Source organism: Notolepis coatsorum (genome assembly GCF_963971535.1).
Source record: "Notolepis coatsorum genome assembly, chromosome: 6".
Taxonomy (NCBI): Eukaryota; Metazoa; Chordata; class Actinopteri; order Aulopiformes; family Paralepididae; genus Notolepis; species Notolepis coatsorum.
In genome coordinates, this window is record NC_140170.1 from 155,867,237 (window position 1) to 155,939,325 (window position 72,089).

General features: G+C 44.0%; 2 protein-coding genes across 6 annotated transcripts; one reads left to right on the top strand and one right to left on the bottom strand.

Annotated features, from left to right (window-relative positions):
• Positions 1 to 761: 761 nt before the first annotated feature.
• Positions 762 to 37,466, bottom strand: LOC311230305 (zinc finger protein Eos-like; the record flags this gene model as incomplete). Of its 5 annotated transcripts, none has more annotated exons than XM_084316535.1 (8): positions 37,393 to 37,466; positions 36,200 to 36,250; positions 35,985 to 36,089; positions 29,586 to 29,840; positions 28,530 to 28,697; positions 22,215 to 22,364; positions 11,356 to 11,487; positions 762 to 1,600 (listed from the first exon to the last, which is right to left on the bottom strand). In XM_084316535.1, exons 2-8 carry the CDS (start codon positions 36,243 to 36,245, stop codon positions 762 to 764), a joined length of 1,695 nt encoding a protein of 564 aa, XP_084172661.1. In that variant the 5' UTR covers positions 36,246 to 36,250; positions 37,393 to 37,466. The 5 variants fall into 5 exon arrangements, with proteins under 5 accessions (XP_084172661.1, XP_084172660.1, XP_084172662.1 ...); XM_084316534.1 differs by lacking the exon at positions 37,393 to 37,466 and adding an exon at positions 37,109 to 37,180; XM_084316536.1 differs by lacking the exon at positions 37,393 to 37,466 and adding an exon at positions 37,105 to 37,138.
• Positions 37,467 to 50,793: 13,327 nt separating this feature from the next.
• rhebl1 (Ras homolog, mTORC1 binding like 1) lies at positions 50,794 to 56,290 on the top strand. The gene is made up of 8 exons (XM_084317575.1): positions 50,794 to 51,197; positions 51,748 to 51,819; positions 51,930 to 51,997; positions 52,804 to 52,886; positions 53,675 to 53,731; positions 53,832 to 53,879; positions 54,204 to 54,285; positions 54,395 to 56,290. The coding sequence occupies exons 1-8, from the start codon at positions 51,146 to 51,148 to the stop codon at positions 54,485 to 54,487; spliced, it is 555 nt and encodes a 184-aa protein (XP_084173701.1). The 5' UTR covers positions 50,794 to 51,145; the 3' UTR covers positions 54,488 to 56,290.
• Positions 56,291 to 72,089: the final 15,799 nt, after the last annotated feature.

Genomic DNA, 72,089 nt, shown 5'->3' on the forward strand with positions numbered 1-72,089 from the left:
ATCAAGCAATTAAAGAAAACACAATCTACTGTACACCATTGAGCCCAAACAAAAAAAAATTGAGGAACTTAAGGTGTGTTGGGGAATGGGTCTGGAAAAAGTGCTTTTCAAATGGGTCTTTAAAAAGGTCTCTAATGATTAAATACATTATAGTTTGCGAGCCTATCAAAAGTGCACACTGACGTTTTCTTCTTGTAAAGCTTTTTTTTTCTCTCTTCTCTCTTCTTTCTCCTTTATCTCAGTTAAAGTGCAGTAGTGGGAAACTTTCCAGGTCGTAGGTAAAAATCACATTTGTAAAGCATATTTTGTGCGCCAGGTCGGAACCCTGGATAATAAAGCAAAAGGTAGAGTACACATCAGAGCAAGGCACTTCTGAGAATAAAAAAAAGTGCATTGACTCTTCCATCTACTTTAGAATAAAATCAATTTTGAAAGTGCATTTTCTTAAAAATTGATCCGTCGTTAAAAGTGCATTAAGAGTGATAAGGACTCCTTTTTTTAAATATATTTTAGAAGGATGCATTTGAGCTTTCCTGTGTGTTAACATACTAACTAACAGTAGCAATGCCTGTTGGAAATATATTTACAAAGAAATCAGTTTACTCTTTTCTCTGCTCTGCCCTGCCCCCCCCCCCCCCCCCCCCAACCTTCACTACTTGTACTATGCAGACCAAACCCAGCCAGGTCCTCTCATCTCAGCATTTTAAAATATCTCCGGGTGAAAGCTGGAGGGGGGGGGGGGGGGGGGACTCTCTCGTCCCTCAGTCGAGGACGTGCTCTCCACGGACGATGTGCGAGGAGAACTCGTAGCGGTCCTGGCTGCGGTGGCCGCAGATGTTGCACTCGAAGGGCTGGCGGAAGCCGTGGCAGCCCATGTGGATGGTGAACATGACGTGGTCCAGGAAGAGCATGCGGCAGTGCTCGCAGCGGAACGAGCGCACTGCCCGCCCCTCACCGTCCACCACCCGGAAGGCCTCTCTGGAGGTGGAGGAGGGCGCCGGGGGCGAGCCAGGGGGCGCCGTGGGGGCGAGGAGGGCGGGGTGGTGGGGCGCCTCGTCCCGCTCCCCGTCCCGGTCTTTGGCGTGGCCAGGGCTGTGTCTGTCTCGGGCCCTGTGGTGCAGCAGGGGAGGGGGCTGTGGGTTGCTGGAGTGGAGGATGTGGAGGTTGTGATGGTTGTTGTTGTAAAGGGGCAGCGCCGGAGCCGCACTGTTGTACGGCTCGTCCGACATGCTCTCTGTGTCCGTGGAGTCCTGGCAACCGTTGCTAGGTGAAGGGGCGTGGCCCAGGTCCTCGTGGCCTTCTCCCGCCTCCCTGCCCCCACCCAGCACACCCCCTGCTCCCGTGCAGTCGAGCCTGGGCCCTAGAGCCGCCATCGACGTGCGAGCCGAGCCAAGGACCGGCCGGAGCTCCGACAGACACGAGGGGTGAGCGGTCGGGAGCCGCAGAGGTCGTTCTGATCCCGGTGGCCCCAGGTATCCTCCTCCCAGACCAGGGAACTGCGGCGGGTCCAGGTCTCCGGGGTGCATCTCCTCTTCCTTGTCAAAGCCAGCACTGAGCTCGTAAGGTGCGTCCGCCAGGCTGAGGCGCATGTGCTTCTGTCCTGCAGTGCACAAAGACAATCTTACAATATTGTCCTAAAGACATCTAAACATGTAGAGCTGTGGAAGATAAGGAGCAACGGTGCATTTCAGTAGAACCTCATTTATATGAACCAGAGACTTTAGAATTGACCAAATGGCAGTGACAATGTGAAAATAATGTTCCACTGATTATTGTTGATACCGCTTTGAATCGGCTAATTAAGCTGTAATTAATCGTTTATTGTAGAGTTATAGGTGTGAAAAGATACAGGAGAGGACAGATGTTTAAAATTAGACCCAATGGGTGGACGTTTTTGAAATAATAATAATACAATATTTATTTACAAGACAGGTTGGCCTATTTTGTTAAGGCATATAACTCCCAAGATCATCAGATGTTTGGTACCGGTGTGTCTGTAACACGTGGCACCCTTTTATGGCAATACAATTTTAATAAAAACTACAGCACACCAAAATATTGCTACACCCATGTGTGAAGTGCAAGGGGGTATTGAAATCACTCTTGTATCGGTGCGTCTCGGTCTGTCTGTATGTCTGTCTATCTGCCTGTCTCACACATTTCTTATCCAATTTGGCTCAAACTAGGTAGAAATAGGTGAAACGTTTGACAGTAAGCGAAGGACCTGCAAAATTGACCAGGGTTCAGTTACATAAATGTAGGACTAATCTAAGCCTTAGATTGGGGCTGGCTGCACAAAGATAGTTTAGATTGGCCTATAGAGCTAGACCAGTCTTAGCTTTGGTTGACAGTTGCAGAAAAATAAAGAAACATTTTAAGCCTAAAAGGTTTGCCAACCTCAGGGGCATAGCAAGAAATTCTGGGCCCTGGGCACATTATTGTGTCTCTGGGACCACCTCCCCTACGCAACTCAACACCTTTTATTAAAGATTTCTTAGTCCTCTCCTAGCTTAGGGCCCTGGGTAGTCAGTTCCACTGGCACCCTCCCCCAGGCTAAGCTTAAGTTGTTTCCATGGTAACAGCTGAACAGCCAAAAAAGAAATGAGTCTGGTATTTCTCAAATCTGTTTTGCTTTTCAGGATCAACATTTAGGGCCAGGTTTGTTTTCTTCCTCTTGTGAACACATTTACAATGTTTTGTTTTGGATTTAGAACAGCTACATAAATTTGCCAAGTAAGCCAGCTAGCCAGCCACCGGTATCTAGCCAGTTAAAATATCCAGTTTAGATTTCTACATCTAAATAAAAATTACAGCTCAATGCTTTGAGTAAGTAGATATCTTGTGATAGTTATGGTACTCACCATTGTATCCTATATAATAAGGTCAGGTGGGCCTCTCTGGCAGAGAGACGTAAGTTGCATTGCAATCTTTTTATCTATAAAGCCATAATTAGAGATTGTCCAAATTATATTAGTTCTTTATTGGAATGGACCACTGGACCCTGTCGTACACGATCCAGTTTTTGGCTTAAACTTAAGAGTGCCTAGGGGCAGCTACGTGGCGTAGTGGGCAAGGCACTCGCCACGAAAGCTGGAGACGCTGGGCTCGCCTGTTCGAGCCCAGCGCTCCACATTTGCTTTCAGTTTAGCTGGTCGTCCACAGTAATACACATTGGCCGTATTACGGGGAGGGAAACTGAAGGGTGGGGAACGGGCGTTGTGGACAGCGACTCCTACAGGTCGGTTGGTGCGCCTGCGCAGTAGAATCAGGAAGTGTCGGGGGCAGCGTGAGCCTCCCACGTGTTACTCCTCGCCACTGAGAGATCGAGCTGCGCAGGTGAAAAGATATGCGACTGCTGTTACCTCAAGTACCGGAGGGGACTTGTGCTATGTATGACTTAGTCCACATTGCAGCCAGCTTGTGGGAGGCAAGAAACAGCGTTCGTGACAGGAGAGGGTTGAATTGGATGATACGAAATTGGGATGGGAGAAAATATAGAAAATGGGAGAAAAAGTGGATAAAAAACACAAAAAAAACTTAGAGTGCCTAGAGTTTGTACTGAACTTGGTAGATCTGCTTTTGGCTTTTTTGCCCCTACATCATGGAATACCCTGCAGGAAACACTGAAACTAGACACTCCCTTAATGACCAATCAGGTCACCACAATATGTAATTGTTTTTAAATTATTACCTCTGTTTAAATTTTTAGCTATTTTATTCTTTTAAAAAGATTTATTATCATTATTTTATTTTGTATTATTATTTTTAATGTATTTTAAAATGTGCTCTTAATTATTCTGATTATCTGATGTCTTTATATTTATGAACACACTGTGACACTTGTGTATGTAACATCTCGACGGCACTGTAAATGAGTTTAATTATTCATTGTATTATAAAGTATAAATAAAGATTGAATGAATGAAACTTCTAAAACCTCTACAGTCAAATGTATTGAACCCTTGCACTGAAGAACCATAGAACAAATTATTTTGGACAGCTCATGTATTTGCAGTTGTATAGTTATTCCAAATCACTTGGGAGTGTGAATGGGATATTATGACAAGGAGGAAGGAAAGCAGTGAGTTCATGAATGGAAACATGTGCACACAGAGAAAGAAACATATTTTGTTAACATGACCATGAGATATAATTCTATGGTTTATCACCATTATTTGAGCTACATTTGCATAAATGCACAAAACAAACATTTTGAAATCTATAAAAGTAAGTTATGTTCATGAAAATGGTCAGGGGTAATGTAAATGTGTGCCGATTTGTAATGAGTCCTGCTTAAAATAGTCAAGAACTCGGAGCTGTGGCATTGTGACATATTGTATGGAAAAATACATCATGAGAATACCATGAATAAAGGCCCAGCCACATCGTCACTTTGTAGGACAAGATTAGCCACAAGATGGCGAAGAGTTCACATGCCAAATTCCCATTATATTTTCCCGTCTGGAAAAGCAGAAGTAGCCTCAAATATGGTGTGTGATCGATACCAGGGGAAAGACATGCATTTTATTCAGAGTTAAATGCTATCTTTTGCTAGCACTAACCCAGCAGTAATTTACTCACAAGGAACCTGTTGCGAACTACAGTGCAAGTCGTAAAGCATTTATACCACATCACGATACCCGAGTGTGCTTGACTGAGTTGCGCAGAGCACACAGGTACAGTAAAAAGCTAGCTACTGCAAACAACTTTAATTGCCATTTCTTCAAAATGACATATTCCCATTATGCCTTTTTCACATTCACCTTTCACCAAATTTGACATGGCCCTGCTTAACAAAATATATCTTATAAGATAAGATATTCCTTTATTGATCCCGTTGGGGAAATTCAGGCATCATAGTAGCATGGGAGGGGAGGTACAGGTATGGGCATGGTAATAGTAGAAGACATAAATATGGGCAATACAATTATAGTACAGTAGAAAAACTAAAAAGATGTTAAGACCATATTTCTATTTTATATTATTTATTTTATATAGCCTAAGTGAGATAGTGGTATCTGACATCTTGCACCCTGGCCTTGTGAAACCTACTATATACCAGAGGCTGTACATGCTTACCTTTTATGTTATGTTTATGTCATACTCTAATAATTGTTGACAGTAACAGCAAGTGTTTTATATCTAACCTGATGGTGTTTGAAAACAAGCAAAGATGTTCTTCTCCAGATTGTATTAAAAGATACACAAATAACATAAAAAACGTTGTGTATTTTATAGGGCTGTCCCCGACTAAGGATTTGGATGGTCGACTATGATTGGCCAAAATTTGCCGTTAGTCGACTATTGGTCGACTAAAAAAATAAAAATAAAAATAAAAGTATAATATTTTTAACCCATTCTCCGCCAATCACGTGTTAAGGCGGCTTTCTCCGCCATGTGTTGTCTGCCAATAACGCTGTAAGGCGTGTTTGAGATCAATATTTCATATTTTCATCATGGTATTCATATTTCACCCACGGAGTCTTGGCTGATGCTGTAGGACTCCGCACAACTCTGCAACGCTTCAATACTGCCACCTGGTGGCTGATCGGCGAGTTGCAACCGGAAGTCGATAATTGTGACCCCGGTGCGTCTCCCTATTCCGTCCGGCCACTCGTTTATCGTCCCGGGACTCAATCCACACACTGTGGACAATGGATTGTTGCCATAACTCAATAAATGACATGATTTGGGCATATATTAGTATTATACAAACCGGAACTGGATCGCCTCGATCAACATCACATAATTGGGATCTGTTTGCTCCACTCTCATCGCCCAACGCTACGAGGAGACTGACGTGAGTTTCAGCGTTTTTCTTTATAATTTTCGATACAAACTGCTCTGATCAATATATCACCCATACTACATAAATCATTTAACGTCGGTCATTGAATTATAAACGACCCCCCCCCCCCCCCCCCCCTCTGTTCACCCGCAGATGATCAGTCATGACGTTTAGGACCATGTACAGTTGAAATCTTTAATATAGCATGGATCGGTATCAAACTGCATTTGATAATCTAATATATGCATTTATGCCTATATCTCACGTTCTATGAAACGGTATTTTGGTATGAATGTGTGAATGAAAAAGTAAAACGTTCCTACATCCTGAACGATAGATAATTGATGTTGAATGGGCCATAGTAATATCAATTTAGCAATACAATTTAAAAAGTTATAGCCCTGCAAAGAAGGTGAACATCTCCATAGACAAATAGCACTGGCAGAGGATGGTTTAGGATGATCAAAGTGGTGGCAGAGAATGGGTTATAAAAAAAAGAAAAAAAAACGATTCCATTTGGGCTGTGGGGGGTGCTTAATGTCTGAAGGAGTCGACTGAAGGCTTCTTGTCCTCTGCAAAAGCATGCAATTTGTCCACTGATGGATACATCTTGATATTTGTCTAGTCTAGTGTGTTCATTAGATGGGTGAAATCCTCTTTCAGTGCCTCTGTGCCTGTTTTCGTAGGCAGTTAGCCTCTGGTATGCGTGCCATTAGCGTTAGCCACGCTTCTAGGCCTCTTTTCTTTTGGAAAGAACGATAATTTTTTTTTTTTATTAAAAATAATAAATATATATATATTTTTTTATTATTATATTCGACTAAGAGGTTGGCCAGTCGACTACGGCTCCTTTCGACCGATTAGTCGACTAATAGGGGTCAGCCCTAGTATTTTATAATCGAATCTATAATATAAAATGTCCCTGATGTACTTAGCAACAGCTCTGACAGGTGCTGAGTGCAAAGTGCCCACGAGTACCTAGTGACCACCATTAGACACATACAATTTGATCAACTGAAATAGATTCTGGCCTGCTACTTTATCGTCATATATATGGGATAATACAGGAAAGCATTGTAAAATAAAAGTAACAACTTTGCTTCTTCCTCGTCTGTGTACTTATTCATAGTACCCTAACCGTACCTATGTTTTAAGCTTTCAACAAAGCCTAGAAGCACTATTCAATAATGCTTATAGAACCAAGCTAATAATTTTTCAAAAAGCATATTTAGCCATGATTCATTAGAATTATCAGATGGAACAGAGTAGGACGATTTCGGACACAGCTCAAATCAGATTGTTTGGCCTAAACTACCAATTGAATAAAAAAACAATTATCAAAATTGTAAATATAAATGTGGTTGTACTTTATATTGTCAGCATGGCTGTGATCAACTGCAATCAATACAAAGTAGCTCTCTAGGCCTACAAGATGGGCAGATGGTTGAATAGCAGGTCCCACGTGGATTAACCCAAGGAAAAATGTAGAGCTTATCTGGCTATGTTTCATTTAAGTGAATGTCACATTTGTCAAATATAGATTTTCTTAGTTAAACAGACAATATCTTAGTTAAACAGAAAGTTACTCACTGCCATGGTAACCTAAACAGACACTAACTTATAGCATTGTGTTTTATGGTCACAAGAAATGAGTAGGACACAGGACCCTTTTTTTATTTATTTTTTTAAAATCAGATAACCATATCATCTACTACTGTATATTGTCATTGCCAGCACTTTCTTATATTGCTACTTGAAAGCAGCTTCAGTCTCAGATGGATACAAATTCTGCAAACCAAAAATTACCCAAATGAATAAATACTGCAGCCCTAAAGATCCCAAAACTGATTTTGCTTAGATATATTTTGGTGAAGCTAAGATACTTCTTTTAGTACATTGCCTTGTTTATTTTGCAGCTTGCCAAGCGGGGCAATGGTTGCTGCAAGAGAACAAGCCGACATTGGCAGTTTACATTGGCAGGTTACATCGTCAGCTTTGCTCAACCGACATGTTACCAATGTGAACGGTACTGTGTAGTTAAATAAGAACTTCCTAGCTGAGCAATTATCTTTTAGAGAAAGAAAATCTAATTGGAATCAGGTATCAGGCTAACATCACAGTATGCCAACACCTTCAACCAAGTGGAGACTTGATTTCTCAACCTGTAGCAAATTATGTTAATCTCCTATATCATACAATCCTGCTATTCCCATGCATTTATCTAAATATCCAAAGGATTACGCTGGAGGTTGCATATTTACAAAATAGGTATGGAAAGAATGAACATGTTGAAGAAGCCTAGTGGAGGTTGTGGATCTGGAGAAATGGATGATTAAGAAGCTTAGTGGAGGTTCTGGAGAAAGGGATGATGAAGAAGCTTAGTGGAGGTTCTAGAGAAAGTGATGATGAAGAAGCTTAGTGGGGGTTCTGGAGAAAGGGATGATGAAGAAGCTTAGTGGGGGTTCTGGATCTGGACGCATGATGGGTGGGAGAGAGAGAGCAGCAGTAGTAGAGAGAGAAAGACCATGAGGAGGAAATGGCAATCAGTACAATCAGCCAGAGTGGAAACCGTTCTGCATTCCTGTTTGGAGGAGAACTCTGTGGACGTATTCTTTGAAATGTTTTGAAAGACACTTCTTGTAGGAAAAATATTAAGTGGCCTTTGATCGGTGGACCAACTCCTGCGATGCTTTCAACTACAAGGAGCGTAGGGAGCTGCTCTTGTTGGAACAATTTAAGAATAGCATCCTGAGAGAGGTGGAGATCTACCTGAGGGAGTGGTGCATGAATAATCCCCAGCAGGCAGCTGAGCTAGCAGATAACTATGAAGCGGTTTACCACAGGGTCAGCTCATTTACCAGACAAGAATGGGCCTGCCCAGCCTTTCAGTCACAGTCAAACCCCCTCTCCCGAAGTGCAGCGCTTCTGGTACCACAAGCTTGGATACATCAAAACTCAATGTCGCAGCCCAAGCCCATCCTGTGGGGCGGGCGTCATCAGGAGTCAATGGTGGGCCTGATGGGTATAATGGGTCACATCCAAAGGAGCTGTGTCCAGGTCCTCAAAGGGGCCCCAGACGATGGGAGACAAGGGAGCAAGTGAGTTATCCAACTCCACGATTGTAGGCAAATGTGTAGCGGTGCTGGGTTTTGGGGTATGAAAATGTGCCCCTCCATAGAGTGCCACAGCTTATGCTGAGGTTGTAATAGTAACAAAAGTCCCTGTGGGGAGCATAGACCTGATGCTGGCTAATGATCTGTCCGGAACTAGTCACCTTGAAGCTGCAGGATGAACTACTAACTAGCCTCCCCCTTGCAGGACTATGCGGCACACTGTAAATGCACCTCTGCCGTGGAAATGCAACTGGAAGAGCTGAAGGCGACAGCAGAGCGAGCCCAGGTCCAGTACAGATCCGAGAAACAGTAGCACAAAGCGATGGACACAAGGACAGAAAGAAAGTCTGTTAACGAACATTGTCCGACAGGAAGGGGAGGTGTGAGCAGGCGTTGGCCCCAGCTTAGGAGCCAAAGGGCCGTCAGATGGCAAAATTGGTAGAGCAGAGAGACACTTTCCCAGCTACAGTTCATGACTCTGAAGCAGTCAAGAGATTCAGAGGAACAGAGTTTGGTCCAACAGCAAGGCCAGAATGAGGAACTGCAGGCTCTTGAGGAAAGGTACACAACCTTAGGAGAGGCAGTTGGTAGCTATCAGGGAGAAGTAGGAAGTGGCTGCACTGGAGAGGAAACTGGCAGAGCGGGAGCGAGGGCTAGGAGACACAGCAGGCGAGGTGAAGCGTGTAATATGCCAGGTTGTTCCATTGGAGTCTGGTTTTGCCAACCCTACAGTCTTGTGTGAAACACATTGCCGGCAAGAACAATGTCATTGCAGACGCCTTGTCGTAGGGATGCACCGATCCGATATTGGTATCGGCCGCCGATATCAGTAAAATAGCTAGATTGGGTATCGAAAAAAAAATATATATTTGTTTGTAATAAATAAAATAAGAAATAACCATTCAGTACATTTATATCTATGTGTTAATTTGTTACATTTAGTTTCACTAAGTTAGGAAAGTAATGTTTTAAGTCAAGCCTGATGTTGCCTTGCACAAAAGAATGATCCCAGTCTCTTCCACACAGTGACAGTGAGGCATACAGTTTATTAATTGAATGAATGAAGTTTATTTTCTGTCTTTGTTTACAACAAATCAAAAACACACTTGTGATCCTTTACAATTCTTAAAAACAAAATATATTTTAATATAAAAAAATTTAAATAAACATGGACATTTCTTTTTTAAACTTTTTTGGAAAAATAATTTGGACAATGGGTATCGGATCGGTATCGGTATTGGCCGATACCCAAACCCAGGTATCGGTATCGGGACTGAAAAGTCGGATCGGTGCATCCCTACCTTGTCTACAGGGTGTGAATGGTAGGGAGGGTTGTATTGGGCATGTTTATTCAGTTATTTCAGTATGTTAGATATTAGACCAGACAAAGTTCCATTTCTCCTTAAGGAGTCGAGCTCAGACAGAGAATATATAGTGTATATATATAGCCAATGTATATGTCGAGACTTTAGAATAAGAAAGAAATGACGGACATATACAAGAAAATAACGATGTGTTTGTGTTTATGTAATATTTTTCTTTTTTTGTTAATGGAGGGAGGAATATTACAGACCAGCCAAAAGGCTAGGGACTTTTATTTAATACAAATTTTTACTATGGGTCATAGTGGGAAGGCCTTGGATGTCCATACATTTCCACCTTTCCCTCCTGGGAATGGCTTTTTGCTAGAGACTTTAATTAAAGGTACTGTCCACTCCACACGAACACTTCCTGGCTTAGGCAATTTAGCCATAGTCATCCTCCTTGGGTTTAACCCTTAAACTGAGATGGTTTCAATATACCAAGTACCAAGAAGGGCTGGTCTGTGACAGCATTAGTATCCAAGTATTAAAGTCCCCACGACACGGCTAACGGAATGCTATTTGATTCCACATATTTATGCGTTTCCTGTAAAGGAGGAGGCTAGGGAGGGACTTGTCGTGGATATCAATTGGCATTTATAGTTTGTCATTTATAGTAGCCAATAGTGCTGAATGTGCATTATGGTCGACCCATTAGCTAGCAAGCTTAGTAACGTTAGCTAGCAAGCTAACATTGAACATTTGTTACATTTAGAGAGGCAGAGTGCTAGCTCAGTTACAATGTGCTGTAAATGTCATTCTAGAAAACCATTTCATTGGACGCAAAATGAGTACCCCCCCCCCTTTTTTTTCATTTACCAGGAAATCAAAACATCAATTTTGATATCATGGCGCCTTTAAAATAGTAGTCAGTACAATTTTATTAGTTTTGGTCATTGGTATACTAACATAGTACATTTTAAGGTCGGCCTATTGAGTGAATGTCCTATGAGATGAGAGCTATCCCATCATTGAAGAGGTGAAATAAGTCCAATTGTGCATAGCAGTCAAATTGAGTAACGTTACCAACACCAGTATAACGGAGTGGTTTCTTGTTCACCTTGACCTTTCCTAATTGAAATCAAGTGCTCACCTACAAATTTCTGTGGTGTGGATCTCTTTCGTTTGGTGATGCTGTTGGCAAGCCGATCGATGAATGCCATCTTGTCTGAGGAAGGTTGCATTAGAGAGTCTGGCATGAACTCTAGCTCCCTCATCTCCTCTCCTGCATAGGGCGTGAGAATACATATTTATATTCTGCTCACTCTTGGGGACTAGCCAGAGCTTCCCAACCTTTTATGGCACGTGACGCCACATTGAGGTTAGAAAACCCCTGTGACCCAAACATTTTAGAATACGATGTTTCATTTCTCCGGGGGACAGAAATCAAGTGGCACCCAACAGATATAAGTTTTTTTCCCCAAATGGATTAGTAATTATTGAAGGGTCCCCTTATTGAAGTAGTATCTGACCCCAAGGTTGGGAAACCCTGGACAAGACATACAACCATTGCAAAGAACTTAAGTAAATATGCAATTTTACATTCATTTGAAGGGAAATCATTTAAATTTGGCATCAGTATCGTCCTCGGGGCAAGACGTCAGGGCCGACATATGATGTACTACACGAACACAGCAGACACTGATTGATGGTGAAGACGCTGGAAACATGGCCAACAGACACCACACTCTTTCCCTCCTGAATTGTCTGGGACAACCTATGTAAAACATATATTGTTCTTAGATTTCACTTTGAGCTTGATGTGTGAAAACTAAATTTGGCACAACACAAACAGTTAACTTCTGACAGTGGCCCTAATTAGTGCCGGGACCAACTAGGGCTGCCCCCTCATAGTCCATTAGCTGACCAATGGGTCGGTTTGGTCTTAGTTGACAAACTTTGTTACGTCCATTTTTATGCTTTTTTTTCTCCATGCCAAATAAAAGTTATTTCCTGAAAAAGTATCGCTGGTAAGCATGAGATATGAAGAGATCCTTCTGCGTGATCGCAAGTGGAAAACTAACATTTGACAGATTTGTCGATTAAATCCGAGCATCTATTAGTCGACAAATTCTATGACTATTAGTCGACTAAGAATGTCCATTTCCATCACAACCAAGATCAGGATCTTTAACACCAACATGAAGTCAGTCCTACTCTATGGCGCTGAGACCTGGAGGACCACTGTCACCACAACCAATAAACTACAAGTTTTCCTAAACACCCGTCTGCGCCGAATCCTCCAGATTCGCTGGCCTAACACCATCAGCAACAAAGACCTGTGGCAACGAACACAACAACAGCCAGCCGAGAAAGAGATTCTCCACAACAGCGTTGGAGATGGATTTGCCATACAGTCCGTAAACCATCCCGAGCATCACAAGACAATCTCTCAGGTGGAACCCCCAAGGGAAAAGAAAGAGAGGCAGACCACGAAACACCTGGTGCCGAGACTTGGAAGATGATGCCAAGAAGATGGGACACACCTGGGGCCAGCTTGAGAGGTTGGCTCAGGATCGGGATGCTTGGAGAACCCTTGTTGACGGCCTATGCCCCAAACGGGGTAAAAGGCGTAACGACGAACGAACGAAGAATGTCTTTAGTGGAGGACAGCCCTAGGACTAGGGCTGTCTTAAATACTTCGAAGCTTCGTTCGATGGCACAAGCTTCGAACATCAAAAAAAAAATCGAAGTTAAAAAAAAAATACCAAAAAAAAACCCAAAAAACAAAAAAAAAATCGAAGTTTTTATTTTATTTTTACTTCGGTGTGTGTGTGTGTGTGTCTGTGTGTGTGTGTGTGTGTGTGTGTGTGTGTGTGCGTGTGTGCATGGGGCCATTGGGTGGGGCCGGGGGACAAATACACTGGAGGAAAGTAACCCAGCTCAGCACTGCCCAAATTATATCATCACTATTGCCTCAAACACATATACACCACCTACACGCCTATTCTCAGTCCTTGCCCCACAATGGTGGAATGAACTACCCACCCCAGTTAGGACAGCCGAATCCCATCCAATCTTTCGCCGTCGACTAAAGACGCACTTCTTCAACCATTATCTGAAATAAAATTAAAAAAAAATAAAAAAAATCGAACCCTAACTAACCTTACTGTCATGCACTTGTCCTAATAAACTAACCTACACTGTAACACGCAACACTTTGATGAATATTGTTACTCAGCTGATAGAGTTGTATCCTTCCTGATGACCTGTCGTACAGAACTTGTAAGTCGCTTTGGATAAAAGCATCAGCTAAATGACTAAATGTAAATGTGAATGTAAATGCCTTGTAGAATTCCACACATAAGAAAGAAAGATACTGGGATGAATAAACAAAATAGGAAATAAAATGTAGAAATGCATGCAATACATAAATAAATATGAATCTCCATATATGAAATAGAACATTTAGATAAGGTGCTACTGAGATGTTTTGGTGAGTTTTGTTTTTTTGTGGAAGTAGCCCTTCTTAAAAATGCATGAACATTCACTGATAATTGGTCTGTAGTGGAGTCTACAAGGTCTACATTGCCGGACCATGTAGAATCCGGACCTTGTAGACTGACATAATTCTGTGCATAGTTTAGTCTACACAGGCCATATTTCAAATAATCAAAATCTTACTTCATTCATCTTAAACATTCTTGATTTGGGGGATTGGTAGTTCCCATGAAATCTGAAGTTGTTCAAACGACAACAGCGATCCACCTTGAATTAAATCACACTGTGTTGGCTGCGTCACAGTCACGAAAGGGGCTACTTAATTCATTAATCCAATCCACTTTATTTATAGAGCACATTTAAAAACAACAAAGTTTACCAAAGTGCTGTACAAGTCCCACAACATAAGATAAAAAAAAAAAATTATTAATTAATTTTTTTTAATTCGAAGCTATGTTCCATGGACTAGCTAGTTACACAAGTTACACAAGCTAGAGGCCCGTCAGACCTAAGGTTCATGATATCATCTACATACCAAGCTAGAGGCCAGTCAGACCTAAGGTTCATGATATCATCCACATACCAGGCTAGAGGCCAGTCAGACCTAAGGTTCTTGATATCATCCACATACCAGGCTAGAGGCCAGTCAGACCTAAAGCTTAATTTACTCAACACCACAAGCAATGTGATTTGTCCACTTGCCTTCAGCTGTGCATTTCTGTATTTACCTTGCTCGTGTGTGGAAGAGATTAGCCAAAAATTCACACGGAAAATGCTCATATCCCTGCAACCACCGCAGATAAAGAACCAACCAAAGGGGCGAGCTCCCGTAGCTCACCGTGTACCTCGGTGCCATTTCTGCGTCGGGGACAACCGTGCTCGTCACGGATCTGGGGTACACAAGTTCGATTCCCGGACCCGCCGTATTTTCTCAGAGTGTCTTCCCCTACTCTACATCCCATTCAACCTGTTTCTGTCGGTCATGACCAGAAAAAGCGATAAACGCTAAAAAATAAAGTTAAAAAAAAAAAAGAACCAACCAAATAGTCACCTTTTATTTTACAAAAAGTGATGTTTGGTGAAAGTTAGATTTGCACTTTATTAATCCCAATAGGGAAATTCATTCTTGTTTGATGATCAAGAGGCACCTTTTATTTGTTTTAAGTGAAGTTTGGTGAAAAAGCAAGTTATTGCACTATTAATCCCAATAGGGACATTCATCTTTGTTTGATCAAGAGTAACCTTATATATATATATATAAATTGTCTTTTTATTTTTTTAAGTGAAGATTGGTGAAAGTTAGGTTTGCACTTCTATCCCAATAGGGAAATTCATCTTGGTTTGATCATTTTTTTGTGTCAAATAAAAACAAAGGTTATTTGAATGATTTCCTTGGCGTTTCTAGTTTTCAAGAGAAAGAATCGATTAAAATCGTAAATCGGATAAAAAAAGTGTGTCAAAAAGTGGAAGTCTATTTCAGCCTTTTGGGTCATGATGTACCGGTAGTCCACAAACCAAGCTAGAGGCCAGTCACAGCTAAAGTTCATGATGTCATTTGTCATTCACATACCAAGCTAGAGGCCAGTCAGACCTACGGTAAGGTTCATGATATGGTCCACATATCAAGCTATAGGCCAGTCAGTTAAAGTTTATGTCATTCACATACCAAGCCAAATAACAGTTATCAGTGATATTTTGTGTTGCATCCACTGAGTTAGGTGGGGTGGGCTGGGTTTTGGACCCTATTTTTCTATAGTTTTGAGTCTAACCGAATTAGGGATGGGCATAGATTTTCAAATATTCGAATAGTCGTTAAATAATAAAATATTCTATAGTTTATGTGAATATTGTTTTGTCTGACAATGTGCCTTTCAAGTGTAAGTAGATTAACGGTTTACTTTTGGTATATAGACTGCATTCATACAGCATAATGATTTTATCCAAAGCGCTTTACAACATATGTCTCACGTTCACCAATCCACTCACACATTCACACACCGACAGTGGAGGCAACCAAGGTGCCAACCTGCACATCAGAAGCAGTTCGGGGTTAACACTTGCCAGCCACGAGAAATCGTTTTAATCGTTATTTATTTTTATTAGCGATTTCCATTCATTTTTCATCAATCTAGCCTCACGTTACCATTGGGACTGGCTTTGAGCTCGAACAGGGAAAATACCACCCCCTATCGTCTCTCCGGATGGTATTGCACCCATTGGATTGGACTGAATGAAATGGATGGGAAAAAAAGACTCCGGAATCCACATTTTACTTTTCAGGCATGTAACCGGAGACAATCCCATTCATTGCCCACCCTCAGAACAGCGTGGAATATGTGTTTCCAGTACCCAGCGTTGGATCAATAAACACAATCGATATTTGGAATGGCGATCAGGAATTGGAATAATCTTTTTGGAGAACATCTGATCTGAGGTAAGGAATCAATTTGACCAGTCTTGGGGTAGAGTTTTTTTCACATATCTCAGTGTGTCCCATATGTGTGTGTGTGCGTGTGTGTGTGTGCTGATCAGGAAATGGATAATCGATTTTTCAGCCCGCTTCTCTAGCGTGCATAAGTACACATAATCACATATACTATCGATAATCTAGCGTTTATTGGAAAACGATTCATAAATAGGCAGAAAAATTACAACGAGTTTTTTGTGTATTCCACTAAAGAGCGATTCCTGCAGAATCTCTATTTTTTTCTGGAAGTTTTGAAAAAACAAGCGTTTTTCAAAATGGTATAAAACGGAAATGTACCGATTAAAAAACAATCCGTTTCGACAATCTTGACTGCAAAAAAGTCATTGATAAGCAACAGGCGTATTAGAGACATAGCCATCATTTAAGATATAGTTTATGCGTTCGCAAATGTGCTCGCCCACCCATTGACTACAGCGCTGGCACTCAAGCGCTAAATTGTGTGCCCCCTGCTGGCACTCAAAGTGTTAAGTGTCTTGCTCAAGGACAATTTTTTTTATATATATATATATGTTTTTGGTAGTATTTTTATTGGTTTCTGCTACCGGGCAGTCCGGTAGAGAGAGAGAGCGGAAGAATGGGAGATAGACGGGGGAAGACATTCGGCAAAGGTCGCTGGGTCCGGGAGTCAAACCCGGGACGGCCGTGTTGCACCGCAGCGGTGTACGTGGTGCGACACCCTGACCCTGACGCCCCTTGCTCAAGGACACTTTGACACGCTGTCAGGAGCAGATGGTTGCCCCCCCCCCTTTTTTTTGTTGGTTCGTCGTAAATTATGCAACACCCAAGCGAGTTAGATGCTGCATATACTATAAAGACACATCCAGCGCAACAAGCTAGCATGAACTGAACTGGTCTAAGTGTCACATGTTTGAGCCGCCACGAGGAACAGATTGACTAACCACGAGTGAGTGAATGAGTGACATTTGCTGCATCGGAATTCCTTGCATGTACTACGTACATCAAGAATGCACATTATACAACAGACTGTTGGAGCTTGCAGCTCAGTACAGTAAGTGTGGCACACTACGTACATCAAGTATGCACATTATACAACACTGTTGGAGCTTGCAGCTCAGTACAGTAAGTGTGGCACACTACGTACATCAAGTATGCACATTATACAACAGACTGTTGGAGCTTGCAGCTCAGTACAGTAAGTGTGGCAAACTACGTACATCAAGTATGCACATTATACTACAGACTGTTGGAGCTTGCTGCTCAGTACAGTAAGTGTGACACACTACGTACAACATACTTGGGAGGACTTGCATACCAAAGTGGCTGTTCATAATAGCATGAGAAGAAAACAGTCCACTCACAGCTGTTTCCACTTGCTAGCTGCGCAATCAGGAGGATATACTCAGTTTTGCTCAAAAACACAAATAACGCTTCAATGGCCAGCATGTTGGTTTCTTTTCTTAATGTTTGTTTTGAACATTCTCATTGACCTGGAACTGGAAATAACACAGGAAATTACCTGGCACAAAGAGTTGTTGGATTGAAACTTTCATGAAGCAAACAACTATTCTTCAAATGTTGGACCTTTTAGTATTCATACAAATCTCCTTCACAAAAGAGTATTTGCATACCAACAGATCACATACTGAAAAGTGCACGTAAATAGTATGTAGCGTTGGAGATTGGGAAGCGGTCAACATCGGTCTATTTGCTTTATTCACACACCAGACTACATTGGTCGACTGCGATGCAGTTGTTGGTACAATACGGAAGCGCTCACTCACTTCAGTGTTAGAACGTTGCTATGACAATGCCACTTCCAGGACCAAATTTTTTAAAACAATAAGCAGACCACGCCATCTTAAAATTTCAAACCTCTTAATTATTAACCAACTCCGATTTTCTTTTTACCAATAAACGCATTTTAAACCAATGTCATTTTAGTATTTTGAAATGTAGGCAACAGTAGTAAATTAAGTAATTTGCTCATTGAGATGCATTCACAGCCATCTAGAGAAATAACAGCACCAAAGAATTATCCAATGGTATTGTGATTGTAGTTATGAAAATGATTTTTATAATATTGATGTTCTTGAAAGACATTTTCAACTGTCATAACATGGTTTTCCCAACCTAGCCTTGTTTTCTTTTTAATTTAAAAAAAATAAGTAAAAAAAAAAAATAGGTGCTTCGCATCTAGGAGGGAATATTGAATACAAACAGAGAAACAGCTATCTTCATATTCATATAAATAAATAAGAAAAACTTCTGGCTAAAATGTCTGACGGGGAAACGATCTAAACGCTTAACACTATGGGTGCCGGCCAGAAATCCGGAAAATGACTGGATTGCCAGCGCTATTTGTCTATGGAGAAATTCCCCTTCTTTGCAGGGCTATAACTTTATTATAAATTCTATTGCTACATTGCCATTATTAGGGCCCATTCAAAGTCCTATATGTATTGTTCATTGTGTAGCAACGTTAAACTTTTTCATTCACATATTCATAGTAAAGTATGGTCTAATGTATAAGTATGTTTTCATCTCTTTCTGCAGCTTTCTCCAGAACGTGATATATAGCCCCAAATGCATTATATTGATGATGAAATACAGTTTGATGGCAATCGGGGCGATATAAAAAATGTCAATTGGACGTACTTCTAGAATGATCTACGTATGATCTGATGATGACCGGATGGGCGGGGGATCGTTTATAATTCCGTGGGCAGCGTTATATCATTCATCTAGTGTGGGTGATATGTTCATCATAACAGTTTATATGGAATACGATCAAAAATAACGCTGAATCTTACCGTATCCTCCTCGCGCCGTTGGGCGATGAGCGTGGAACAGTCATTTACCTATTATGGTATGTAGAAATATCGGGTCCATTTCCAGCTTGTATAATAGTATATATGTCCAAATCATGTTGTTTATCGAGTTATTGGCAATCGATCGCTATGTATTGTGTCGAGATCAGTAGCGGCTCGTGGATGCTTCGCCACTAGGGGCGCTATACCAAACATTTTGCAAACATGTACAAGGCACGCATTGGCGAATATTATCACCATTGCCATCGATCAATATCACAGTCAGTCAAATGCAACCACGTTTCCAATAGCCCAACACAAACACGCACATCTCTCTCTCTCTCTCTCTCTCGCTCTCTCTCTCTCTCTCTCTCTCGCTCTCTCTCTCTCAGATGATGTCAGATCCATTCAATAATAATCACATTTGTATATCTCGTCATTTTAAACAAGTTACCATTCATTGTCTGAGTGGTTATGCCCCACACGCTGCGAAATTAGAGAGAGAGAGAGAGAGAGAGAGAGCGAGAGAGAGAGAGACCACGGCGGGTGCAGCATAACAGAAGAGAGAGAGAGAGAGAGAGAGAGAGAGAGAGAGAGAGAGAGCGAGAGAGAGAGAGAGAGAGAGAGAGAGAGAGAGAGAGAGAGAGAGAGAGAGAGAGCGAGAGAGAGAGAGAGAGAGAGAGAGAGAGTTAGTTAAGCATTAGCTGAGTGGCTAACAGCAGCTAAAGTTAGCTGAGTTGGCTAAGAGAGAGAGAGAGAGAGAATTAACTCACTTTGTTTAATTGAAACGTGGTCCAAAAAGTGTATGTCCACTGACTGTCCCCCAGACTGTTGTCGATGTATATCCATTCCACTCACTGCCCACTGTCCAGACTCCAGACTGAATCACAAGTTCACAACACACAGCTTCGAACATGTTGCAAACTGTGGCTAAGGAAAAAACTGGCATCGCCGCGTCGGCCAATCAGAGAGCGTCTCCGCGAAATGCGGCTATGGAAATTCTAGACGGAAATTCTAAACGCTTGACTAGACCGCTTCAAATCGCGCCCGGATTCCAACATAGTCATATTTCAACGCACAACGCGTTACGCACTGATTGGCTGTGACGGATACAGCGATCGAACAGTGACGCGCACTCAGAGCGCTATCGCGTCTAGCCCGGGCCGAGAAATACAAACAAATAAAAAAATAAAAAAGTGAGTCACTTCCTGTTCCTGAAAACGAGTATTTTTTTATTTTATATAGTAACGTTATATTGTGCATTGGAAACACAAACATACTTAAAATTTGTAAATATTATTCATTTTAAACATGTTTATATTATTTATAGGGCTATAAAACAAAAAACAAAAAGATACTTTTTCTTGTTCTACTCTCATCCTGAAGGGGGGCGGCGCCCGTGCGCCCCTAGTGGCAGAGCCGCCACTGGTCGAGATCGAGTCCCGTGAGCCAAACAGAGTGCCCGGAAGTAATATGGTCGACCAGCACAACCTCCATAGCACTTCCTGTTTGGCGATTGCGCCGATCGGCCACCAGATGGCGCTCCTGAACCGCCAGAGAGCTCAGTGGGTCCTCCTGGCGGATCTCAGGCCAGCGGAGGGGAAATATGAATCCGATCGCAGATTTTTGAAATATTGATATAAGGACGCTGTACAGCGTCCTCCGGCAACTTGAGCATGGCCGGGAATGACGCTTTAAAGCGTTTTCCGGCAGTCAAAGTGTTAATGTCAAGACCTACGTTATGATTTCTAATGTACCTTTTCCTTTTTAGTTTTCATCATGATTTCAACTCATTAAAGGACCCCTTTAACACTTTGATAGCCAGGGTTAAATTCATAATTTACCATCCCTCGCCAGCCCTATTTAACATGGAGAAGTTCCCCTTCTTTGCAGGGCTATAACTTTAAATTGTATTGCTAAATTGACATTACTATGGCCCATTCAACGTCCTATATCTATTGTTCAGGGCGTAGCAACGTTATACTTTTTCATTCACATATTCATACTAAAATACGGTCTAAAGTATAAGTATGTTTTTATCGTTTTCTGCAGCTTTCTCCAGAACTTGATTTATAGCCCCAAATCCATTATATTGATGATGAAATGCAGTTTGATAGGAATCTGTGCGAGATAAAAAATTTCAACTGGACGTGCTTCTAGGAGTTACTAAGTATGAGCTGATGTTGACTGGATGGGCGGGGGGTCGTTTATAATTCCGTGGCCAACGTTATATCATTCATCTAGTGTGGGTGATATGATCATCAGAGCAGTTTATATCGAACACGTTAAAAAATAACGCTGAATCTTACCGTATCTTCCTCGCGCCGTTGGACGATGAGCGTGGAACTGAAATATTCCTATTATGGGATGTAGAAATATCCGATCCATTTCCAGGTTGTATAATAGTATATACGTCCAAATCATGTTGTTTATCGAGTTATTTGCAGCCGATCGATATGCAGTGTGTCAAGATGGAGTCCCGCTAACGATAGCGAGTGCCCGGACGAAATATGGGTGAGCACCACTTCATCCGCATCACTTCCTGTTTGGGCGATCTGCCGATCGTCCGCCAGATGGCGCTCTTGAACCGTTGGAGAGTTGAGAGGGGCTCAACAGTACATATCATGTCTCCGGGGGAGAAATATGATTTCGATCACAGATTTTTGAAATATTGATATCAAAGACGCTGCCCAGCGTCTTCGGCAGAATAAGCATGGCGGGGAAAGACGCTGCCCAGCGTCTTCGGCGATTAAAGTGTTAATGTTTAGTAGTTTGAATTCAGCAAAATGTTAACTGTAAATGCCTTCTAAAAAGAAAAAGAAACTGAACAGGGAACATCTCGAGTGGAGTGGGCGTCCAACACTTCCTACAGTCAACATGTCCTCTGTGAGATCGGAGCAAGCAGATGTCAATGGACAGAGGGAGGAAGGGCGGGAGACTTAATTTCAATCGAATTTTGAAAATAAATAAGGTGAAGGTTTTGGATCAAATGTAGTCAGAATCAAGATAAAAATTCTCTCTTGATGATTTGGAATGCAACTACAAATCACTTCCAAGATTCCATGCAAATCAAAGATCCCCTTGTTTGGAGGCAAACTACATTTTTAAATCCAACAACAACAACAACATTATATACCATTATATTGAGATCTCTTGTAAAATGGACATTGTACTACTACCCCATATTGTCATCTAGATTACAGACTCGACTAGGAATATAATGGTTTGGTTTTTATTAATGACTCTACACTCTACCTGGGTTGTGAGCGCCGGTTGGCTGCTGCGTCTCCAGGCTCTGCAGGTAGCTGTGGCAGCGCTCGCGGTGCTCCTCCAGTGTGCTCTGCTGCTTGTAGCTACGGCCACAGTAACTACATTTATAGGGCTTCCCTACAGTGGGGGAGGACACTGGGGACGGAGAAGGAAGACTGCATTACTATTCAGCGAGAGTCAAGTCTAGAATCAAGCCTGGATAATAGAGGCCTCACACAGAATGTTTTGTGGAGTTTCTTCCAGCGTGGCTGCCTGTAACCATTGGTAACCACTTAACCACTTACTAAAATGGAAGGAATCTCTACATTTCTCTATATCTACATTTTCTCGAGAACCATTCATCCGACCGACTTCACACTTCGTGGGTGCATTGCGAAGGAGCCAAGAAAGTGCAGCGATTCTGAAGTTGATTGGATGAGCGGCAATACTGGGGGCCAAGCAATCGCCCCATGCCTTTGCCCTACGAGCATGTTTTGAACACGCACTGCACTATTTAAAATGTCTAATTTTTGTACAGTAAAAACACTGGACATTACTTTTCCACTGGGACTTGTTTACAAGATCCAGTAATAATTAAGTAATAATAACATACAATTATTATAGTTTTGTTTATATATCAACACATAGCGAGCAACCATTGTATTGCACATAGCAACCTGAACGTTGCGTGCAATTGAGAGAGTGCTCTTTGTGGCTCAATCAATAGCCACTTATCAACAGTATGCTATATCAATAGCCACTTGTCGACAGTATGCTCAATCAATAGCCAGCCACTTATCGACAGTATGCCCAATCAATAGCCACTTATCGACAGTATGCCCAATCAATAGCCACTTATCGACAGTATGCCCAATCAATAGCCACTTATCGAGAGTATGCCCAATGCAAGCCAAAGCTTACACCTGCCTGGTGCGTAAAAGACCCAGTTGAGCAAGCTGGTTAGCCTCACCACATCACACCCTGCTCACAATACATTTCTGCTAAAAACTTTACACACCATGCCTATATCCCACCACCACCTGGGTACCAAAGTACCAGGGCCCTCATTTATCAACAATTCTTAGAAAGTGTTCTATTTTCGTACGTAAGCACAGAATTTAGAATGTGTGTACGCACAGAAATATTGGGATTTATCAACCGTGCGTACACGGGTCCTACGCTCCTCCGTGTTGATAAATACCATTTTGTTCTTACCGTCAATGCTCGTGCACGATTATCCATATATGGTAATGAAACACCCCCCATGGGATGTGAAATAATGGACTGACCCGAACGAACTATGAGAAACTCCACGAGCGAGATTGTTCACTGAGGCGCTGCCGAACCAAGAAGACACAACCCGTGTTATGGGATCAATAAAAGGCGGACTTGTACACGGTGATGTCAGATATCAACGACGACCATTGCTGCAATTCTGTCTGGACAGCTCAAAATACTAATTAAGACCGTTCGTTAACCACTGTTTGGCGTTGGTGTGTCATTATAACCATGCTGGAATATGAATGCCTTTATTAGTTTTGTTCGATTGGCTACCGGGTATAATATGATTTGTACTAGAGGCATACAATCTATTTTGTTGTCGGTATTAGGTAGCCTATATGAATTACATATAATAGCAGCCATAGCCTACATTATGCAACAGTAACTTGCGCATATATAATATATCATATTCCTATACATGTCTCCCAGGAATCGTGGGGCTCTGGGGAATAAAGGTTGGGAACCCCTGCTATAGCCATTATCTTATAATGTTATAGACTATTTTATTTACAGTTTACTCTATCAGCCTACCCAGCATGTAATACCTTCTTTGTTAGAACTCAGCTCGTTATTATTTTGCGCATGGATTGCATAAGTGCGGGAACGTTTTGATTTATATTTGAAAGGCTTTGACATTGTGGGACGGGGTGGGTGGAGTTTCGAAGTTATGTAAGCAGAATACAAGTCATATCACCCACACGATATATGCTACCAGAGCATGTATGCTTTTCATTCATTTAAGACACATTTATTGCAAGGGTTTTGTATACACAAACTCAACAAATAACCTCTGTTCTCATTGCAATGCGTTTTTAATTCTTTCTTTATACAGTAGGAAAGGGGAAGAACACTATATTGTGTGTGTTCATATGACTTGTATTCTGCTTACACCTTCGGGGTTCCACTTGTTTCATTTAACGTTATAGCAAAGCCTTTTGAATGTGGTCGGGGCGTTCCCGTGTTTCTGCGGTCTGTGCGCAAAATAATAACGAGTTGAGTTAAGCGGAGCGCAGTCAGTACACCCCGTATATTACGATAACGCTATATATAAACCATGCTGCATTCATTCGGAGAGAAAGACCTATTATTTCTAATGCTATTTATAGGGTTTTGACCATAATTACACTACTGTTGCTATTTTACAATGAACTATAATGAATTACGGGCCATACAGAACACGCCAGTGTTGAAACTAATGCACAGAAGCTTATTTCCGCGTTGTAATAAAATCATATTCTACCACGGGCGCCAGCTACACATGCTCAGAGAAAGTCAAGCACAAGTTCAAATTGATAAGTCCCACACTTTGCTTAGAAATTATCGTACGCACGGGTTACGCACATATCTGTGCGTACGCAACGTTGATAAATGAGGGCCCAGGATGCAAGAAAATACATGAAAAAATCTTCAGCAACACAAAATGTTTTTTCTGGCAGCTAGCAGTTGTTGCCTGCACTGTGCCAAACTGTAAATCAAAAAGTGAATCCTGCCATTGCCCCCAAAGTTGAATTTGACTTGAGAAGTAAAAAGGGGGGCATTAAATGGCCAAAGCCCTAGTTTCTGAATACTGAGAAACTCAAGAGTCTCAGACATAAACTCTACTTGAGCCCAATAATGGCCATGGAGAAGAGAGATTGAGGATGAGAGGCTGATGTGATCTAGTTTCCCTCAAAGTGCAACAGGACCTATACCAAATACTGATTATTAATATACAGTCAGGACCAGGCCCATAAATATTTGGACATCAATAACATTTTCATAATTTTGGCTTTGTACTAGGGCTGGGCGATATGGCCTCTAAATGATATCATGATATTTTTTGGCTCTATCACGATACATATTGCGATATTTTGACATTTCCTCTAAAGCACTTAAAAATGCTTGATTTAACCCTTTGATGGATACAGTCACGCCAATATGATGATTATATAAACCTCTGTTGTCAAGCCTCGTCAATACAACCCCCCCACCCCTTTCCCCATTAATGGAACTGGTGTCATGGATCACTCCCCTGTGAGCGTTTCCTGGGTTAGCGGCTAACGTTAGTTAGCTTAGCTTAGTTAGCGGCTAACTTAGTTACCGCCTGTCTCTGGGTGTGTGTGTGCGTGCATGCGTGTATGTGCGTGTACGTGACGTAAATTGGGCGAGTGTGTCTGTGTGAGGGAGAGAGGAAAGTGCTGCGCTAAAGTAAGTCTTATCTGAGCCGCGGCGGCTTACAAACTGACGTGAGGTTTTGTGCAAAACATCACAATGTCCACGATATGTTTAAAAAGTGTATCGTTAATGAACTGTACCCGATATTTATTTAATATAGTCATATTGCCCACCCCTACTTTGTACACCACCACAATTGATTTGAAATGAAACAATTAATTATTATGTGCTTTAAGTACATACTTTCAGCTTTAATTTTAGGGTATTTACATCCAAATCAGGTGAACGGTGTAGGGATGACAACAATTTCTATATGTGCCAATTGGACAATTGGCTGCTCAGCTGTTCCATGGCCAGGTGTGTGTGGTATTCCCTCATTATTTAATTTACAAGGAGCAGATAAAAGGTCTAGAGTTCATATCAAGTGTTGTATTTGCATTTGGAATCTGTTGCTGTTAACTCTCAATAATGTCCAAAGAGCAATCATTATAAAACCACTATGAAGCAAGCCATCATTAGGAAAAATATAAACAAAACCCATTAGAGAGATAGCTAAAGTATTAGGTGTGGCCAAATCAACTGTTTGGTGCATTCTTAAAAAGAAAGAACGCACTGGTGAGCTCAGCAACACCAAAAGACCCAGAAGACCATGGAACACAACTGTGGTGGATGACAGAAGAATTCTTTCCCTGGTGAGGAAAAACCCCTTCACAACAGCCAGATCAAGAACACTCCAGGAGGTAGGCGTATCTGTGTCAAAGTCAATAATCAAGACTTCACCAGAGTGAATACAGAGGATTCAACACAAGATGTCATCCGCCTGGATGACGACCAACCACCTCAAACTGAACCTAAGCAAAACAGAATTGCTTCACCGGCCGGCCAAATCCTCCTCCCTGACCGACCTTTCCAACACAGTCGAGAATGCAGCTGTGACCGCGTCCCCGACCGCCAAGAACCTTGGTGTTGTCCTCGACGACCAGTTGAACTTCTCTGCTCACATCGCAGCGACAACCAGAACCTGCAGATTCCTCCTGAGCAACGTCAGAAGGATCAGCCCCTTCCTGACAAAAGAAGCCACCCAACTCCTCGTCCAATCAACAGTCATCTCCCGCCTCGACTACTGCAACGCACTGCTCGCTGGCCTCCCGGCCACTGCCACTAAGCCTCTTCAACTCATTCAGAACGCAGCGGCCCGCCTGATCTCAAACCTACCGAAGTCGGCCCATGTCACCCCACTTCTTAGGGACCTGCACTGGCTCCCCATTGCTGCACGAATCCGCTTCAAGGCCCTCGACCTAGCATACCATGCGGCAAAGGGAACCGCTCCCGCCTACCTCCGGTCAATGGTCTCTAACTACACACCCTCAAGACCCCTACGCTCTGCATCTTCTGGCCACCTAAGACCTACTCCTATCCAAGCTCCGGGAGGGTCATCAAAGAGAAGTCGCCTATTCTCAGTCCTTGCCCCACAATGGTGGAATGAACTACCCACCCCAGTTAGGACAGCCGAAACCCGTCCAATCTTTCGCCGTCGACTAAAGACGCACTTCTTCAACCATTATCTGAATTAAAAAAAAAAAATTTAAATCTAACCCTAACTAACCTTACTGTCATGCACTTGTCCTAATAAACTAACCTACACTGTAGCACTCAACACTTTATGAACATTGTTACTCAGCTGATAGAGTTGAGCCCTTCCTGATGACTTGTCGTACAGAACTTGTAAGTCGCTTTGGATAAAAGCGTCAGCTAAATGACTAAATGTAAATGTAAACTATTGGTGAGCCTCAAAAACAGGAAGACCAGATTAGAGTCAGTTCTGTACAGTTCTGGAACAACATCCAAGGGACAGATGAGACAAAGATCAAATTGTACCAGAATGATGGGAAGAGAAGAATATGGAGATGGAAAGGAACTGCTCATGATCCAAAACATACCACCTCATCAGTGAAGCATGGTGGTGGTAGTGTTATGGCGTGGGCTGCCAATGGAACTGGTTACCTTGCATTTATTGATGATGTGACTGCTGACAAAAGCAGCAGGATGAATTCTGAAGTGTTTCAGGCAATATTATCTGCTCATATTCAGCCAAATGCTCATTGGACAGCGCTTCACAGTGCAGATGGACAATGACCCAAAGCATACTGCGAAAGCAACCAAAGAGTTTTTATGGCAAATAAGTGGAATGTTATGAAATGGTCAAGTAAATCACCTGACCTGAATCCAATTGAGCATGCATTTCACTTGCTGAAGACAAAATTTAAGGGAAAATGCCCCTAGCACAAGCAGGAACTGAGGGCAGTTGCAGTAGAGGCCTGGCAGTGCATCACCAGGAACTAAACCCAGCGTCTGGTGATGTTTATCGGTTCCAGACTTCAGGCTGTCATTGACTGCAATTGACTGGATTTGCAACCAAAAAAGTGAATTTATTTTATTTTATTATTAGTTTGTGCAATTACTTTCAGTCACTTAAAAAAGGGGAGGGGGCACATCTTGATTGTTTCATTTCAAGTCCATTGTGGTGGTGTAGAGCCGAAATTGTGAAAATTGTGTCAATGTCCAAATATGTATGGACCCGACTGTAGATACTTGAAGGTAGAATCTATAATGCCATCAAATGGCGACATCTAGGCAAAAGAGCCCTGCTTGGTATTGCACGTTATTTAAATGTTTTTGTTTTGGTCTAATGTGTAGGTTGTGTGTGGTTGACTGGGGACGGGTTGCAATATCAAGAGGAGCACTTTCGCCTAGAGGTCGGCATTTGATGGCATTATAGATTCTACCTTTAAGATGTCAAAATATGTGTGTGTGTGTGTGTGTCCCAATAGAAAAATGTGAACGTATGTATGTATGCATGTATGCATGTATGAGAATCCCTCTCACCCGAATGAGTGCGTAGGTGGCCGGTGAGAGCGTCTCGTCTACGACAGGCGTAGCTGCAGAACGGGCATTTAAAGGGCTTCTCCCCCGAGTGGAGCTTAATGTGGCGAAGCAGGTTCCCTTTCTGAGTGAAGGAGGCACCGCACTGATTACACTGGAATGGACGCTCACCTGTGGACAGATCGAAATCTTCAAGTTAAAACCCTTGCATATTGGAGGAACGCGTCTGCTTTGTTTCGGTCGTGTCTGAAAACTGTGTTAAGTCGTCCTAAGTCGGTGTGGCTGTTTCACTCTACCTTTTGCTACTACCATGGTTGCAGTAATGTGGCCGCTTAATCACAATTGTTCCAATTCCTTGCATGTCTGACAGAGAGTTTGACAGATGAGACGTGGAAAATGAAGAAGGGACAGTGCTGTCTGTCTGAATAACTGAATTCAATTAAATGCCATCAGTCAGGGTTCATAAGGAAAAAGGCTAGGCATATAATAAATCATTCCCTTACTCAAATGTATCCATTGCTGGTCGAATTCATTTTTTTATTGAAATACATTACATCAAATGATACGCCCATTGCCTGTTCCACCCCTAACTATATTCATCATAAGATAAAATATTCCTTTATTGACTCCCTTGGGAAATCAATACAATATGAATATAAATAAATATAAAATATAAATGACATGTTATATTGACTATAAATGAGGCCAATTAATTAACCCATTAATATTGTATATCGTTTAGGGATTCGGTAGCTTAGATTTATTCTGGCTTTACCATTCAGCGTCACCAAAAATCATATGCAAGATCTAAAGAATGTGCAGGGACACACATTCATAGGCCGGGTGTGCTTTTTAAAAGGCCCATATCTCAAATTGAATATGGAAAAACATGTACACGTTTAGACACAGGGGCCCTAGTTCCATAAACGAGAACGCATCGCATGCCACTGTTAGCTACACCTCTGCAAATCTGTTCAAACAAACACTGCCAAACTAACCTTCGTCGTATTTTCCTACAAAGGACTAATCAATCAATCACTCAATCAATTGATCAGTCACCTGTGTGGCTGCGCTTGTGCACCATGAGGACGTTAGGCCCGATGCAGATCATCCCGCAGATATCGCACCTCAGCTTCCCGTTGGGCAGCCTGATGGCCCCCATTGGCACGGCATCAGGGCCGTTCAGCTCCCTGTAGCCTCCGCCGGCCTCCCCCCCCTGCTCCAGACCCCCGTCATCGCCCCGCTCTCCTCTCTCATCCTCTGTCCCGCGGCCCGGCTCCTCGTCGCTGTACAGCTCCACTTTGATGGAGTTGGCTGGAGATGAACGAGAGGGGGAAAGAAAACATGGCACAGGAGTTAAACGGTGGTCACAAAACCTGAATACAAACTAAAAGTGGATGAGATGCTATTTACAGATGAAAACATTTTAGCTAACTAACAAAAGTCTGCCTATTGACGCTTCTCCCATTGTCCGGCCGCGGCCCGGTACATGACGACAAGCTTTTGTATTCTACCCGTGCCCGTGTTGCCCCGTTAATGCTTCTCCATTACACAACAGACCTGTCAATCGAGTTGGGGAGGCGGGAGGAGAAAAGCGGATGATGGTTCGTCGCTCCGAGACTCTGGTGATCAGTTTTCAGGACCGGTTTACAACAACATGGAAATGACAGAGTGAACCTGTACACTGTATACGGAGTGAATACTGTAGTTGATATACCTCTTCTCGTCTAATCGCTTAGTTACATCAATATTGTTCGGTCAGAACAGTCTTATGTTTGCAGGTTAAGTATTTAATGTACACTGTTGCCCAGCTGGCCACACTGTCATAAGGGAAATGCTCAAGTGAACCTTGTATTATAAGTTGATACGTCTAGTGATCTATGCATGAAAACTAGGGTTGGGTAGCGTTCACGTTTGAACCGATACCAGTACTAGTTCCTGGAATTCTCTACCTTTTTTCGGTACTTAACTCTCTCTGTAATAACAAAAAATTACATTAAAATGTAATTATCTTTTTAAATGTATAAATATCAACATTATCGGGCCATCCTCAGTAAATATATCAAACTCCTCTGACCTCGTCTGGTGTTTCCAAAGACCCAAGAGACGGGACAGTAATATATATATTTGTGGAAAAGGCTCCCTCTTGTCTAGTATATTACACTCTTGTACTTTATACTAAACATTTATTTGGTACAGATTGATCTACTCAGTAGTATTGATGTAATTGTCAGTACCCTTAAAATTACAGAGTTCGGTACCCAACCCTAATGAAAACAATTGTTTTTTTCAGTGAATCTCTTAGTTATAACAACATTTCTAAGTGTTTAGGTGAAGTATTTACAATGTTGGTTATTTGGCGAAAACAAGACGGCTGGCCAGAAAGCACTTTCTCACTGCACCTGTCTACATGCTCACTGGCATGAGGAAGGAGATCATCCTAACCATTTGCTTTAAAAGTGAAATACAAATACTTGTGATGACTTAAGAGACTAGTCACAGCTGTAGAAGTAGAATTGTAAAATGGTTTATAAAACGGAGACGTCCCACTGGTTAACAGTTTTGAACCTTGAACTGTTTGGTCTCATCGGTGGCATTGTTGACATTTACAAAAACATGTACCCTATTTAATAGGCTACTGAGCATTCATAGCAGTCTATTTCTTATCCGTTGTTGTCACGGTATAACTATATTTGCTCCATCTCACCTGGTGAATTTGTCACTTAAGTTGAGATATTTCCAACTCTTACCTCATTAGCGCTAACTGTGAAAATAGGCGTTGCAGATCAAATATGAATAGGGATGGGACTTTCTAGCAAAAGTGCTATTCGAATATTCGTTTTTCATAATATCAAATATTTATTAAAAAGTTATTTTTAGTTTCAGTTTGAATTCAGTTAAAATTTTCAGTTTCAGTTAAATGCAGTTATTCTTTTTAATAGAATGGATAATTAAAATCAAAGAGTATTGTACATAAATAGGCACTTCTATCAACCGGTTTTAATAAACAAACAGAAACAGTAGCATGTGCATCTTTTAGATCAATTAGGCTATGAAAATTAGGCTGCCTCTAAATATAAAAAGGAAAGAAATAAGAATGGTTTGCTTAAAAAAAATTAAATAAAAATTATACTTTTTTTTTCTTTTCGATTTTCTGATATGAAAATCGAATGTAGATATGGGATCGAATATTCGAATATTCGGTCCCATCCCTAGAATTAAGATCCACCAAGTGACCAATCTCAAACCCTGCCCCGTTTTCTCAGAGATGAAGGTGGGGTCTGATTGAGTGATAAGCATCTTCATCTTTGCTTTGCTTACATACTGTATTTCCTACAAATGCATTTAATATTTAGTTCATCAGCTGATGGATGAAACAGATGTCCTGCTGCTAATGATCCCATTCAATCCAACATGACCACACAGTGCAAAGTGTAAACAGACATCCATTCCCAGTGGAATACATTTTTTACACTGTTGTCAATTTCTTTAGATTTCCTACAACTGTCCTTTTGGTCGATTTATGTTTTTTTTTTTAAACTTTGACCAGTCAGCTGGTTCTTTTCGCGTTTATCGCTTTTTCCTGGTCAAGTATGACCGACAGAAACAGGTTGAATGGGGGTATAGATGGGGGGAAAGACACTCTGAGGAAGTACGGCTTGTCCGGGAGTCGAACTCGCTACCCCAGATCCGTGACGCGCACGGTTGTCCCCGACGCCGAAATAGCGTTCGAGGTACGCGGTGAGCTACTGGAGCTCCCTGGTAGATTTATGTTTTAAATCAAATATGTACCACTGCAGTTGAGAGTATAATGTTCGCTCATCAGCTGAACCTCCCACAGTGATTGGCGTCAAGAGACAGAGCATTTTAGCTGTGTTATTATTTTTTATGAGCATCTACAGTATTTATATAGCGTTTTTATCCAAAGCACTTTACAACTTATGCCTCAAATTGATGCATTCAATCACACATTCACACCGACAGCGGAGGCAACTGCTCATCAGGAGCGGTTAAGTGTCTTGCTGAAGGACACTTCTAAGCGCTGCGGTGAGGAGCCAGAATCTAACTGGGAATCTTCAGATTACCAGACGACCTGCTCTACCTCGTGAGCCACTTGTGATCCCAACAGTGATCTCACAAATGACCATTTACTGTTTCTCAAATAAAAACACAGAACATTTATTATTTTCTTGAACCTGCAATAAAAACTGTTGCTTTCCTGAGATAGATCAATTGCATATCCAATTTTTCGCCTAAAATGTTGTCAGAAACATATTTTGGGGGAGCTCCAGTAGCTCACCGCGTACCTCGGACGCTATTTCGGCGTCGGGGACAACCGTGCGCGTCACGGATCTGGGGTACACGAGTTCGACTCCCGGACTCGCCGTATTTTCTCAGAGTGTCTTTCCCCCGATCTATACCCCATTCAACCTGTTTCTGTCGGTCATGCTTGACCAGAAAAAGCGATAAACGCTAAAAGAACCAGCTGACTGGTCAAAGTTTTAGAAACATATTTTGGTGAACCTTTTAGGTGGAATAAAGATAATGTTTATTACTGTTGTGGTATTTAAAAATGCATGAACATGAGACAACGTATTTATGACTATTTCCATTCACCAATCAACGGTCTGCCGTATCAAATTTAGCAGTAGCTAAAAGGAGCATGGGTACTGCAGCTCTAGTGACTGCAACTTGTTCCTGTTTGCGGACGACTCAGCCCTGCTGGTCTGACAAGAACAAGTTACAGGTTGAAAACACCTTCAGCTCGGAACTAGGCAAAATCTGCATATGGCTCGCCGATAAGAAACTATCATTACACATGGGCAAAACAGAGTCCATTCTCTTCGGTTCAAATAACAAACTCAGCAAGACCGACGGCTTCTCAGTTACAGTGGGTGACAATATTGTCACAAGGAAAGATGAAATTACCTAGTACCTGGGTTCCATCCTAGAGGCTGAATGAATTAATGAAAACTTTATTTAACAGATTGCAGAATGGGTACAATACAGTACGGCTCAATACACACAATTGTTAAGGGGATGCAGACCTGAAAAAGACGTTTGTCTTGTTTCCATCAGGGTCCCCCATTTTCAATTCATATAGACATTTATGATATACACAACATACATGACATTTATGGCATAGGGACATATAGGTATTTAGTAGATACATTTGTGACATAAACAGTATTCAAATATACAGTACTGTTACCCCTAGATCCTGACAGAGTATATACATATGATGGGGAGGGGACTGTACATTAGGAGGGGGTGGGTGGGTGGGTGGGAGGGAAATATCCATACGGCGGGGAGGGAATATATACATGCGGTGGGGAGGAGACTGTCTATTAGGAGGTGGTGGGGGTTTTGGGCATTTACGGTGGCCAGTTTCGAATTGCAGCCTCCCGTAGGTGCTCTTTAAGAGCAGTTTTGAATGTGGGTAGGGTCGGGATTCACACTCCTTTACAGCTTTGGGTAGGGCGTTCCACATTGATGTGGCATGATTGCGAAATGTGTTTAGTCCCTTGTTTGAGCCGAATCTGGGTTTAACATGATTTGTTGAGCTTCCTCTGGTGTAGTGGTTGTGGTATTCACTGACCTTTGGGAAGTATTTTGACATGTACATGGGCACCTTAGTCGTATAGTGTATCTTGTAGACCAGGCCCATTGCAAGTTGCTGTACTCTGTCGTCTACTCTAAGCCATCCTAGGTTGTCAAAGTGGGCAGGGGTGAGGTGGGTTCTGGGGGTAAGGTCAAGTAGTAGTCTGACCAGTTTGTTTTGTGATGTTTGTAATTTTGTTTTAAGCGCCTTTGAGGTGCTTTGGTACCATGAGGTGCACGCATAGTCGTAGTACCCTTGAATGAGTGCTCCTGCCAGAGTCTTCAGGGTATTCTTGTTTACCAGAGAGGAGATCCGGTACAAGAATCTAGTTAATTGGTTGACTTTTTTTATTACATTGGATGCCATTTTGTCACAGGAAAGATTTGCCTCTAGGATGGAACCCAGGTAGGTAATTTCGTCTTTCCTTGTGACAATATTGTCACCCACTGCAACTGAGAAGCCGTCGGTCTTGCTGAGTTTGTTATTTGAACCGAAGAGAATGGACTCTGTTTTGCCCATGTGTAATGATAGTTTGTTATCAGCGAGCAATATGCAGATTTTGCCTAGTTCCGAGCTGAGGGTTTTCAACCTGCAACTTGTTCTTGTCAGAGACCAGCAGGGCTGAGTCGTCCGCAAAAACAGGAACAAGTTGCAGTCACAGGCTGACGACATGTCATTTGCATAAATTAGGAAGAGTAGTGGTCCTAGTATGCTTCCTTGTGGAACACCACAGCTCACTGTAAGGGGGGGGATAGAGTACCGTTTACCTCTACCATCTGTTCTCTCCCCTCCAGGTATGATTGCATCCAGCTCACTGATAAGCTATCAAAACCAATCCAATTGCTTTTAGCTTGTCAATCAGAATGGAGTGATTGACAGTGTCGAAGGCCTTTTGTAGGTCCAGCATGACCATGCCGCAGTATTTGCCCGCGTCCACCTCTTGTTTGATGTGGTCGTTCAAATAGAGGAGGCATGTGTCAGTGGAGTGGGACGTTCTGAAGCCAGATTGGAATTCGTAGATTAGATTTTCCGCCAGGTCCTTTTCAACCTGTTCGTAGACTATTTAGGCTAATATTAGACTATACTAGGCTAATCTTTCCTGTGAAAAAATGGCATCCAATGTAATAAAAAAAGTCAACCAACAAACTCGATTCTTGTACCGGATCTCCTCTCTGGTAAATAAGAATACCCTGAAGACTCTGGCAGGAGCACTCATTCAAGGGTACTACGACTATGCTTGCACCTCATGGTACCAAAGCACCTCAAAGGCACTAAAAACAAAATTACAAACATCCCAAAACAAACTGGTCAGACTACTGCTTGACCCGACTCCTAGAACCCACCTCACCCCTGCCCACTTTGACAACCTAGGATGGCTTAGAGTACACGACAGAGTACAGTAACTTGCAATGGGCCTGGTTTACAAGATACACTACACGACCAAGGTACCCATGTACATGTCAAAATACTTCCCAAAGGTCAGTGAATACCACGATCACAACACCAGAGGGAGCTCCACAAATCATGTTAAACCCAGATTCGGCTCAAACAAGGGACTAAACACGTTTCGCAATTATGCCACATCAATGTGGAACGCCCTACCCAAAGCTGTAAAGGAATGTGAATCACTACCCACTTTCAAAAACACTCTCAAAGAACACCTACGGGAGACTGCAATTTGAAACTGGCCCCTGCAAATGTCCTAACCCAACCCCCTCCAATGTACAGTAAATGACCAATGGCTTTCTCAATATTCCAATGTACAGTGTCCCCCCACCCACCCCCTACCCCACCCAGCATCACGTTTAGGTCAACTTCAACCAATTCAAAACATTATGATTTTAATTTGCACTAACCACTAAGGGAGCGACTAGGAGAGCTCTTCTGGCTGTTGGGGGTGCTCACAGTTGGACCTCCAAGGGCCCCAGAAAACTCCCTCTCCATTGAGGAGTCTCCACTACCTGCAGATCACAAGAAGAGAACATCTCAAAATCTGACATTTCGATGAGACTATCAACTTTTGAAGGTCAGTATATCGGTCATGAATTGACCTATACCAAGTCCATCATACCTGATATGTTGGACCGGCCATTACAGTCATCAACATCCATACTCATACAAGCTGAATATGAGAAGAGTGAGAAAACATTTTAAATTAAGAAATATATCTCTCCCACTGACACAAACAAACCAAGTCTCCATCAAAGTAAAACTCTGAACAAAAAAGAACACTTCTGCAACTGATGGACACCTGACAACACTTGAAGCCTGTTACAGTTAATGTAAACAAGCTAATTCGATAGCTGGCTAAAGCTACTGGTGTTTGTTGATCACACAGAACAAATTGGCAATGGAATGGTATAACGTTAATGTTGTAATTGTGTTACAGCGTTAGCTAGCTAACGAACTTAACTAACGTTCAACTTAACAGTCCTGTCCAAGGCCATGATCTTGTAGTTGAATCATTAGCCAACTAGCTAACGACACATAACATTAGCTAACGTTATACCTAGTAGTTCTAGATGATCGACCAGCTTCGTTCACGTTACCAAACGAGTAGCTGTAATAACGTTAGCAGTCGCAGATCACCAACTGGCTCCGCTGTCGTTAGGTAGGCGACCGTAACGATGGTTCAATGAGCCGATGCCAGAACTTGAGACTTGACAGTTAACGTTAGCTGACAAACGAATAAGAGTCTAGACTCCGGACCACATTAGACTAAAAGCACGTTAATATCACAAACGTTAATTCGCTGACAAACGAGCTGACACTAACCTATTAATAACATAACTGGCCTTGTGATAAACGTTATCCTAGCTAGCGTTAGCTGGACGCGCTGGCTAAGTTAGCTCACATTAACAGCTTGCTGTAACGTTAAATGAGGTGGAACGGAGTCATTGATAAGTTAGGTAAGTACATCAACTAAACGTCGTAGCTTAGTAGCTAATGTTAACTTGTAACGTCAAGTTGACCTACTAACATATTGAACGTTCGGGCGCAGTTCCACGTTATTAGCGCGACACACTAGCTAGCTTCACCACCATCATCATTAATGTTTCTCATGTGGTTGCTATGGCACCCACCGCCCCCCAAAATGCTAAGGCTACGACAGCTAGCATGCTAGCAAACCAGTTAGCTAGCTAACTTTCTAGTTGACATATTTGAAATAACATTAGCTAACGTAATAACGTCAACATTATAACGTACGGCGATTGTAATCGTCCCGACGCGTCCCGTCCTCTTACGAAGCTTTCTCGCTATTACCTGTCTCTGTAGTGACCGTTTCAATGAACTTTCTTGTTCTCTGCTTGTTTTTTTTTACGACGACAGCATCTCCCCGGCAGCATTTGGCTCAAATTCTAATCAATTTCCGGTCCGGTTAGAGACCCACACCGTGCCGCTAAATCCAGCTCAAATAAAGGAATGTCAGTATCAAGCCTGAAACAGACATCGCCATTCGCCATCCCATTACACACACGCACACGCGCGCACACACACACACATTCTTCAAGAGTTTTCTTTTGATGTATGGGAAGTATGCGATTTGGAACTTTCGTTTACTCATTGTGGATGGGAATATTCATAATATTTTATCTCAGACATCTTGGTCATTCAATTATGTCAGTGGTCAATGAACAGTGTCATTGCACTATATTGTATGGGAAAACACATCATGAGAATACTATTATGGGTAATTCCACCAGAAACGTACATTCATACTTCATAACAGATCGAAAAGTACCTCGCGGAAAAAAATCTAATCTACGAATTCCAATCTGGCTTCAGAACATCCCACTCCACTGACACATGCCTTCTCTACTTGAACGACCACATCAAACAAGAGGTGGACGCGGGCAAATACTGCGGCATGGTCATGCTGGACCTACAAAAGGCCTTCGACACTGTCAATCACACCATTCTGATTGACAAGCTAAAAGCAATTGGTTTTGATAGTTTATCAGTGAGCTGGATACAATCCTACCTGGAGGGGAGGGAACAGATGGTGGAAGTAAACGGTACCCTATCCCCCCCCCCTCACAGTGAGCTGTGGTGTTCCACAAGGAAGCATACTAGGACCGCTACTATTCCTAATTTATGCAAATGACATGTCGTCAGCTTGTGACTGCAACTTGTTCCTGTTTGCGGACGACTCAGCCCTGCTGGTCTCTGACAAGAACAAGTTACAGGTTGAAAAAGCCCTCAGCTCGGAACTAGGCAAAATCTGCATATGGCTCGCCGACAACAAACTATCATTACACATGGGCAAAACAGAGTCCATTCTCTTCGGTTCAAATAACAAACTCAGCAAGACCGATGGCTTCTCGGTTACAGTGGGTGACAATATTATCACAAGGAAAGATGAAATTACCTACCTGGGTTCCATCCTAGAGGCTAATCTTTCCTGTGACAAAATGGCATCCAATGTAATAAAAAAAGTCAACCAACGAACGCGATTCTTGTACCGGATCTCCTCTCTGGTAAACAAGAATACCCTGAAGACTCTAGCAGGAGCACTCATTCAAGGGTACTACGACTATGCTTGCACCTCATGGTACCAAAGCACCTCAAAGGCACTAAAAAACAAATTACAAACATCTCAAAACAAGCTAGTCAGACTACTACTTGACCTGACTCCTAGAACCCACCTCACCCCTGCCCACTTTGACAACCTAGGATGGCTTAGAGTAGACGACAGAGTACAGCAACTTGCAATGGGCCTGGTCTACAAGATACACTACGCGACCAAGGTACCCATGTACATGTCAAAATACTTCCCAAAGGTCAGTGAATACCACGATCACAACACCAGAGGGAGCTCCACAAATCATGTAAAACCCAGATTCGGCTCAAACAAGGGACTAAACACGTTTCGCAATTATGCCACATCAATGTGGAACGCCCTACCTAAAGCTGTAAAGGAATGTGAATCACTACCCACCTTCAAAAACACTCTCAAAAAACACCTACGTGAGACTGCAATTCGAAACTGGCCCCTACAAATGTCCTAACCTAGTTGTACAGTAAATGACCAAGTAAGGCTTTGTCAATATTCCAATGTACAGTGTAAAATGTGTGTGTGTCCCCTTCCCAACCCCCCCACCTCCAATGTACAGCCCTCACCGAACCCACCCAACCTCCTCCAATGTACAGTTTCTATGCCAAATGTATATACACTCCTTTTCTGGACACTTTTGTATCACAAACAGTACTGTATTTGCAAATCTGATATGTCATAAATGTATAGATGTAGCAGTACTGTCTATCTGTATGTCATGTATGTCATATATGTTATGATGAATTGAAAATGGGGGACCCTGATGTAAACAAGACGAAAGTCTTTCTCTGGTCTGCATCCCCTTAACAATTGTATTGAGCTGTACTGTACTGTACCCATTCTGCAATCTGTTAATAAACTTTTCAATCAATTCAATCAATCAATCAATAAAAGTCAGACAAAGCTTGCCAAGCCCACGTGGTTGAACTCAAAATACAAAGAAACAGACTAAGAAACGATGTAAACACCATGATCAAATCAGCAAAAAGAAATTTCATCAATGACAAAACTGAGGAAAACAAAAACAAACCCTGTGAACTTTGGAAATTACTCAACAACCAACTAAGAACTAGGCTGCAGCAAAAAACTAAAAACCAGATTTACAAACATAAACAGAAAAACAGAAAACACTCTCATCACAGACAAGCTGGATGTGGCCAAATACCTAAACATATTCTTTACAAACATAGCCACAACACTGGTATGGTATATTGACTTGAGCAGACTGTTAGATCAACCCTGAAACTGAAAATATCTGTTATAATAGTTAATTCATGCTTTAATATTGAACTGTAGCATTACATGGACTCTCAGGGTAACAAAACAACGAAGATGCAAATATGGTCAGGGTTGTGTGACATTCTGGGGAGCTTTCAGGCAACCCCCTCTCATGTTACTCAACTGTATTAGAGAAGAACAGTTGCAGAGACAGGGGGTTGGTCATAAAAGCCCCCGCATGCTAAAACTGGTTGAATCCACATAATAATAGATTAGAGACCAGACACACAGGTCAAATAATGCCTTAAGTCTGTAGGAAACCATATCAATTTAGAAGGTAACTTACAAAGAAGATTGAATATCATTTAGAATGTCAATCTGGTTATGAAGGTAATCATTTCACTCTTGTTGTAAACCATATCAGCTTTAAATCAAAGTTGTAATACAAAGTGTCAGTCTGGTAAATAGGGGTTGGTGCTGGCTCTTGTGGACTGATTGGTATTAACCTAGAAGCAATGACTGTACTGGGTTAATGCTAGATAGTCCATAGATTCATTACACAAACCATATATAAAGGGAATGTTAAAATGTCTGATTCATCAGAGGGGAGAAAAGGGGCCTCTTCCTCCTTATCAGCAAAGGAAGGGGCCACCAGCAGACCTCCTCGCTGTTGATACTGGAAGAAGACACCGACGAGGAAATCAGGGGGGGCGGACCGCCTCCCCCAGAAGATCATCTGAGGAGAACTCCATATATAGAATCAAGAAAGCCGATTGGACCAACGTATTATTAGAATATGTGCTACTATTGGGGGAAATCAGAGTATAAATAAGAATGTAGAGGAGAGAGGAGGCCAGAACAGATGCACCCACCCATCCCCAGGGGGTCTGATTCTGAGCCTCGACCCCTCCACAGACTGTACTGCTACTTTGCCCTACGTGAGTAAAACTGTATATGGAATAATCACTGTTTGTGATAACTAGAGTAAAATGCCTATCTTATACCAGGTTTAATCATGTGGTGGCAAAGAGTACTATAGTCTATTCCATTGATAAGCATGACTTCTTTTTATGTGCAAACCTGTCTTGATGTGAAGAAGCCACTGTGAATGGGCTATTTGATTATGTAAACCTCATCAATCCTTTTGTACAATCATGTCTTATGAAAAATGATGAATAATTCCTGGATGTAACTGATGCATTATCCACTTTTGGCCTCTCGGCAAATAAATTAGTTTGGACCATAAGTTCCTCTTTTGTCTGGCTGCACAAGTTTATTTCTCATCTGACTAAGTCAGGGGAGGAGACCATTTATATCACTCTGTCCTTCTTCCCTCTAGTTAGCAACCTGTATGCACTGCAAATGACCTTAGATATTGTGAATATACCACACTGGTTAATAAACTACCCTCCCACTCAGGGCATCTTGGGGTAGAACACATCCTATTGATTGATTGATTGATTGATTGAAAAGTTTATTAACAGATTGCAGAATGGGTACAGTACAGTACAGCTCAATACATACAATTGTTAAGAGGATGCAGACCTGAGAAAGACTTTCGTCTTGTTTCCATCAGGGTCCCCCATTTTCAATTCATCATATGACACACACGACATACAGATAGACAGTACTGCTACATCTATACATTTATGACATACCAGATTTTCAAATACAGTACTGTTTGTGATACTAAAAAAATCCAGAAAAAGAGTGTATATACATTTGACATAGAAACTGTGCATTGGGGGAGGTTGGGTAGGTGGGGTGGGGCTGTACATTGGGGGGGGGGGGGGGGGGGGTTGGGTAGGGGGGACACACACTGTACATTGGAATACTGACATACATTTGACATAGAAACTGTACATTGGAGGAGGTTGGGTAGGTGGGGTGGGGTTGGGTGGGGCTGTACATTGGAATACTGACAAAGCCATGCTTGGTCTTTATTGTACAACTGGGTTAGGACATTTGTAGGGGCCAGTTTTGAATTGCAGTCTCCCGTAGGTGTTCTTTGAGAGTGTTTTTGAAGGTGGGTAGTGATTCACATTCCTTTACAGCTTTGGGTAGGGCGTTCCACATTGTTGTGGCATAATTGCGAAACGTGTTTAGTCCCTTGTTTGAGCCGAATCTGGGTTTTACATGATTTGTGGAGCTCCCTCTGGTGTTGTGATCGTGGTGTTCACTGACCTTTGGGAAGTATTTTGACATGTACATGGGTACCTTGGTCGTGTAGTGTATCTTGTAAACCAGGCCCATTGCAAGTTGCTGTACTCTGTCGTGTACTCTAAGCCATCCTAGGTTGTCAAAGTGGGCAGGGGTGAGGTGGGTTCTAGGAGTCGGGTCAAGCAGTAGTCTGACCAGTTTGTTTTGGGATGTTTGTAATTTTGTTTTTAGTGCCTTTGAGGTGCTTTGGTACCATGAGGTGCAAACATAGTCGTAGTACCCTTGAATGAGTGCTCCTGCCAGAGTCTTCAGGGTATTCTTGTTTACCAGGGAGGAGATCCGGTACAAGAATCGAGTTTGTTGATTGACTTTTTTTATTACATTGGATGCCATTTTGTCACAGGAAAGATTAGCCTCTAGGATGGAACCCAGGTAGGTAATTTCATCTTTCCTTGTGACAATATTGTCACCCACTGTAACTGAGAAGCCGTCGGTTTTGCTGAGTTTGTTATTTGAACCGAAGAGAATGGACTCTGTTTTGCCCATGTGTAATGATAGTAGTTTAGTAGTTTTGTAGCCTACTACAAAAACCTAGGGGTCCGCAAAGACGACTTCAAACTTGAAATGGTAACAACAGATGAGGTACTCAAAAAACTGAGCGCCTTCCAACCTAACAAGGCCACTGGCCATGACAATATCCCCTCCAAATTCCATCACCCCAGTCATCACACACATAATAAACCTCTAGTCTCCATAAAACAGGAACAGGTCCCCAAAGACTTCAAAATTGCAAGAGTGACCCCCCTGCACAAAAAAGGCAGCAAATTATAGGCTAGGGTTCGTTGTCGTGCCTAGGAAGTTAGGTTAACACTGCGACGAGGGTAGAGCAGGGTCCGTGGGCTGAACTATGATCTTGCTGACGAGGGAATCCCTCACAGCCGTGTCAATTAGAGTCCCACTGGCAGTGTGGGAATCCGGGGATCGGATGCTGCCCAAATCCTGATGAATTGAAAATGGGGGACCCTGATGTAAACAAGACGGAAGTTTTTCTCTGGTCTGCATCCCCTTAACAATTGTGTGTATTGAGCTGTACTGTATTGTACCCATTCTGCAATCTGTTAATAAAGTTTTCAATCAATCAATCAATAAGGGTGTGAGAGGATGAGGGGTGAGGAAGGCTTCCGTCGTGAAGGTGTGGAAGGAGGAGGGGTGAGGAAGGCTCTCGCCTTGACTATGACAGGACACCCCCCTATACGGGCGCCTCCTGGCGACCCTCCAGGCTTGCCAGGGTTGGCCCGATTGAAATCCTGGATGAGGGCAGGATCCAGAACCATCTGGCGGGAGACCCAGCTGCGCTCCTCCGGGCCGTAGCCCTCCCAGTCTACCAGGTACTGGAAGCGGCGCCGCACGACCAGTAACTGCCGGACGATGTAGGCCGGATGGTCGTCGATGACCAGCGGAGGGGGAGGCTCCGGAGCTGGGGGAGACAGGGGACTAGACCACCGGTTTCAGCTGGGAAACATGGAATGAGGGGTGAATGCGCATGTGGGAGGGAAGCTGGAGTCTGACGACTGAGGGGTTAATGACGGACAGAATTTTATAAGGACCAACAAAACGGGGGGTGAGTTTTCGGGAAACTGACTTGAGAGGCAGGTCCCGAGACGAGAGCCAAACCATCTGACCTGGTTGATAGTCGGGGGCCGGGGTCCGGTGGCGGTCGGCAATGCGGCGATTCTGGTCAGCGGAGCAGAGCAGCGCGGCTCTGGTGTCCTCCCATATCCTCCTGCAGTGGTGAAGGTGCGCCTGCACTGAGGGAACTGAGATCTCCTCCTCCTGGGTAGGGAACAGTGGAGGCTGGTAGCCCAGAGAAGACTTGAAGGGGGACTGACCTGTGGCAGCGGAGGATAAGGAGTTGTGGGCGTACTCGATCCATGGCAGGAAGGCGCTCCAGCCAGAGGGGTCCCGGGTCGTGACGCAGCGGAGGGCGGACCCCAGGTCCTGGTTGGCCCGCTCCGACTGGCCGTTGGTCTGCGGGTGGTATCCGGAGGAGAGGCTGACCGTGGCCCCCAGGACCTGGGAGATTAATTGAGGCCCTCTGTCGTGATCCCATGGAGGCGGAAGACGTGGAGCACCATCAGGTCCGCAGTCTCTGAAGCAGAGGGAAGTTTGGGGAGAGCAACAAAGTGAACGGCCTTCGAGAATCGGTTGACAATGGTGAGAATGACTGTGTTACCATGTGAGGGGGGCAGACCGGTGACGAAGTCCAGGGCGACGTGTGACCAGGGCCAGCCAGGAACAGTCAGCAGACGGAGGAGCCCGGCAGGTGGTCGGTGGGAAGCCTTTCCACGAGCACAGACGGTGCAGGCAAGGACGAAGGCGCAGGTGTCTTCCCTCATGGAGACCCACCAGAAGTGCCGCTTCAGTAGGGACAGGGTACGGTCGATCCCAGGATGACAGGCGAACCGGGAGGCGTGGATCCACTGGAGCACCTGGGAGCGAACAAGGTTGGGAACAAAAAGCCGGTTAGGTGGGCCGTTACCTGGATCAGGCTGGACGCGCTGAGCCTCCCGGACGACAGACTGGATCTCCCAGGTGGCGGAAGCCACCAAGCAGGAGGAGGAGAGGATGGTGTCAGGATGTGAGGGACCCCCTTCGGGGACAAACTGCCGGGAGAGGGCGTCCGGCTTAATGTTCTTGGAGCCTGGCCTGTAGGTCAGGGTGAAATTGAACCGGCCGAAGAACAGCGCCCAGCGGGCCTGGCGGGAGTTCAGGCGCTTGGCTGTCTGGACGTAGGCGAGGTTCTTATGGTCCGTCCAGACCAGGAAGGGGATCTCTGAGCCCTCCAGCCAGTGCCTCCATTCCTCCAGGGCCAGCTTGACTGCCAGGAGCTCCAGGTTTCCAATATCATAGTTGACCTCCGCCGGGGTCAGGCGGCGAGAGAAGAAGGCGTAGTCTCTGGTCGAGAGCGGAGCGTTGGGAGAGGACCGCCCCCACCCCGGTACTCGAGGCGTCCACCTCCACCACGAACTGGCAGGACGTGTCCGGCTGGACGAGGATGGGCGCGGAGGTGAAGCGCGTACACAGCTCGGAGAAGGCGGAGTCCACTTTAGCGGACCAGACGAAGGGCACGGAGGGTGAAGTGAGTTGGGTAAGGGGTGCAGCGACCCGGCTGTAGTCCCTGATGAAACGTTAATTTATCTCCCAGGTCTGGAAGGCCTTCTGTCGGGCCCTGGGGGCCACGGTCAGCCTCTCCTCCGGATACCACCCGCAGACCAACGGCCAGTCGGAGCGGGCCAACCAGGACCTGGGGTCCGCCCTCTGCTGCGTCACGACCCAGGACCCCTCTGGCTGGGGTGCCTTCCTGCCATGGATCGAGTACGCCCACAACTCCTTGTCCTCCACTGCCACAGGTCAGTCCCCCTTCGAGTCTTCTCTACCAGCCTCCACTGTTCCCTACCCAGGAGGAGGAGATCTCAGTTCCCTCGGTGCAGGCGCACCTTCACCGCTGCAGGAGGATATGGGAGGACACCAGGGCCGCGCTGCTCCGCTCCGCTGACCAGAATCGCCGCTTAGCCGACCGCCACCGGACCCCGGCCCCCAACTATCAACCAGGTCAGATGGTTTAGCTCTCGTCTCGGGACCTGCCTCTCAAGTCAGTTTCCCGAAAACTCACCCCCCGTTTTGTGCCCCTAGATTTCAGCTCAAGGATCAAAATCATTAAGATGAACATATTACCAAGGTTACTATACCTTTTTCAGTCTCTACCTATATTAATACCACAAAAACAATTCAGGGAATGGGACAGACAGATATCAAGATTAATTTGGGGGGGGGGGGGGGGGGAAGGCCAAGGATCAGATATGTGACTCTACAACTACCAAAGGAAAAGGGAGGAATGGCAGTACCCAGTTTAGAAAGCTATTACTATGCAGCACAGCTTAGAACAGTAGCATGCTGGTGCAATGTGAATTATGAAGCCAAATGGAAAGATATAGAAACCAAAAGAGAGGGATTCAAAGTGCAGGCACTGATAGGAGATAGGGAGCTGTTCAGAAGACAGGAACAACTACTAGACCCAATTACCAAATTCACTATAAACATATGGAACACTCAATGAATCCAAAATGACATTGTGGTTAGAAGTGGTGGAGAAAATAAAAGCTAGCATATAATGGTAATGTCTGGTTAGGAGCGAGGGAAAATGGATGGATTATCCAAAGGGGGGTCCGGGAGGGGGGGGTACGAGCTAGAGCATATGTGTGTAGGTTTTTAGATAACATGTATTAAGGGTATATCCTGTATAAGACAATTAACTAAAATGTGATTTCATTGGATGTGCACTGTCAACTAATGCTTGTATATCTTATCGTGTGTTGTCATGTTTGTTTATGTGTTTGTTTAAAAAATAATAAAAAAATAAAATACAAAAAAAGGAAAAAACATATGGAACACTATAGTAAAGAAATACAAGCTAGAAAAAGAATCCAAGATACTGAGATGGATAACACACAACAACAAATTCAAACCAGGGATAGAAGACCATGGGTTAAAAAGATGGGAACGGGGGGGGGGGATAACAGCAATATGTACAATGATAGAAGGAGGGGAGATGCAGACTCTACAAAAATTTAAAGAAAGATTCGGACTAGAGAATAGGGACCACTTTAGATATTTACAGATTAGAGACTACTATAACAAGGAAATAAAGCAAGACAGAGACAAAGAACAGAATGGGGTAATTAAGATAATGGTAAAATCATACGAATTAAGGAAGGGAAGGGTGATATCAGCACTATATCAGGCAATAATGGACAGTAAGGGAAATATAACATTGTATATAAAAGAAATGTGGGAGAAAGAGTTAGAAATAGAGATAACAGAGGAGGAATGGTATAACACATGTAAGACACAACAATCAACCACAGGATCAAGGATATGGAGGGAGTTTGGGTGGAAAAACATAATTAGATACTTTATAACACCAGAAATACAGGGCAATTACACAACAACAAAGAAACCATGTTGGAGGGAGTGTGGACAAGAAATAGCGAACCACGCACACATATTCTGGAGATGTCAGAAAATAAGGCACTACTGGGAAGAGATAGGAGGGATAATAAATGAAATAATAGGATACGAAATACCCCAGGAAGGCCAAGTGTTGTATCTGGGGAACCTATCACAGGAAGGAATTCAAGGGGAAGACAAATACTTGATTAAGATATTGATAGTGGCAACCAAAAAAGCTTTAACTAAGCTGTGGTACAGGGTAGAAGTGCCGAATAACACATCTGCTGAGGCTGCAAGAAGAAAAGTTTGAATTGAAATGGGAAAAGTGGGAAGAATATAGGAGGGGAAGGAACAACATCACAGGGGATTGAAAAGGATACAAGGAAATTATGGAAAATGTAAATAAAGGATGCAAATATAGAATGGACCGAAGGACCCATGCCACACTTTTCTTTTCTCATTTTCTGTTTTAATTTAATTTTTTATTGATGAGTCGTTATAATTTTGTATGTGGAAATGTATTGTCTATGTATGTTGTTGAAAAAATTAAAATAAAAACGTAAGTTTAAAAAAAAAGAAAACTATCTTAAAGGAACACGCCAACATTTTGGGAAATTAGCTTACCGTCCTCTCCTTCCTCTCTGTGCGTTCAGTAGAAAGCTATCTGGCTGCATGTTAGCCGAGCTTAGCACAATGAATGGAAGCGGACATGATCGGTTAGCCTAGGCATTGTCCAACTAACACCTCTCCCGAAGGCTAACCGGTCATGTCCGCTTCCATTCATTGTGCTAAGCTAGGCTAACATGTAGCCAGATAGCTTTCTACTCAACGCACAGAGAGGAAACTGTGCATTCAGAGAGGAAACAGGATGAATTAAAATATTGTGAAAACATAAATCAATTCAAATCTAGACTAAAAAAATCTATTTTTGATAGGTACAGAAGGGAAGAAGAGCTTTAACGGCATATTAAAAAAAAAAAAAAAAAAAGTATGATACTGTATTGTGCGCTATATCATATCACATTATATAATCATATTATAATTCATTTGTATATTATATTGAACTATATTTGCAGTGGGTACTATTATATTATGGTACTATATTGTATTGTATATATCATGTACTATATATCTCACATCACATTATATATGTGCTGTATACACTATTATGTACTATATACTATTATATATACTATTATATACTGCAGGTATACTATAATGTAATGTGTACTGTAATGTGTACTATATGTGTGCACTTAAATGTGTACTATATGTATCTACTATGTATGTATGTAAATTAAAAAATAAAAATGTTACCCATTCTGCAATCTGTTAATAAAATTTTCATTCAATCAATCAATCTGCACGGTGATTGATTGAATGGAAATTTTATTAACAGATTGCAGAATGGGTACAATACAGTACGGCTCAATACACACAATCGTTAAGGGGATGCAGACCAGAGAAAGACGTTCGTCTTGTTTACATCAGGATCCCCCATTTTCAATTCATAATGAATTGTAAGTAAGGGTGCAACTAGCACCGTGCAATCCATTCTTTGTGGATCTAGCCCATGTGTTTACAAACAAGAAACCCATCTATATCTAGGTCCCTATATTCTCTCAGGTCTTATGTGTGCTTAATTATGTCTCTAAGCTGTAAAGTTTTCATTTAACATTATTTTGTTGTTCCCTGTCTACTAGTCAGAAGACTAACGACTGGTGAACTTATCCCCACGTCGCATTATTGTGTTCTTAGTAGTTTATTAGTCTTATTTTATACCCTTTTTGTCCTTTCTCTTTTGTAAATAAACTTTATTGTCTGTAAATAAATCGAGGGTCTCTGAATTCCTTCTGGTTTCTGAATGATCACTTAGCCTACACTAGAGAAATGTAAAGGACCTGTGCCTAAGGCCTAATATACTGGTGCCTCACTCATCATTATCTTATCATTTTAATATTATTCGGCTATGAATAAAGCAATACATTATAATTTATAATCATAACTAATAATTATATAGCCTACTGTATAATTGATTGATTGAAAACTTTATTAACAGATTGTGCACAGTACGGTTCAATACACACAATTGTTAAGGGGATGCAGACCAGAGAAAGACTTTCGTCTTGTTTACATCAGGGTCCCCCATTTTCAATTCATAATGACATTTATGACATACACAACATACAGATATCATGACATTTATGACATACATGACATACAGGTATACAGGTATATAACACATTCACCCCGCCTTTTACAATAAGTAAAGTACTGAGTCCATTCTCTTCTGTTCAAATAACAAACTCAGCAAGACCGACGGCTTCTCAGTTACAGTGGGTGACAATATTGTCACAAGGAAAGATGAAATTACCTACCTGGATTCCATCCTAGAGGCTAATCTTTCCTGTGACAAAATGGCATCCAATGTAATAAAAAAAAGTCCACAAACGAACTCGATTCTTGTACCGGATCTCCTCTCTGGTAAACAAGAATACCCTGAAGACTTTGCATATTGCACTATGTCGCTCTATTGGTTGGACTCTTATTATTATTACTTGTACTATTGCACATCGTTGCAGGCGAGACCCCCCGCATTTCACTGTATACCTGTATGCTGTGACAAATAAAACTCTTGTATCTTGTATCTTGTAAGACGGCAGGAGCACTCATTCAAGGGTACTACGACTATGCTTGCACCTCAAAGGCACTAAAAACAAAATTACAAACATCTCAAAACAAACTGGTCAGACTACTGCTTGACCTGACTCCTAGAACCCACCCCTGCCCACCCCTGCCCACTTTGACAACCTAGGATGGCTTAGAGAGTAGACAACAGAGTACAGCAACTTGCAATGGGCCTGGTCTACAAGATACACTACACGACCAAGGTACCCATGTACATGTCAAAATACTTCCCAAAGGTCAGTGAATACCACGATCACAACACCAGAGGGAGCTCCACAAATCATGTTAAACCCAGATTCGGCTCAAACAGGGGACTAAACACGTTTCGCAATTATGCCACATCAATGTGGAACGCCCTACCCAAAGCTGTAAAGGAATGTGAATCACTACCCACTTTCAAAAACACTCTCAAAGAACACCTACGGGAGACTGCAATTTGAAACTGGCCCCTGCAAATGACCTAACCCAACCCCCTCCAATGTACAGTAAATTACCAAGTATGGCTTTGTCAATATTCCAATGTACAGTGTGTGTCGTCCCCCCCCCCCCCCCCCCCAACCACCTCCAATGTACAGTTCCCCCACCCCACCCAACCCCACCCCACCTACCCAACCTCCTCCAATGTACAGTTTCTACGTCAAATGTATATACTCTCTTTTCTGGACTCTTTTTGTATCACAAACAGTACTGTATTTGCAAATCTGGTATGTCATAAATGTATAGATGTAGCAGTACTGTCTATCTTTATGTCGTGTGTGTCATATATGTTATGATGAATTGAAAATGGGGGACCCTGATGTAAACAAGACGAAAGTCTTTCTCTGGTCTGCATCCCCTTAACAATTGTATGTATTGAGCTGTACTGTACTGTACCTATCCTGCAATCTGTTAATAAAATGTTCAATCAATCAATCAAAGTGTTGGTTTTGAAACGAGAATGGGTCACGAGTGACCCCTACTGTACAAAATAGGGACGTGCACGTCCACTGCATGTCAGTCTGTCGTATCGTCGAACTTTACGACGGTGTGCTCAATGTCACTTTCCGACAGTGTGACTTGCGAAGCGCAACTGCGGTGAATCAAGCCTTTTTCGTCTTGTAATACAAGCGCGAACAGCTCTTTCACAATTTGAAACTGATGATCGACATCGATAAGTATATTAGAGGCAGTTATATACCAAGTATCGAGCGAAGTACATATGATTGTTGCGCTACTTGAGTTCTGAAGTTCAACTCAAGGCCCGGCGTTGCTCGAGCGGCAGCTCTGAAAAAGTTTGTTGTTGTCACGTGACGTGAGACGAATGTGGCGATAAAGTTTTTGTTTTGATATTAAAGGTAGAAAGCGTACAGACATTTCAAGCCGTTATTTAATAGCGTTTTCAACACAATGCCTCAACCAAAATACAGAAAGATCGCTGTGATAGGTTACAGGTCTGTAGGTAAGTGTTTCACACAATAGCTCTCTATTAGCTCATGTAAGCTAACGTAGCTGGCTGCGATAGCAGGCTAACGCTCAAGTCTTCTGTTTTCCTCATCAATGGAACAGCATGGCATCTCTAACGCCTGCAAAGTGTTGTCGATGTTGTTTGTTGTGTAATTTAAATGTACCAAATGGTCGGTAGCTGGCCGCGTTATTGGTCAATAATAGCATGGCACTAAGCTAACGTTAGCTCCATGATCCGCATGCCACTACTATGATATATTGTGTAACTCTTCTCAACCGGCGGTGAACTCGGGAGATGTTCCCTGAAATATTGCTCAAATGTAAATAGCCACTTAAAGAAACATTGAGTATTCCGTGTGCATACCCCCTATTGAGTTTCGGTGGCTAACAGATCCGTATACGCTATTGTTACATGTGTATGAATTCGTGTTGCTTGCATTAATATGTAAATAATTATTGGGCCAATCAATCGGAGAGGAGTTGCTTTACACAGTTGGGAGTTAATATTGGTCATTCTTTGTGTGTTTGCACTTTGCCTTACACAGGGAAGTCATCTCTTACGATACAATTCGTGGAAGGACAGTTTGTAGATTCCTATGATCCCACAATTGAAAACAGTGAGTGTCAATTTGATGTTTTTTTTGCAGTACTGAGACATTCACACTATCTATATTGTGAAATACTATATATATATATTTTGCATAACTTAAGTTAATATCCCCCTCAGCCTTCAACAAAATGGTCTCGGTCAATGGCCAAGACTTCAATCTTCAGCTGGTTGACACAGCTGGGCAGGTACGTTTATCTGTTTTGCCAATATCATAAATAAAGGGGAATGCCACCCATTGTCGGAACATTTATCATTATGTCCCTGTGCCCCAGGACACTTCAGAATTGTAACTATTGAAATGCACACTTTCCTGACGGTACAAGTCCACTTTGAGCCGCGCCATTCTGACTCCTACAGTAGCTCGGAAAATCTCAGAGCACATCAACCTCATTCCTTGGCCATTTGCAATTAACACACAGTGGTAGAATTATAAAAGTGGTGGAACATGGCATCATTCATCCTTCTGCACTGAAAGGCATGTTTGAAGCTTTAGACCACTGTACCACACTCTCCTAAAGCTAGAAATGAGAGAGAGGGAGAGAACCCTTGACTTTGTAATGTTACCTGTATATAGAAAATGTGACGGTGACAAAGCCCTGCTTTCAGTGACTCATTCACATGACTATCACGATAAGTAATTCATACAATTATGGCAATTATTTGTGTGTATTTAGAATTTGTATCCTAATGGTGGATGTCATGAATATCAGGACCCTCACTCTTTGATTATTATTACCAACACTTTTGGCATTTAATCAGTGTATTTTATACGTCAAACGTACATGACTTGTTTGACAGGTTATGGAGTTGGCCACGTGAACTGAATGCCCCAGTTTCTCAGAATTTGTGTGTTGTACTTTTGACCTTGTTTGATGCATATCGATGTATGATAGATATGCATCATGCTAAATGACTAAATGTATGGGAATGTAAATGTATGGGAACAGCCCTGTCTTTTGAGACTTTTAATGGCCGCCATTTGTCTCTGTAGGACGAGTACTCAATTTTCCCTCAGTCCCACTCAATGGACCTCCATGGGTACGTCCTGGTGTATGCTGTAACCTCCATGAAAAGGTGAGTGGTGCTGCATGATATGGCCAAAGTATCATTCATATATATATATAGGATTCAGAAATGTGGCAAATAAATAATGGAATATTGGAAGCTAGGCAGGCCAAATGTATACCGAAAAAGGAGCTTCCTGGGTGCTTCATAATAAGGGTTTTAATGAAGTAACTACACCTGTAAGTAACTGAACGGTTTAGCAAACGCTGTACATCTTCAAAGAATGAACTTGGGAACAGAAACACATTGCATCTCATCCTCGGGTCTTCCTCTGCCGTTTTCTTTTATTACAAAACATCCTATCACAATGTTCTTTGTTTTGATTGTATAGCGGAATTTGGCCATATTTCATTTTCCAGTACAAATTACAATGTGACATGACTGATCTTTACTGTGATTATCTTGTAATACTATTGTCATGGTGCTGTATATTCTATTTTCTTTCCCTTAAATTCTTTTTTAATACTACCCCAAGGACTTTTCTTTTGATTAACATGAAAGTATACTGTGTGTGTGTGTGTATATATATATATTTCACAATATGTAAATATCATGGATGACGGTATAGTAAAAATTCATACTTTTGCATGGATCCATGAATGAAAAATACCTTCATTTTCTGTGTACCTCCCAGCCCTACTTTTTGAGTCATATTATTTTGAGACTCATCGTTGACCAACTTGCCAGAATAAAGGCTAGATAAGTGGGAAACCTGATATTGCTAAATTAATTACGGTTCAGCTAATCTACATTATGTACAATGTCACTTTGAAATATCTCTCTCTTTCTCACTGCAGTTTTGAAGTTGTGCAGGTTCTACATGACAAGCTGCTAGATATGGTTGGAAAAATCCAGTAAGTTGTACTTTGATCATTGAAACGTTATGGTACCAAAGTGGTGCTTTATGTCTTTGTCTTCAAGGGATACTTTTCAATCAGGATGTTTTTCTTCTAGGGTGCCTACTGTTCTCGTTGGGAACAAAAAGGATCTCCACATGGAAAGGTAATCATGGATCAAGATATTCCTTTATTGATCCCCATGGAAATCCAGGCATCATGGCGGGGGGGGTTATGGGCAGGATAATAGAAGACTATAGGCAATACAATTATAGTAAAGGTAAAAAATAAGCGGTGTAAACAATATAATTAACTCTGAATATGAGCAAGATAATGTAATACTTAGAGAGATAATAATATTCTTATAAAAATGGTTTCAACATCAAATGTCACCTGCATTTGAAAATAGCCATGAGTTAACGGGTGTAATGTAAGCTTTGTTTGTATTCTTCTTCTTACTATTATTGTGTGTATTATCTTTCTTCCTCAGGGTGATCAAGCCAGAGGAGGGGAAGAAACTGGCAGATTCCTGGGGCGCTGCATTCATGGAGTCCTCAGCCAAGGAGAATGAAGTAATAATCACCATCTATTTGCAGACCAGCTCAGACACACTCCACACACTGTATTCACACGTTCCATGACGGGCTGACTAATTCTGTTGGTATTTCTCTTGAAATCCAGACCGCGGTGGAGGTCTTCAAGCGGATCATTTTGGAGATGGAGAAAGCCGACGGGAACGTACCCTCGGAGGAGAAGAAGTGCGCTGTGATGTAAAAAAAAAAAGAAAGAAAAGGAAAAGAAAATGAAAAAAGACGTCTCACCAGGACAGCAGTAAAAACTAATTTGCTGAAGACAGGAGGTACAACATCACCGACCTGTCAATCCTGCCAACTCTTCCCCGGCAACATGGAGCTGTAGAGGCAACGTGCTTCACTATTGTAATACAGCATTGTTTTACACAGGCGGCTGCTCGGACAGCTGATCAACTAGCCCAGTAAATCTAACCCTAGGGAGAACTTTCTATGACTGAGGTTCATCTCAGTCTTGGACAAAGAAAAGCATCTTCAGTGAAGAATTTCCTTTAAATGTGAGATGTAGTCTAGGACTGGGTATAATCAATTTTTTTGACTTCAACCAAATGTATGGGGGGGGTTAAGATGTCCAAATATGTTAGCCCCAAATTATTATAATAAAATGGATTAATTCATGTGTCCGGATAATGACAGTTAACTAGTCCCGGAGTTTAAAGACGCGATTGGGTTATGACCCGTAACTTTGACGACGAGCTTCACGTTATTAGCAGTGAGGGCTGATCAATCCACGATGCCTAAAAAAACAATACGCCTGAAACTTTTTAAGGACTTAAAAGTCACTCAGCCAATCTTCTGACAGCGATGGGAGAGCTGCACTTCACATTGCTTTAAATGTGGTGTTGGAAAGTCACTATTTCTCACAACTGATCAATTTCTGAGTGTGTATCTTGGAATGGGTTTTCTTTCACACAAGACATTGTAATTTTCCACATTTCTTTTTTATTTAAATTTTTTTACTGTAATTTCCAAGACTCAAGCTTTAGGTACTTTTCACACTATAAACAGTCAACAGAAATCAATTAATATTTTCCATGGTGATTTTGATTTAAAAACTCTTGTACCAGGCAGATTGGTCCTTTCTCCCTTCCCCTTCTACAGTTTGTCATCTTATTCGTCCCAATGAAGCCATGTTGTTACCCGACGAACGGTCCCACCGAAAGAAATTTAGAGTGGAATGGATCGTTGATATTTACAAGTTGTGGCCTTTTAATCTCATAGAAATAGGATATCAATTGTATTGATTATATTTTGAAAGATAACATTTTCTTTTCCCATCACTATTGAATAGAGAATATGTGTGTATAAGTACATAATTATTAAGAATATCGAGTTGCAGTTTCGTTTTCCTTGTATGAAATTTTTAACGCTGCTGGAGACTGTCAAAACAGATCATGGAGGCCACTTTTCCTTTTCTTTTGAACTTCTAATTTCGATTCCATGATTGATTCAGACTTGAGAACGCAGAGCCAGAATAGCTTGCGACCCGTTTAATTAATTTATATAGTTGCATCCCTTCACACACCCGGTGAACGTTAGCATCCACATTAGGCCCTGGACGACCTGTCTTTCTAAGCCGACGTAGCCTTACAAACAAAGGAATGATAGAAAGCCTATGGTTTTTATTCTCTTGTTCTACCCCCCCCCCCCCCCCCCTAGTGTTTAGATTATGATTTCTTTCTTCCATCAAGTGCTTCTCTAGGTGAGTAGTTGATGTGGTGATGCTGTGTCTTGTGCCTTACCGTTCTTCATCCCCGTCGCAGTCTGCTTCCTTTCATGACTCCAGGTGCTTTAAGGTTTTTTTCTTTTTTTATTAGTTTTTATTTTAATTTAATTTTCTCCTTATTCCTCCTTCTGTTGACTTGATCCCATGGGGAGACTGGTGGTGTTGTGCACCTGAACACCAATATTACCCACATTCGGTCAATGTTAATTCAGAGATCTTGCTGTAAACAGTTTTGTATATAAATAAATCCTTTACCCCTTTGATGCGTCGTATTTTATTGGTAGGTCGTCGTTTACCTAGCTAGCTATGGACTTGTTTGGTAGAATATGAATTAGCCTAAGTAGACTTGTGTTAGAGAAGAGAGGCAGACCGAGAACCACCTGGAGAAGAACCACAGAACATGAGATGAAGAAAAGAGCTGTCCTGGCAAGATCTCGAGCGGAGGGCACAATACCAGAGAGGATGGAGGAGCTTCGTCGATGGCCTATGTTCCTTTGGGAATTTAAAGGCCTAAGTAAGACGTGTTATTCTTGTGCCCCCAGGTGTGACGGATCATACCGGGTCTGCGTTGTGTTTGATGTTAAATGTAAATGTCCCGAGGGGGAGTCGAACAGGGGGCTCCCGCGGGTGACGACACAGGCCGCTGCACTAAGTGAATTCACTCCTATAACTACCTAACTATGCGTCTGTTAACCCTGTTATGGGGAAGTGAGTTTAATTTACCAGCCCGCACTGCCACAGTCACTCGTCAACACACCTGTTTCCGTGACTGTGGACATACCCACGGGCTTCCCCGTTACACAGGCAGCTCAGCCAATATGCACCACTCGGATTCAGATTATTTTATTGTCAGCTTTTGAGATGCTTGTTTTTCTCAGCTCCACAACGGTAGTAGTGTAAATAGCAGTGTGTGTGTAATACGTGGTGTGTAAGTCACTTAAGGTGCTTTTGTGTGTATGCTCATGTGATAATTCAGAGTGTCCTTCTAAAGTTAGAAAAAGGTGAATCCTCGGGCCCATTAACTATCTGTGAGATCTTTACCTCAAGTGAGGTTTAAATTCTGGTTCAGGCATTATGTTGACTAGTACAGGCCACCGTTTCACTGATCGGCTTGTGACTGCAACTAGTTCCTGTTCGCGGACGATTCAGCCCTGCTGGTCTCTGACAAGAACAAGTTGCAGGTTGAAAAAGCCCTCAGCCCTGAACTCGGCAGAATCTGCACCTGCCTCGCAAATAACAAACTATCATTACACTACGACTATGCTTGTTGCACCTCATGATACCAAAGCACCTCAAAGGCACTAAAAACAAGATTACAAACATCACAAAACAAACTGGTCAGACTACTGCTTGACCTTACTCCTAAAACCCACCTCACCCCTGCCCATTTTGACAACCTACACAGTAAATTTCGCAGAGTAAATTTTACTCAGTTTGAGTAAAATTTACTCTGCAAAATGTACTGTGTAGGATGGCTTAGAGTAGATGACAGAGTACAACAACTTGCAATGGGCCTGGTCTACAAGATAGCCTACACTACACCACTAAGGTACCCATGTACATGTCGAGGTACTTAGGTAGCCATCCTAGGTTGTCAAAGTGGGCAGGGGTGAGGTGGGTTCTAGTAGTAAGGTCAAGCAGTAGTCTGACCAGTTTGTTTTGTTATGTTTGTAATTTTGTTTTTAGCGCCAATCAATCGCTATTTAGTATTGAGAAACTTAGCACTGCTGCGTCCTCTCACCAGGCTACTACAAGACATCACTCAGGTGTATTATTGATGCTCTCATTGATACTATGTTTGTTTCTGAAGTGTGTGTGTGTGTGAGATATATAGAGAGAGAGGGGGGGCTTTGGTAGACTATTGCATTGGTCCATTCATTGAAGATGAACGCAATGCGACATCCTTTACTAGGATCACCCACCAACAGTGCAGGTGCTGAACTGCTGATCCGAATGTATAGGTAAAAACCATATTATGCGTTTTCATCAATAAAAAAATGGCAAAAAAAAAATTCGCTCGCGCGCTTGCATTCACTGGGGGCCTACAAATATATTCTTTCATGGGGCCCAGAATCTGGAGCTACACCCCTGACTACAATACACTCCAATGGGGCAAGTGTTTTAGCCTTCAAAAACCATGTCATTTTTTGGTTGACACCTACGGGAGACTGCAATTCGAAACATACAGTTATCTCTATAACCATAGTTATGAGTATAGCGAGCGCTCTGCTCTATTGGAATATATCCCATATCCAGTCTATATACTGAATATATTTCTCCACATGTACCTATACACACCCATCCGCCTGGCCACACCCCCATCCGCTCCTCTACATAAGCAGGGGTGTGGCCATACTAACAGCTCCTTCCCAAGTCTTTCACCACCAAGGCGAAGACCACAGGGTCCTCAGTGAGTCAGAGCAGAGCGCTCGCTATACTCATATAACTATGGTTATAGAGATAACCGTATGTTGGGGCGGCTACATGGCGTAGTGGGCAAGGCGCTCGCCACGAAATGCTGGAGACGCTGGGCTCGTCAGTTCGAGCCCAGCGCTCCACATTTGCTTTCAGTTTAGCTGGTCGTCCGTACTAATACACATTGGCCGTATTAGGGGGTGGGAAACTGATGGGTGGGGATCGGGCGTTGTGGACAGCGACTCCTACAGGTCGGTTGGTGCGCCTGCGCAGTAGAATCGGGAAGTGTCGGGGGCAGCGTGAGCCTCCCACGCGTTACTCCTCGCCACTGAGAGATCGAGCTGCGCAGGTGAAAAGATGTGACTGCTGTTACCTCAAGTACCGGAGGGGACTTGTGCTATGTATGACTTAGTCCACATTGCAGCCGGCTTGTGGGAGGCAAGAAACAGCGTCCGTGACAGGGGAGGGTTGAATTGGATGATACGAAATTGGAATGGGAGAAAATATAGAAAATGGGAGAAAAAGTGGATAAAAAAAAAGAGATAACCGCATGTTATATTATTGTAACTGAGGGGTACAATTCCCTGACTGTATTACTAGATATGGTACTTACTACCACTACCTTTGTACTTAATATTCGGCCACCCAGTACTCGGCATAAATATATTATGATGAACACTGTCACGTAGATGAAACGGATCCAACACAAATGTACGAATTAGAAATAGGTCTTTATTTCTACACAGCGATGGTGTGTAGAGCAAGCACTTAATCAAATCAATCACATTTATGAATGGGAATTAGTATGCACTTTTATGGCAAGAGTATTCGTCGGTATATCAATAGAGAATGTCCAATCTCTGAAGGCGCAGGTGGTACATATACGACCTGGAATAGTTAAGGAATAACAGCAATGATACTTTAATGATTATAGGCTGGATACACTAGGGGGGGGTTAATCCTGTCGCTTGTAAGCCGACAGGAGTAGGAAGGGGGGGGGGGTAGAGTCCGGCTGCCTCATCCGGCCAAGGGTATCCCAGGTGAACCCACTGTAGTGCCGTTCAATGCGCCGGCGATCCTTGGACCGCAGATGAAAGCAGATGGACTCTTTGTGGGCCGGCGTCCTCCGGTCCACGGAGGAGAGACGTGAAGCGACCTCGTCTTGCAGAGCGTCTCCTCACCTTGCGTCCTCTCCAGGGGGGGGGGTTCCAACACACGGCAGTGTCGGGGGTCTTTATCCATGGAATAATCAACGTATACAAAGCATAATCCGTGCCTGGGAAGGCGGGCTGTCGTCGGTAGAATAATCCGGTATACAGGTCCACTCGCTCGTCGGCTCTGGGGCTCCTCGGGTGCAATCTCACATGGGGTCGATCATCCTGGATAAGCAGCCAGTTTTCTGCCCGAAACGATGGGGTGCTGACTACGGTAGTATTCTCACCGCACGAAGCACTATATATTAACAGACTATTATTAGCTTAATAGACTACGTCCAACTCGACGATATAGTGCCAAATATGACTATTCAAATATTAATATACACGATGTCTCAATACCGATGGTAGGCCGAACTTGGCCTTACTCCCACACGTGGCGTCGCGGAGAGGCTTTACGTCTGTCACTCTATTGGAGGGTAAGAAACTGGACTGAAAAGGAAGTCCTACTTTAGTAGCGCCGTATATATACGCACTATGAACAAATAGTACCGTTAGTGGTGCGGTAGCCAGATTCCTACGCGGAACTAGGACTTGTTCGTACATGTTGAGCGGTACGTTTGAACTGGGTCTGGGGGGTATGGCAGCCTGGCACCAAGGTCTCGACCAATAGTAGAATGGGGACTATTATGGGATGTTCAGTAGGCTAGAATGGATATTCAATGCATATTGTACAAGGAATATACAAGGGATATCAAGGAATATTAGAGAATATACAAATACAATTAAATATATATATATAAATAATATGTATATTCGGTTTAATCTGGCCCTTCACAACAGCCACCCCCTGATTGGTCCCAGACCTAATCAGTTAAGCAGAGACAGATTAATCGCGTTGTCTATTTACACATAAGGGTTTGCTGTAGGGGTCAGTCAACTTCACAAAGTCATAGGGTTATAGGGTCATGGTCATCATCGATTGTGTCTGGGAGTCGGGGCAGTTCTATGAGCCTCGCCACGGGACGGGTGTAAGTGCGACCCTGGACAAGCACTTCAGCTGCTCGGACCTTGCCGTCGGCACCGGTGATCACTTTGCTTACGCGGCCGGCCGGCCACATAGCTCTGGGCAGTGATTGATCAATAATCATGACGACTGTTCCTTCTGTCAAATTGTCTCTCTCCTTTACCCACTTCTGGCGGGTCTGTAGAGACGGTAGGTAGTGCAGTAGGAAACTGCTCCAAAACTTGTCGGCTAATACTTGACTGTACCTCCACATTCGTCGGCCGTTCGCTTCTTCAGGCCGGTACATTGTCTGGGGTAACGCGGGATCTAGCCGCCCCATCAGGAGTGTATTGGGGGTAACTGGGTCGATATCCGCCACATCGCTGGAGACGTAGCCGAGGGGCTTAGAGTTCAATACTCCCTCAATCTCCGTGAGGACTGTCATTAGGACTTCTTCCGCCACAGTCTGGGCCCCAAGTACTGCGTACAGGGCTGTCTTTATGGAACGCACTTCCCGTTCCCAAGTACCACCGAAGTGGGGTGCGTTTGGGGGGTTGAATTGGAAGTCAATCTGTGCTGGAGCGAGGTGGGTCTTAAGTTCTGGGCCCATAGCTTGGAAGCTCTCTCTCAGCTCTCTTTCGCCGCCTTTGAAGTTTGTCCCATGATCGGACAATAGGGTAGACGGTCTTCCTTTCCGTGATGTGAATCTACGGAAGGCCATAAGGAATGAGTCTGTGCTCATGGTCGGGAGAAGCTCGATGTGTATCGCTCTGGTGGTCATGCATTTGAATACAATACCCCACCGCTTCTCGGTTCCTCTTCCTTTCTTTATGTGCAGCGGGCCAAAGCAGTCCATACCCGTTGAGTGGAATGGCTTGTCACCGATTCGGAGGCGACATGGAGGAAGGTCAGCCATCCTTGGTATGCTGGGCTGCGCGCGCCACTTGCGGCAGTCTAGACATGTTCGCTGGAAGCGTCGTACCGCCTCTCTTCCTTGTAGGATCCAGTAACGACGTCTGATTTCCGCGAAGACTCTTTCTGCTCCTGCGTGATGTACATCCTCATCGTATTTCTTTATAATCAGCTCTGTGACCTTGTGTCGGCTGTTCAATACGATCGGGTATTTAATGTCATCCGGTAGATTGGGGGCTCTGCGTAGGCGACCACCCACTCTGATGAGGGTATGAGCGTCGCTCTCGGGGGCCAGATGAATTAATCTGCTGTCGGATGGGACGGGCTTTCCTCCCTGTAGACAGGCCAATTCATCGGGGAACGAGTCTCTCTGGGCTCGCTGCAGTAGAAGCAATTCTGCTTCCTCGTAGTTAGCTGCTGACATTTCAGCGGGGGACTTACACTCCGGGTGGTGCCGCAGGAATGTCCTTTGTTGTGCACTCTCTATGGACGTGCAATCGTCTATGTTAGGGTCGGTGGAGGCTACGGTGCTCAATCCACAGAACACAGACTTCTTATTTTCCACCTCCTCTGGACTTGCTTCCCTCGGGATAGGCATGGGCCACTGTCCTTCCGGGAGTCTTAGGAATGCGGGGCCGTCACTGTAAGCATTGTGACGGGTGAGGTCATCTAGGGGCATTCCCCGGGTGATGACGTCAGCTGGGTTCTGTTTTGTATCAACGTAGCGCCACTCTGTTTCTCCGGTTAACTCTTCGGTTAAGTCTTGAATCTCGGTGACTCTGACTCCCACGAAGACTTTGTACTTGCATGAGTCCGATTTGATCCAGGCGAGTACTGTCGTGGAATCTGACCACAGGATTGTTCTAGACACCGGTATGGTGAGCTCACGTTGGATGAGCGTGGCTAGGTGCGCTCCGGCTAGGGCTGCGCAGAGCTCTAGGCGTGGGATAGATTGTTGCTTGCGTGGGGCTATTCTCGAGCGGGCGAGGACAAATGCTGTGTAGATCTCTCCCCCCCTTTCTTGGGCCCGCAAGTAGGCTACTGATCCGTATGCGACCTCTGAGGCGTCACTGAAGACGTGTAAGTCCATTTTACATGTCTCTGGCCTCACCGTGGGTGGGAAGTAGCTTCGGCGCATATTAACGCCTGGGAGTGAGTGGAGCTCCATCTCCCACTCTCTCCAGGTGGATGCAAGGTGTGCGGGAATGGGGTCGTCCCAGCCCTGGTCCTTGTCCCACAATGCTCGTACAATCATTTTTGCCCTGGTGGTGTACGGTAGAATACATCCTAGCGGGTCATATTGTCGGGCGAGTGTTGTGTACACACTCCGTCTGGTGGTCGGCGCCGCCGCCGGCCTTCCCTGGTCCGTAGTCAGGGGCTTGTGTCTGTAGTGAAGCGAATCTGTTTTGAATCGCCACACCAATCCCAGGGTCATCTCCTGGGCTTCTCCCGGGATTGTAGCCATCCAGGTCTCGCTGCTGGCTGCCTTGTCCTCGGAGGAGAGGCTGCGCAGTACTTGCGGATCGCTGCTGGCCCACTGCCTGAGATCAAAGCCGCCTTTGATCAATGAGGCGCGGAGTTTAATCAGGAGAGCCTCGGCTTCTTCCTGGGTTGAAAGGCTTTGTAGACAGTTGTCTACGTAGAAGCTGTTCTTTACGCTGTGTCGGACCTCTTCGTCCGCTGCTGGGTCCTCTGCTACATGTTTCTGTAGTGCAAATGTAGCACAGCAGGGGCTGCACGTCGTTCCGAAGGGGAGGACTTCCCACTGGTAGATGGCTGGGTGCTCATCTCCTGGCTTCTCTCTCCATAGGAACCGCAACAGGGGCTTGTCCTCCTCTACTAATCTCACCTGCAGGAACATTCCTTTAATGTCCCCGCTGATGGCCACCTTTTCCTGGCGGAAGCGGAGTAGAACGCCGAGTAGGGAGGGGCCGAGTGTGGGACCGGGCAGTAACTCTTTATTCAGATTTTGGGATCCGATCTGGTAGCTGCAGTTAAATACTATGCGGTCTTTACCGTTGTGATGGACCTTGTGGTGAGGCACGTACCACGATTCAGTGGTCTGGTCAGCCTCTTTAATGTCCATCTTTGTGACGTGTCCCGCTGTGATGAGCTTCTCAATCTCAGCGCGGTATACACTCTCTTGGGCGGGGTTCTTGGCTAAGCGCCGCTCCGTGTTCAGCAGGTACCGTTCTGTGGCGTCTGTCTTGGCGTGGAAAGTAGGCATTCCTTCTCGCCGCAGGAGTGGCGTGGCGTATCTCAACACGCCGTTGACCGGGACTCTCTTGGTCCCTGTCTCGAGGAGGTGAATGGCGTAAATGTCATCTTTAGAGCGAATGTCTTTCCTTCCGTTCTTAAAGGGCATTTGTTCCAAGGTCCATAACCGCTCTACGTGTTGCAGGAGTGCGGTTTCTCCCTCTGTGACTCGGGAGTGGAGACATCTAGTGGCTGTACTTCGGTTGAGAGATTTGGCGAGCGGGCCTTGGAGAGTCCATCCCAAACGGGTCTCGACTGCTGCAGGACAGCCTCGGGGTCCGGTATGAACCCGGTCTATCGGGACAATGAGGTCTGCATGGTCGGAGCCTATCAACAGGGTCGGCATAGCATTGTCTATGAGCGGGATCGGTAACTTGCGCAGATGTGCATATTTCTCCATCAGCTTGGCGACGGGGTATGTGTACCGCGACAGTCCTATTTCTTGGCTGGTGAAAGCGTCTGTAATCTGGTACCGTCGCTCAGGCTGGCCGCTTGCTGCGATAGAGAATGAGACATTCTCGCCCTTTATAGTCTTCAAATCTCGTCTTATTGTCCGAATTGTCATTTGGGTTTCGCTTCCCCGCAGCCTTAGCTGGGCCGCGGCGGAGGCGAGCAGAAGGGTCTTCTCTGACCCGTCATCGAGGACGGCGTAAGTGTCCAGGACTTTATTCTGGTAGCTTAGTGTCACACGCACTACTTTTAGGAGTACTCGGGCTCCACTGCTGCTGGCGGGATCGATGTACATGACGCTCGCTTTGCTGCTGGATGGTGCGGGTGAAGGGCGCCGTCTGTTACTGTCGTGAAGTATGTCCAGATGGGCTCCATCGCACTTGGTGCACCTTTTCTTTAAGCGGCATTCGGCTGCCATGTGTGAGCGCGCACAGCGAAAACAGCGCTTGTTGGACTTTATCCATTGACTTGCTTCCTCCGCGTTCAGCTTGGGGAAGGAGTCACATTGCGCTAGCCAGTGTTCTTTCTCACAGTAGGGGCACACTATCTTCCACTTCTCCGTTCTGGAGGGGGTACTGTGGCTCCTGCTGCTCGGTACTGACTCCGATTGGTGCATCACAGTCACCGATCTTCTTCCATCATTTAGTCGTCTGGTTCCTTCTCTGGAGCCAGGGGTGCTCCGTCCGAATGTATCTAGCCGTAGGCTGCTGACTTCTCTCGCCAGGAAGTCTGCTAGATCGAGGAGGTTCGGTTCGGGGCCATTCGGGTCTCGGTGGTCTCTCTGCCGCCTAAAACGCTCCTGTCGAGCGGGCGGCAGCTTCTCCAAGATCCTTTCCACATTTGAGTTGGCGTAAAGTTCATGCCTCCCCTTCTCTCTCTGCGCTCCCAACATCCCTACCAGGGACTGCACTCTGATGGACAGGTCGTCCAGTGCTCGATTGTCTATTGCTGGGGGTAAGCGGTCGATGTGTCGGATCTCCTGGATCACGTAATCCCATATGCGCCCATACCTCTGGTCCAATGCTACCAGCGCTGCTGTGTATGGGGTGGTGGAAGTCGCGTAGGCGAGCGCTATATTATGTGCGCGGGGTACCTTTAAGTGCTTCAGTAGGATGGCGTATTTATGGCGTTCATCCAATACATCCACCAACATGGTCTCCAGACACATGCAGAGTTCTGTATACTGGGCCCGGTTCTCTTGGGTGAAGTCGGGTACCATAGGCGTGCCAATGTATGACGCTGACTGTGGATACATCGGCGAGCGTTGGGGGAGAGGCCTCCTAGGCGAGTCTCCTCCCGCTCCTTGGTATGGGCTGGTACCGGCAGTGTACCATGGCCCGCTTGTCCAGGTGCTGTTCCTCGGTGCGGGTCGTGCGTCGTGCTCACCCGTGTATAGAGTCGGGGGTCTGTAGCGCAGCTCCGCGGGAGTATAGCCTGGGCTGTACCGGACCTCCTGGTCCGGTAGAGTACTGTGCTGTCGTCGGGCGTGGTTCTCCTCCTCTTCCTCTTCGTCTTCAGTTAGGTCATCCAGTGCTTGTAGTCTCTGGTTTAGCCTCTCCACAGGATATGCTGCTCCTTCCCGGTTGCTAGGTCTCGCTTGGACCGGTGGGGGGAGGTGGTCTGTGGGGGGTATAGACCTCGTCTGTTGGTCAAGTTCAGGGTTGTTTACTCGGCTAGGGGATGCCGCCCTGGAGGTGTGTCTAGACGAGTTCCTGGAGCCTCTGGCGGAGGGAGAGGGTGTTGTCCGTCTGATCAGCTGTTCTATTAGTTGCGCTTGCTGTCTGTTGCGCTCTGCGTCCCGTAGAGCACCAGCAGCTGCTCGCTGGCTGTCTGCTCGGTCTCGGGCCACATTCTCTTCCCTCTGAATGCGTCTTATTTCTAGACGTATATGCTCTTCTTCGCTCCGCTGCTGGATCTGCAGTCGGTCGCGTTCAGCAGCGGCGTTCAGGCTGATGAGGAAGGCCTGCTGTAGGGTCCTCTCTGCCTCGCTGGGAGAAGGCGGTTGTATAGGGGAGCCTTCCCTCGGGGTACTCCTTGCGGAGCCTTGGAGCTCTATCTCCACGGTGCTCTCCCCGTCTTCTTCCGTGCCGAGTTCTCTCTCGGTAGCGCTGTATTCCTCCCGGGACTCATCGGGGACTACTTCTTCAGTACTGGCGGGGTGTGAAGTCATGTCTGGTTCCCACTGGTCCCCACCGTGAACTTGGTCAGTTACATTAGAACCCGTAGGGGCCTCTATGGTCGGGGTAGTCTGGGCGTGGGGGTTAGACATACTCTTACTTTCTAGTTTTACCGCGTTTACGGTTAGTAGAAGACTAGGTTGTTGACTGACAGCGTAAGCCTCTAAGTACTGAGGGAGCCGTCGTTCGCGCTGCGGGCGTTGGTTAGGAGGATCGTTTCGTGGAGTGTTCATCATAGGCCATTTCAATATTAATAACACTATATTAATATTACACTAATTACCATCCGGTTCGAAGGACCAATTGTAACTGAGGGGTACAATTCCCTGACTGTATTACTAGATATGATACTTACTACCACTACCTTTGTACTTAATATTCGGCCACCCAGTACTCGGCATAAATATATTATGATGAACACTGTCACGTAGATGAAACGGATCCAACACAAATGTACGAATTAGAAATAGGTCTTTATTTCTACACAGCGATGGTGTGTAGAGCAAGCACTTAATCAAATCAATCACATTTATGAATGGGAATTAGTATGCACTTTTATGGCAAGAGTATTCGTCGGTATATCAATAGAGAATGTCCAATCTCTGAAGGCGCAGGTGGTACATATACGACCTGGAATAGTTAAGGAATAACAGCAATGATACTTTAATGATTATAGGCTGGATACACTAGGGGGGGGTTAATCCGGTCGCTTGTAAGCCGACAGGAGTAGGAAGGGGGGGGGGGTAGAGTCCGGCTGCCTCATCCGGCCAAGGGTATCCCAGGTGAACCCACTGTAGTGCCGTTCAATGCGCCGGCGATCCTTGGACCGCAGATGAAAGCAGATGGACTCTTTGTGGGCCGGCGTCCTCCGGTCCACGGAGGAGAGACGTGAAGCGACCTCGTCTTGCAGAGCGTCTCCTCACCTTGCGTCCTCTCCAGGGGGGGGGGTTCCAACACACGGCAGTGTCGGGGGTCTTTATCCATGGAATAATCAACGTATACAAAGCATAATCCGTGCCTGGGAAGGCGGGCTGTCGTCGGTAGAATAATCCGGTATACAGGTCCACTCGCTCGTCGGCTCTGGGGCTCCTCGGGTGCAATCTCACATGGGGTCGATCATCCTGGATAAGCAGCCAGTTTTCTGCCCGAAACGATGGGGTGCTGACTACGGTAGTATTCTCACCGCACGAAGCACTATATATTAACAGACTATTATTAGCTTAATAGACTACGTCCAACTCGACGATATAGTGCCAAATATGACTATTCAAATATTAATATACACGATGTCTCAATACCGATGGTAGGCCGAACTTGGCCTTACTCCCACACGTGGCGTCGCGGGGAGGCTTTACGTCTGTCACTCTATTGGAGGGTAAGAAACTGGACTGAAAAGGAAGTCCTACTTTAGTAGCGGCGTATATATACGCACTATGAACAAATAGTACCGTTAGTGGTGCGGTAGCCAGATTCCTACGCGGAACTAGGACTTGTTCGTACATGTTGAGCGGTACGTTTGAACTGGGTCTGGGGGGTATGGCAGCCTGGCACCAAGGTCTCGACCAATAGTAGAATGGGGACTATTATGGGATGTTCAGTAGGCTAGAATGGATATTCAATGCATATTGTACAAGGAATATACAAGGGATATCAAGGAATATTAGAGAATATACAAATACAATTAAATATATATATATAAATAATATGTATATTCGGTTTAATCTGGCCCTTCACAACAATTATCGTATAGCTTACGCTCTGCTCTATTGGAACACAGGAGCAGAGCGGAAGCTCGACAAATGTACCCGCTGAGGCCCCCCACAACCATCAGAACCGGGGAGGACCCGAGCCCCCGGACCCCCCTAGTGGAGGACGGGAGGGAATCGGATCCGACTGTGTGAAGAGGGGTTTAGCAACTCAAACGCACAGGGTGAGCAGACCGTGGGACTTCTTCCCACAGAAGAACCCACGACTACACAAACGCGCAACCCACATGCCACTAGGGAACGAACGGGAAGAAATAAAACCCCTGTTACAACCCCTAATATCACGGGGTCAAGGGCAAAAACCCAACCCTGTGGCAAGGCCGTAGCAGCGGAGCGTGAAGGAGGACCCAGCCCCAGGAAGGGACTGGACCCCCTGGAAAAGGGGGCCTGGAGAGGCCTACGACGCTGCAGCATCGAGGCCCCACCAGGCGGTCACTAGTGACACCACCCCCCACATCGCCAGCGTATCGGACAGGGCCCATCCAAGAGCAGGCCCTTCCCCCCCTACAGCACGCCGCCCTGAAGCACTCAAGAGGCTGCACCCACAGCGGGACCAGGCAGCGCACCGGGGAGACAACCCCAAAAAGAGGTCGATCCCTCAATCCAGGCAACAGGTCAAAAAGACTCGACCTGAGCCTGGAGCACTGCGGACTGGACAGGCGCCAAAGGGGTCTGCTGAAAACAGCACCCCGGCGGAAGGGGCGTACGGTATGCTGTGCACCATGTCGCAGCCTCCACAAAAAAAACCCGACCCTCTAGAGGGGCCGAGGCAGAGAAGGCAGACACGATTGGCAGACGTCATGAAAGGTGCAGGGGCACACTCGCAGGCAGACGGGGTCAAGCCCGGCCTAACCCGAGAGTCGACTCCGCTACCAACACACCTGGAAACCAACCACCACCTAACAGGAGGCGGTTGTTCCTATAATGGTATAATATAATGTCCTCATGTAAATATATTTCCCCTCCCCTGTGTCCCCCTTACCTGTGCCCCCCCCTCTCTGTGGAATAAGACATTCCCCTCCCCTTTCTCCCCAAACCTGTACCCCCCCCCCATCTGACCTATCAAATGGGACCACACCCCCCCCCCTTGTTACCTATATAGATCTCCTCCCGAGATCTATCGAGGTCTTCTCACCTGGGTCATTTCAGCTGATCACCTGGGGGAAGCCCTCAGCCATTCTCTCTATGTACTTACTATCTGTTTGGTTAATAAACCTTTGTTATTATCCAAACCTCGGTTGACTGAGAACATTCTTCATCAGGATATCCACAAATATCCCACAATTGGCGTCTACGAACTTGTGACGGACTTCTTGCGTCCTACCGGCGTGCTGTATTGTTTCAGCTATACAGAGAAAAGTGAGTATAATAGATGGTCGACCAAAAATGTATGGCAAGGAATTAAAACCTTCCTGCTTTTCTCTGTGCCAGGTGAATATTACAGAATGTTGTCAAATATTGAGATCATGGCTGAGTAAGAATAATGTGCATTAATATATCTGATCTGTATTGAGAATCGTTACCAGGGCGCGCGTGCACCTGGGTCCTTATCAGGCGGTTCTGAGAGGATGGGTTATATGTGCTATTCCCAAAAGTTTAGGCACAAAGGTTGAAGTGCTATTCCAGGTCGAGTTGGAGCCGACCAAAAGCTAAGGCACACAAATTAAGGTTGTTGGATTGCTAACCCAAGTCTAGCTGATGCAGACTAAAATATAGGCAACAAGGCAAGAAACGTGGGCTTATTAGATGTGATATCCTTGAAAACGCTACTCTGTTAAAAACGTTCTGTGATTCCTTTGCAAAGAGGCGGGAAGTTAGGACCGAGAAGCTGATGAAATCATAATTAAATTACCAGAGTAGCGTCATAATATTCATTGTTTCAACCTCAAACTAAGCCCACAATCTCTTCCATTCCTGAAAACGATGTATTTGGATTAAATTAACCAATTGATCATACAGATAGCGGGAAGATGATCACGCGATGTCCTAGTAGTACATGATTACGCGATGCCCCGGGAGTACGTGAATGTACATTAAACGGGACATCAGTCGCGGAAAGTACATTAAACGGGACATTAGTCGCGAGTTGAAGAGACCGAGAGTATGATTAAACGGTATATTCACATCTAATATATCACTGGTAAATTTCGAAGTCAGGTTCGGTCGTTATGACTTTAATAACGATGTGTAGTTATATATCAAGGGATAAATGCCTTGTCGCAGCAGATGCTGGTCGACTAAACGAACAGCGATCCAAAACAGTCAGATATACACACACGTTAACTTATATGTATTAATGTTTGTTTGTCTGTTTAAAGTCTCGTTTGTATACGCACAATATGCCGACTGATATCGCGCCGAGCATTGAGAGACGAGTACCGTTATACAGAGAATAACATTGAGGTGCAATTCACGCGACAAACTAGGATAGTAATTTCCAGAACCAACAAAACCGGCCCACGGGAACGACCATTTGGGAAGTATAGTTTTATCGTTTCAGTTTGTTTACGTTTTCACATATGCACAGGCTCGTTCATTCGGTAACAAAACGCTGGGTTAAGGTAAATTCCAGGCTATTGAGAGCTCGCAGAACTAATATAAGGATTGCAAAGCGTTATTTCCGAGGCGAATGGGAACGCACGAACGTCGCTTGGAGCGATGACGTCACGCTATGCGCGCCGTGGAGTTATGATTTTATATGAAACTATCCATAGGCGAACGTAAAGTTTAATGTGCCCAAGGCCGAGGGTGCGTGAAATCCACGTGTAGTATATGTTTTATTTGTATATGTATGTGCGCGCTGCTATTGGAAAATGTTGAGTTGCGGTGGCGAGATGCAGAAGAGTGTTTCCAGAGTTGCATTATCCCAGACCACCGGAGAAACGAACCGAACATTGCATTGACGACACGTAACGTGCTACAGCCTCAGGAACCACTATTCGATTAAAGATACACATGGGCACAAAAGGGGGTAAGTTAATATGGTTATTCAATAACTGAACTGAACTGTGAGAATACGACGTCAACACAACAACTTTCCCCGGTGAGTATGAAAATCATAAATATAGATGCTTTGATTGATTGATTGAAAACTGTATTAACAGATTGCAGAATGGGTACAATACAGTACAGCTCAATACACACAATTGTTAAGGTGATGCAGACCAGAGAAAGACTTTCGTCTTGTTTACATCAGGGTCCCCCATTTTCAATTCATCAGGACATATATGACATACATGACATACAGATAGTCAGTACTGCTACAGCTATACATTTATGACATACCAGATTTGCAAATTCAGTACGGGTTGTGATACAAAAGGAGTCAAGAAAAGGGAGTATATACATTTGACGTAGAAACTGTACATACACAACTATCATCTCAGTTACAGTAAATGACAACTATCTCAGATCACTTGAGTGTTTATGTTGCTTTAATTTACACATTATAAGTCACATAAAGCTAATTACAATGTCTGTTTCAGAATTATAATACATCTGTGGGCGTACCGGTCATACTGACCAATACGGGGAGCTAAACAAACACTTCCGGTTTCCAGTATATGGCAGTACAGGAATTGTAGTCCACATAAACAGCGTTAGATTAGACTTTATAAGCTTTTAATGTTGAAAACTTGGGCACAAACAACATAGATTATGTTTAAAAGTAAGATGTTTAGGTTATATTCACTTGAGTTAATGTGTTTATCTAAAGAACCAATGAAAGATAACTAGCCCTTTCCATTGTAAGACATTTTTAAACATGATTCAAAATGTGTGGTTCCACATTCATATGATGCTTGTGTACATATGCGATATGATTGATAAATGATAACACTATCATTACATCCTAGGATGGGATGGATGAGAACTAGCTGATGTTTTGTTAAGCTCACAGACAATCAACAAAGAACCCACTCAAAT

What these genes read in the sequence shown, in the direction of transcription:
- rhebl1 (XM_084317575.1), top strand. Translation starts at nt 51,146, where the DNA reads ATGCCTCAACCAAAATACAGAAAGATCGCTGTGATAGGTTACAGGTCT. An exon ending in GATAGGTTACAGGTCTGTAG is followed by an intron (nt 51,198 to 51,747) that starts GTAAGTGTTTCA and finishes TGCCTTACACAG; the next exon opens with GGAAGTCATCTCTTACGATA. An exon ending in GCTGTAACCTCCATGAAAAG is followed by an intron (nt 52,887 to 53,674) that starts GTGAGTGGTGCT and finishes TTCTCACTGCAG; the next exon opens with TTTTGAAGTTGTGCAGGTTC.